The sequence below is a fragment of the Sorex fumeus genome, unplaced genomic scaffold (genome assembly GCF_029834395.1).
Source record: "Sorex fumeus unplaced genomic scaffold, SorFum_2.1 ptg000236l, whole genome shotgun sequence".
NCBI lineage: Eukaryota > Metazoa > Chordata > Mammalia > Eulipotyphla > Soricidae > Sorex > Sorex fumeus.
In genome coordinates this window covers 799705-871793 of record NW_026606293.1, presented here as the reverse complement: position 1 = coordinate 871793, position 72089 = coordinate 799705, and the positions used below count along the sequence as shown (strand labels likewise).

Here is a 72089-nt window from a genome sequence, read left to right as displayed (position 1 = left end):
TTAAGGGTCTATCTCACAGTGATTCAATTAAAAAGGTAAAAGGTTTAAATATACAGATAATAACTAAGATTCAAAATTCATGCCTCCCACCTAAATTAACATACTCAATCACTCCCAGGAGAGATCCCAGAGCACAAAGCCAGGAGTAATCCCTGAGCAGAGCTCGGTGTCACTGGGACAACGGTATAGCTAGTAAGGTACTTTCCTTGCACACGGCCGGCCCAGGGTCAATCCCCGGCATCTCATACATTCTTCAAGCACCACAAAGTATGATTCCTGAGCCCAAACCCATGAGTATTGCCAGGTGAGGCACAAAAACAAAAACCTAATATTTTTAATAGAGTCAGAAAAAGAAAACAGCAAGCAGAAAACTCAGTGGTGAGTTCAGTATATGCTTTGCAGGTGGGACACCTAGGCTCAATTCCTGGTACCAAATGCTTCCCCAGGTACCACCAGAAGTACTCCCCCTGCACCAAGCTGGAAAAAGTTCCCAAGCATCAGTGGATAGGGCCAAATACAAAAAAAAAATTGATGAATACATTATAAACATAATCATAGACACATATTTCTGCCAAAACCTAGAATCTTTAATAAGAAGTACAAAAAACAGCTCAAGTGTTGCCAAGAACATTTACCTACTTAATTGATGAAGCTATAGCACAGCGGGTAGAGCATCTGCCTTGCATATAGCCGACCCGGGTTTGATTCCTCGATCTCTCTTGGAGAGCCTGGCAAGCTACCAAGAGTATCCCGTCCGCAAAGCAGATCCTGGCAAGCTCCTCGTGGCGTATTTGTTATGGCAAAAACAGTCACAATAAGTCCCACAATGGAGACGTTACTGGTGCCCGCTGGAGCAAAACGATGAACAACGGGAGGACAGTGTTACAGTGTACTGTTATCTGCCAATGCAATTAGGAGAAAACATATAAATCAGAAATAAAAGGTGAAACCGTATCCGTTTGAAGACTAGATGTGATTGTACTATAGAAAACCCAAAATACTCCTAATTAAGAGTCCAAAATTTACTTAAAATCACAATGCCTAATTAAATTTTTTCTTAAAACTAGGATATAGTTACAAATAAACCACTTTCTTTTTTTTATATATTTTTTATTAGTGAAACACCATGAGGTACAGTTATAGACTTATAAATTTTTGTGCTTGGGATAAACCACTTTCTTGAATTCAAACAGTGATTGGTTAGAAATATATAATGGAGAAGGAACCACATTTATAATTAGCAAGAAAAATAAAATTTAAAAAAATCTTCAGGGGCAGAACAATAGTACAGTGGGGAAGGTACTTGCCTTACAAGTGTCAGACACAAATTCGATCCACGATATCCAATATGGTCCCCTAAGCACCGCCAGGAAAAATTTCTGAGGGCAGAGCCAGGCGTAACACCTGAGCACTGCCGTGTATGGACCAAAAACAAAAATAAATAAATACATAAACTTGAGGGATTGGAGAAAGAGTACAGTGGGTAGGGCACATGCCTTACACATATCCCATCTGGGTTCTATTCTCTCTATGAGGTCCCCCAATCACTGTCAGGTCTAATTCCTGAATGCAGAGTCAGGAATAAACCCGGAGCACGCAGAATATGGCCAAAACAAAAAAATGTAAATAAATAAATAATGAAAATGGACTTGAACAGGGCTGGAGATAGAGTACAGGGTCAAAGCGCTTGCCTGAAATGTGACAGACTTGGCCTAATCCTCGTTATGACATATGGGCCCTGGGCCCTGACACTAGGGGACACTGATAACAGAGCCAGGAATAAGCCATGAGCAACATCAGGTATCACACCAAAAGAAAAATAAAGTATAAATGGTACTTTCAGTAATACTTTTTATAACTCCTCAAAGAAACATAGATTTAAGTAAATATAAAAATATAAAAATATCCCTTGTTGGGCTTAATGGCTCTAAGGTGAGATACAAAAATCTTCACACATATACAAATAAGAAAACATTTTTGGATCATTTTAATGCATTATTCATAACAAGCAATACAAAATGTATTATCTAGTACTTGGTTTGAGGGCAGGCTTAAGTTGTGGTCAGACAATCCGAAATAATGGGGGTGAGAAGGTGTAATGGTGGTGGAATTGGTGATGGAATACTGAATGTAATAAATTCTTCTGAACAATTTTATAAAAATAAAATTGGCAGAAAAATATCCTTTGTTGTTGGTTAGGATATGCAAACATAATCAAAACACTAAAAATCCTTCTCAAAATTAATATATAAACTTCATTCCAGTTTTAAAATGCACACCTTTTTTCCCTGAAGTAGAGTAAGTTGCTTCCAACATTCTTGTGGGAAAATGAACATAAGAATAACTAGGAACGGGGCTGGAGTGATAGCACAGCAGATAGGGCATTAGCCTTGCATGTGGCCAACCTGGGTTCAATTCCCAGCATTCCACATGGTCCCCTGAGCACCACCAGGTGTAACTCCTGAATGCAAATCCAGGAGAAACCCCTGTGCATTGCCGGGTGTGACCCAAAAAGGAAGAAAAAAGAAATACCCAGTGGTGCTCGGGTGTTACTCCTAGCTCTATGCTCAGGGGTCATTCTAGACACTCTAGGGGACTATCTGTGATGCTGGGGATTAACACAGAGCTAGGGTGGGATAGGGGGGTGGGGGTGGTAGGGATACTGGGACTGTTGGTGGTGGATAATGTGAACTGGTGGAGGGATGGGTATTCAATCATTGTATAACTGAAACCCTAACACAAAAATTTGTAAGTCTACAACTGTACCTCATGGTGTTTCACTAATAAAAATTTAAGAAAAAAAAAAAACAGGATGAACCACATGCAAGACAAGCACTTAACCCTGAAATTTCTGGCAAGATAAAAAAGAATAAGAGATTTTTATAATTTACATGACAGGTCAAGGACTACAAAGCAGTTTTTCTGCTACACTAAAGAGATTATCAGCAAGCTGGGGAGACGACTCAAAGGGCTTTACCACTGCACTGCATTCTAGAAACCCAGGGTTGATCACCAGCACCATATGTTCCCTTGAGCACCAGTGAGAACGACCCCGAGCAATGGACTGGGAGTAGCCCCTAAGCACCACTGGGTAAGGCCCAGAAACAACAAAGGGCTTTTTGAGACAGAAGGTGAAACTGAATAAAACAGAAAGGTTCGATAATACTTCTGTATGACAGTTGATTTCCTGATGGCATTGTTCTTTTGAAAAAACAAATTGAAGAATTTTGGTACTGGGCTGGAGGGCAGCACAAGGCACTTGCCTCGTGACTAGGGTTCACATAGCATCCCATGTGCTACCCCAAGCACTGCCACGAGTAATTCCTAAGTGCACAGCCAGGAGTAATCCCTGAGCATCGCCAGGTATGGTCCAAACACACAAATCATGTCTTGCAATGGACTCTAAGAAAATTTAGTAAAATCAGAAAATGTGAAACAGGTAAAAATAGTAATAACAATTAGATACTATAGTAATAGACAGGGACTTGGCTAAGGGGATAGAGTGGCATTCCTTACATTTTATAATTTTTCTGTATTAGTTTTGAAATGAAAGTTTAAAATACATGAACATGAAATATAAGCAGTATTTCAAGATAAAAATCAAAGAAACAGTAGAGGAACTGGTTTTAAAAGGCCTCTCTAGACCTCAAACTAAAAACTTCTCAACATGAAAGAATAATGGCACAGTACTAGCACACATCAAATTGGAGAGTAAGACTGAGAAAGACTGTGCCCAAAATACAAAAAAAATTGTTCAAGTTATCTGCTCATTATCCACCATAGCTACCTTCAAAATCAAATGTCTGCAAGGGGGCCTTACAAACAGAACCCAGGGACCATTCCGTGGATATTGGGTCAGACAACTCAGTGGAAGGGCTCAAGGATGTGGTGCTGCACTGACACTACAGATTGGGGAACCTCCAGTGCCACCTGGCAGTGCTCTGGGCCCACCAAGGATATACCTCTTGAAGCATTGAGCAGTGCTTTTAGTGCTGTGGGACATCAGACCTAGTTTAATAATCTAAGGTCCTAACCTGCTATCTCCTTGCCCCGCAAAATCAGTTTGAATATATAAATATTAACCCTACCTCACACAGATTAAGGATTATAAAGAAAACTTTTAAGCATTTCACAAATGTAAATCCTCATTCAAACATGTCCTACCTCTATAAATGCGTTTATTAGTATGACTTATGAGATTTTTCAAAGCAGCTAGGAATGTGTCCCAGACAAAGCAATGAGAGGATGGGGAAAGTGAAAAGGGGCAGGGGGAAGAAGATAGGAGTTAGGGGTAGGGGAGGAGAAAGGAAAGAGCAAGAAGTGGTGGAAGAGATAAGGGGAAAGGGGGAAGTGGAAAGGGAAGAGGAAGGTAAGAAAAAAGAAAAGAGGGAGGGCATGGGGAAGTGAAAGCGGGAGAGGTGGGAGGGGTGGTGGAAGGCAAAAAAGAGGAAGATGGAAGGGTAAAGGGAGAGGGAATAAGTCAGAAGTGAAGAGAGGCATGGGGGAAGGCTAGGGAGAGAGTAAATCAGTGAAGGGAAGGGGAAGAGGAGGGGAGAGAAGGGGAAGAGGAGAGGGAAAGAGGATGATAGGGAGAAGGGAAAACGAAGAAGGAACAAGGGAGAGGATTATAAGAGGATGAGAAGGGTAAGGGGAGGACAGGAACTGGAGCATAGCACAGCAGGTAGGGTGTTTGCCTTGCACATGGCCAACCCGGGTTCAATTCTCAGAATCCTATATAGTCCCAGGAGTAATTCCCGAGTGCATAAGCCAGGAGTAACCCTGTGCAAGGCCGGGTGTGACCCAAAAAGAAGCACTGAAGTGTACTGTCCCACCGTTGTTCATAGATATATGTTCTAGTGTGCCCAGTAACGTCTCCATCATGAGACTTGTGGTTACTGTGTTTGGCATATTGAAAATGTCAAGGGGAGCGTGCCAGGCTTTGCCGAGCCAGCGAGATAATCTGGGTAGCTTGCTGGGCTCTCTGACAGGTGTGGAGGAATCGAACTCGAGTCGGCCATATTGGGCACTTGCAAGGCAAACACCCTACCCGCTGTGCTATCGAAATTAAAAATTAAAAATAAATAAAACTGTACAACATTAAAAAATAGAGGAGGAAAGGGAATGGGGAGAGCAGGGGGCGTGGGAAGAAGAGGGGGAGAGCACGGGGGAGGGGGAAGGAGAAGACAAGGGGAGGGGGAGAGGAAAATAAGGAGATAAGGAGAGGCGTAGAGGAGGACAGGGGAAAGGAAAATGGACATGAAGGGTCGGGGAGAAGAGGGGAGAGGGGGTGACAAAGGAAATGGGGAGGGGGAAGAGAAAGAGGTAATTGTGTGGGGGGGGAAATGCGGGGAAAAATAAAAACCTGGAAAAAGAACAGAAATAAGGGTGCTGGAGAAATAGTACCGTGGGTACGGCGCTTGCCCTGCCCGTGGCCAATGTCGGGGGTCCCATCTCTGGCATACCATATATTCCCCAGACACCGCCAGTTGTGATCCTGGTGCATTGAGCCAGGAGAAACCCAGGAGAACTGCCGGGTGTGGCCCCCAAGAAAAGAAGCAGAAATACATGCCGGCAGGGCTGGAGCGCTCGTGTAGTACGTAGGGCAGTCGTCTTGCATGAGGCTGACCCAGGTTTGATCCCTGGCACCATCCCTGGACCATCCCATAGGTTCTGTGAGCATCGCCTGTAGTAACTGCTGAATGCAGAGCCCCGAGTGACGTCTGACCATCGCTGGGTGTCACCTAAACGGGGGGGGGGGGGGTCGCGAGAGCCAGGGAGAGTAGAGGAATAACGGGAGAAGAGAGGCGGAAGGCTGAAACCCTCCCTCGAAAGCCAGGCGGCGGGGAACCCGAGGCGCACGGCAGCAGAACTCACCCAAGAAGATCCAGGCGCTGCTGTCCTTGTACTCGGCGTGCCAGGACACCTTCTCCGCCACCCCCAGCTGGTCCCCTCGCTCCTTGAGCTCGTTGATTAACTTCAATTTCGTCAACGGGCTACAGAAGTTGCCACCGAGTAAAGAAACGGCCCGGCGACCGAGAGCGCCCAACTAGGGGTACCCTGGAAGAGTGAGTCTCGGCGCCGTCCGGACTTCGCGACCCCCGCCCCCTCGGACGCTTCGCCCCCCGCCCCGCCACTTCCCTCAGCTCCTCCCGCCCCGCATCCCAATCCCCCAGCCCCGACCTCCCACACTCCACGGAGGACAACCGGAGCCTTACTTCATCTTCCACAGGTTTCTGCTCCAAGATGCGGATGTAACGACCTCTGGAAAAAGCCGTTTAACCGTCACCCGGCTTCAGCGCGCAATCCCATTGGACTAGAGCTGCCCCGGAAGAGATAATTCAAACCGGAAGAGATTAGGCACGTCGTGACATAAGGCGAGGAACGCATGCGCACTAGAACCGGGACGTGTCTCACGGCAACTTTGACTTTGCCACACTTTTTTCCCTCCTAGTCCCTACCTTCTGCCTGTGAACCTGAAGTGCGAAATGCGTCTGTTGCCGTCCACCATATTCTTTAAGCCTGGGATGCTGATTACGTGCGCCACTAGTATTTGCTGATTGAAAGCTGGGACAAGATGACTGATTCAGTGCTTTTGATCCCATCCTTTACTTCCAGTACTAAAAACCCTGTTTAGGTGACACTCAGATACATATTGAGATGGACTCGTATCTAAAACATCCCTTGTCAGGGTTGGAGCGATAGAACAGGGGCTAGAGGGTTTGCTTTGCAGGCGACTGCCCGGGGTTCGATTCCCAGCATCACATATGGTCCCCCTGGGTGCTGCCTGGAGTAATTTCTGAGTATATGAGTCTAGAGTGACTCCTGTGCATCGCGGGGTGTGACCCAAAAAAGCAAAAAACAGTTAAAAAAACAATAAAAAATAAATAAAACATCCCTTGTCACTTGGACCTTTTATTGATGGCTGCCTTTGATTCTATTCTCTTAAGAAGGCCCTCGAGCCTGTCCCGTTTTTCATCGATTTGCTCGAGCGGGCCCAGTAACATCTCCATTGGAGATTTTGTTGTTACTGTGTTTGGCATATCGAATACATCACGGGTGGTTTGTCAGGCTCTGCCGTACGGGCGAGATACTCTCGGTAGCTTGCCGGGCTCTCGCAGAGGTGCAGAGGAATCGAACTCGAGTCGACCATGTTGGCCGCTTGTAAGGCAAATGCCCTACCGCTGTGCTATCGCTCCAGCCCAGAAAGTTGTTAAACTATACTCCCTGAAATTCTGTAATCTTGTAAACTAATTCATGGATTTTTTTAAAGAAATGAAAGTCCTCACACAAAAATCCAGTACGGAACATTCAGAAATGTAAAAAGTTTGTATACCAGTATAGCAGCTTTTGGAAAAATCAATACTGGGCATTATAGTACAACCAAACTATGAAATGCTACAACCTATGAAAAATAACTATGCAAGCCTGAATGTATGTTTTGCGTCTCTCTTCCTGGAACCAGTTACGTTCCTCTTGCATCAAACCCAGAATAGACCCAGAGTACTGACAAATGTGATCCACCAAATAAAGCCATTTTCTAGGCTGAGGGTGCTAACTCAGTAGTAGAGTGTTTGCCTGATTGTTGTGAGGTCCCAAAGGACAAGAGGGAAAAAATTGCAAATACATTGCTTAAAATATGGTCCTTAAAAAAAACTTAACAGAGAAAACTAAAAGAAACTCACAGACAATAATAGCACATTTGTGATTGGAAGGTGCCCTGCCTCCACCACTCCACCCCCCTCCAGGGCTGATTAAAAGAAAAAAAGAACAGGAGTTTCAGTATAAAAGGAAAATTTGAGAAGGAAAATTCTTTGTTGTCCCTCAAATCCATCTCATAGGCAACTGACTAGTGTGACCCTCTATGCAGAATTAAATGCTCAGATTTATAGGAAAATTACTACTCAAAAGATAGCACAGTGGTAGGGCATTCGCCTTACAAGCGGCCAACATGGCCGACCCGAGTTCGATTCCTCCGCCCCTCTCGGAGAGCCCGGCAAGCTACCGAGAGTATTTGATATGCCAAACACAGTAACAACAAAGTCTCCAATGGAGACGTTACTGGGCCCGCTCGAGCAAATCGACGATCAACTGGAGGGCCTTTACCTTTTACCTTTACCATCTCTTTCCATGGTGACTCTTACTCAAGTGAGGAGCATAAATAAAAATTATAATTACATGTATTAATAGTAATTTCTATTAAGCTGATAATAAGTAAAAAGAGACTATGGAATAAGAAATTTACACATTTTGGCCCTCCAGCAACTGAGGTTCAAAGAAGTTAGTTTGCAAGGTACTCTGACTCAGCCTGTGAGATCAGGTTGATTTCATCAGAATCTGCAAACAGGCATTTGAGCATCAGTTCTCAGTGAATTATGTACATTTCACTCTAGAAATAACGAGCAACAAGTAGAAGAGATGGAAGCATATGTGATCTAAATCATATTGAATATTTGAATTCGACTGGAATATATTTATGTCCATAACTCAAATCATAATGTCCTAAAAATGAGGGCCGAGACTTGTGAAGGTCCAGCTCAGAGATGCAGAAATGAAGTCCTTCCGGAACGTACTTTGAGGGGCTGGAGCGATATAGTGGGTAGGATGCTTGCACAAGGCCGACTGGGTTTGATGCCTGGCATCTCATATGGTCCCCCAAGCACTGCCAGGAGTAATTCCTGAGTGTAGAGCCAGTAGTAACCCCTGAGCATCACCGGGTGTGCCCAAAAAGCAATCAATCAAGCAAGCAAGTAAGTAAATATATTATCAAAGGCACTTTGATAATGAGGGTCATAAGGAAAACCATACCCTGAAGAGGTTCAGTGCCCTTCCAAGGAGAAAAACAGAGGCTGCCCACAAACTACAGTTTCTCTTAATTCATTCTATCTTTGCCTCTCACCCACCCCATCCCAGCTATTCATTAACTTTATAAAATTATCTTGGCCATGCAAACTAAACAGCGACAGATTGCGTATGGGTTTTTTTTCTGCTCCTAGGAATCTTAGGTTGCTTAGATGTAGGGTTAAAGTCACCACTGAAAAATTGTTAACTAGCATCCAGCACTATCTTACTGGTTTCTTTGAGTGACTAAGAAATGAGAGTTGGGTTTTCAACCAGGGCCATGGTCATAACATTCAGAGGAAAAACGAAGAAAAAGTTAAGCATAAATTAGGTTGAAGAGAACAAAAGAAAACTGCTATGAACCTCTTGGTGGGTTTAGCAGAAATACATTCTGAAGGCAGGAAAACTGAAAGGCACCTGGATTTGCCTGGGCCATTTCAATGGATGTCTGCAATGGATAGGAAAATATAGATAAGAAAACACCTAGATTTCAGAAAGTCCAAGTAGAAAAAGCATGGCAATTCAGAAGATAGCCTTATCTTAAAAGTCTGAAATGATAATTTGTATATGTCATACCCTGTAACCATCATTGATCTCCCCCAATAATATGGATTTAGTACCTATTCTATACAAAGTTCTCTCCTGTGGGAAATAAGGAAGCTGAATCGAATCCCGACATTTAAGGAAAGGCCAAACTACTTGTTCAGCCAAGTCATCTCTCCACTTCTCACCACCATACCACACCCCCAGACAGCTTTCCCTCTTGCCATCAGTATTTTGACCCTTCTCCTGATAGGCCAGACTCACAAACATGCATTACCTATTCGTCACTCAAAAATATTTAACCAATTATCAGTTTCTATTAATTATGCCATTGCATTATCTGTAAAATGAATTGCATCTGGTTACAGTCCTATTCCAAGTCATTATTGTATGACTCCTAGTTCCTCTGGCACTCGTATCTGCAGCAGGCCCTATACTTCAGCCTTGTCTCCCACTGCCCTCAACATGAAACCTCAATTCTGGCTAAGCTCCACTCCTATCCATTCCCTCTAGGGTCCCTTTCAGTATCCACCTAGACTCCTGTGTTAAGAGAGTCCCATAAATCTATACCATTTTTCTCTCAGGTACTTTAGCCTTCCAAATTTCCATCATGGGAGAATACCCTTTCAGAAAGATTTTCCGTAAACATGAACAAGTTGTGGAACACACCAGGCTGTGTTTAGAGGTTAATCCTGAGTGCACTCAGGGATTACTCCTGGAGGGTTGTGGGAGACTATATACGGTGCCAGGGGTTCAAATGCAGGTCAGACAAGGACTCTTTTTCCAGCCCTGAATATATATTTTCTTTCCTCAACCAATCTTTGTCCCAAGCTGTGCAACTTAACCTGATGTTTACCTCTGCAGAGGTGGAGAGGACTCAGTGTACTGTACCAATAAGTAACAGCAAGATCCTCAGCCTTAAGCATCAAGTGAAAATATCATTCTTCTCAGCATGAAACTAGCCAGTAAGAAGTGCAGCTAAACTGCAACCTAACCAAAGCAACCAGCATTGCCGAGAAAGCTTTGATTTTAGAGCCCTTTCCTGTATATATGACTACAGAGGAGCAAACTTTTAGGATAACTTCTCCCCGCTCCTGCTCTGGAAAGTTCTTGCCCTCTACTGGGCTTTCAACTCATTTTGATGCCAAACAATTTTGGCATCTAAGGTTGGCAATATCTTCTTTCCTGGTTTAGTAGGAACTCTCAAAGTATTTCAAGCGAATATCTCTAGGGAAGTAAACCCTAACAAGCAGCATTATGAGGAAACATTTTTTATGTTTTCCTCTAATTAACCCCTTAGCACATTATTGTTTTCCTATTGCTACTAAAAGAAGTTATCATAAATTTATTGACTTAGAACAGCACAGATTTATTATTGTACGGTTTCCAAGCTCAGAATTCTGAAATCAGTTTCGCTGGGATAGAGTCAAAATGTGGAAAGACCAATGCCCAATGCAAAGAGCAGCACTACTTAGCAGCTTTAGCAAGACGGGAAAAGGCTTCACTGAAGTCCTGAGAATGGTTGGAGCAATGCTTAAATCTACATCTTGTCCTTTTGTTTCAAGTAATCTTTATACTAATAGAAAAAAGGCTTCACCGTTTGTTTCTATTCCTTACAGTTTTCTGGACAAACAACAGTGGGGGGATTGAGGTCATCTACCTTCCTGAATAACAGTGTAAAATGTGTTTTGTTCTATTCTCTCCAAATCATAATAATTTGTAGCAGCTCTTAAAATCCTCTGGCTGGTTCAAAGATAAAATGAAGAAAAACAAAGGATGGTCTGCGTGAGTTTCTGCATATTCGTTCTCTACAAAATGATTGTAATATATTTTAAAAATCTGGAAAAGAGCTGCTTCAAGCCAAGAATGTAAAAGTTATTTTTGTCTAACCAAATTTATCAAGGTTGTGTAGCCATGTCCCTTTAGAGCCTTGTCAGATCGGTCTCTTTAGGTTTACAGTTTCAGTGTCTGTTGGTCTAGTTCCTCCTAAAGGCTTCAGGGGAGAAATTGTCATCTTGCCTTTACTGGCTTCCAGAAACACTGTGCAGTGCTTGGCTGATAATTCCTTCCTTGCATCTCTTCAACCCCTTGCTTCCACTGACACATCCCTTCAAACAACCAAACAACTCACTCTAATCTCCTGTTTCTCTTATAATTATCTCTGTAATAACAACATTGAGCCCACCTGGAAAGTCCAGGCAACTCTTCCCATCACAAGAATCTTAATCACATCTGCAAAGTTCCTTTTGCCAATATAATGAAAGGTTCCAGGGATTAGGATATGTTTACATTTGTTTTATTCTGGTTTTGGTTTGAAATCACACCTGATGGTACACAGGACTAACTTATGTCTCTGTGCTCAGGGATCACTTGCAGGAGTCTTGGAGATGGATGCCAGGGATAAAACCCAAGAAGTAAGTAAGTCTGCTTCCGCTCAATTATCTCTCCAGATCCTGGACATGCATATATTTAGCATACTGACATTCACCTTATCATCACCAAGCTTCTGCTATGTTGATAGCAAATAATTCATTGGAGAAAGAGTGACAACTAGATTATTTTCAGGAAGGGTGAGGTTGGGCCATACCCGGTAGTGTTCAGCACTTTCTACCGGCTCTGCACTCATGGTTCATCCCTGGTGGTGCTCTGGGGACCATCAGAAGTGCCATGGGTTAACCTGAGTTAGCCCCTTGCAAGGCAAGTACCCTACACACTTCAGTATCACCCCAGCCCCAATAATTTAATTCTATACCAACCTTTGCCATTCCTTTATATTTGGTTGACCTTAGATAACTCCTTTCATTTCTTCAAGGATCAGTTTCTTCACATGTAATCTGTGATAACAATAGCACCTAGCTCAGATGGTGTGACTTGAACCTAGAAAGTTCTTTGTAAGCACAGTAATCATCACAGTGAAGGTGTAAGGCTTTGAAAAGTGCATAGGCTTTTCTCCCACTACACACTGCCACTATGCACACTAAGGTTAGCCCTTTGGCCTAAAAGAGGCTATGTGCCTGAAGGCATGGTTGGGAGCCTAAGATGGGAATTAATTCTTTGTTTTCGGCAAAACAGTGGGGCCTTAAACACCTGAACCCATGACTGTTTGAATGCTTGTAGGAAAAAAAGCTTTGGAACAGAGCCAACTTTATCCTATTTCTCTACAAAAGAGAATTCCCCAACATCTGAGGAGTAAAACGCGACCAGAATTCCAGTCACCTGGTTCAAATTCTGCCTCAGGCAACATAACACCTAGCACTAAGCAGGATTACAATGAGTCTATGATCAGTGCAAGGCACACACACTTGCCTTACACAAAATGACAGATGATGATATGATTAAGTTAAATAATCTTAAAACTGGGGCGATTTCATGGATTATACAGGAAGTCCCATTGTAATCACAGGGGTTCTTGAAAGAGAGAGACAAGAAACGGATTAAGATAAAGGCATGAAATATGGAAGCAATAGTTATAGCAGTGAGCTAAGGAGTGCACGCATTCTCTAAAATTAAATAACAATCCAAAGAAACTTGAGAATCTAACTAATAATCGTGAAGGATTTTTTTTTGCTGTTAATAGTTAACACGTTTCTCATAGAAAAGCATCATCAGGAGGCTGGAGCTATAGTACCACAAGTAAGGCGTTTACGTTGCATGGGGCCAACCCAAGTTTGATCCCTAGCATCCCATATGATCCCTTGAGCACCACCAGGAGTAATCCTGAAGGCACAGCCATGAGTAACCCCTGTGCATATCGGCTGTGATTGAAAAAGCAAAATTCATTAAATAAATAAATAAATAGAACCATAATCAGAGTCATTACTAACATCTCTTCAAAAGCCAATTCTAACCCTAACCTAAGGGGAATGGGATGGGATGGTATTATCTGTTTTTCACGAGCATGAGAGCAAAGCATTAGTTGAGACTGAATGCTTTCTTTAAAGAACCTACATGTCTTCAATCATTTTCAAAATTCTGTTCTCCACTCTAAATGGAAAACACAACATTTTGACTCATGCTCATTATAGAGAGAAAAGTAATGCAATATTGTGGGGGTTTGGGTTTTGTTATTGTTTGTTTACAGGCCATACCTGGTTGTTCTCAGGACTTACTAACACAAAAGGCGACCTTGCCTTACAGGAAATGCTCTGTATCACATCTTCCTTTAAAGGTGAATACAAGGAGAGACCAAGAAAACAGGTAGTGCTAAGATGAGTTTCTCGCATGCTTCAGTCAATGTCCGTTGGACAAAAAAGGCACTATGCTCAGGGGCCAGAGAGATAAAAGAGGGGTTAAGTTGCCTTCCTGGAGTGTGCTGCCACATTTTCGGCCATGCAACCTCATATACTCTATCTCACTTACTTATCAAAAGTATCACATAGTTGTTTGTTTTCTAATATACTTGATTGTATTCTCTTATATTCAGGCTTAAGTGGCTCCAGAATAAAAGACAACAACCCTTACACACTTCCCACTTTATTGAAGTGGAAGGTGCTCAGCGGTGCAATTGGTATTTGAATATTATCTGTAATTAACTATTTTTGTAAAGAACTATTGTGAACTACGTTTAAGAAAATTATATATATGTATATAATGAAAGGGCTGGAGCGATAGCACAGCGATAAGGCGTTTGCCTTACAAGCGGCCAACATGGCCGACCCGAGTTCGATTCCTCCGCCCCTCTCAGAGAGCCGGCAAGCTACCGAGAGTATCTCGCCCGCACGGCAGAGCCTGGCAGGCTACCTGTGACGTATTCAATATGCCAAACACCGTAACAACAAGTCTCATGATGGAGACATTACTGGGCCCGATCAAGCAAATCGATGAACAACAGGAGGACCATGACCATATAATGAAAAAATAGTTGCGTTTCTTGTACATAGCCAACCCCACATTCAATCCTGGCACTGCATATGGTCTTCTCGGCACTCTGAACACCATAACCATAGAGCCAAGATTAAGCACTGAGCATAGCAGAGCTGAGTGTGACCCCCAAACTAACCCCCACCCCAAACCAAATAAACTATATTTTAAGACACCACACTGTCAGGTGGGGATCAAGGGGCCTAAGATAGCTTGCTCAGTATGTCTTTGGAGATAACCTGGGAAAAAGAGGTTGGTCCAGCAGTTAAGCTGATTCCACTTTGAAAAACTATGGGAGGAATAAGGCCTACACTACAAAGATGATGATAATTGCACTAATGCTCTCTATCAGGGTGATGGCAAATGGATGACAGTTCAGGATTATAAAAAGACTAAGAGAGCGTTTTTGCAGAACGTACAAATTGACCCTCATTTCCAAAAGTGGAGAAATGGACACAGTTAGAACTACCAGAGAAGTGCAAATAGAGCCACAGAACTCCGAGATGAAATGCTCCATATTTAATACATCGTGGGTCTGCTATGTCAAAGCCAAGACCATCTGGTTGGTAAACCCTGAAACATAGCATGGTGGGGGGGGGGGGGCGAATGGGCTCCTAAGACCAGGCCTGAGGATGTCTGCTCTACATGCACCCTGCTCAGCCTCAATTTGTTGTGCCCTAGTAAGAACCAGTACTTGCCTCACTGCGGAAGATACTGGGGGTGTTTTTCTCCCCACAATCAAAAGCCCCCTTTCAGGAACAGAAAAATAAGAATTCATACACCGTGGCACTTTCTCAGCATGCAGGAATCTCTATTATTTAAACCATTGTGATAGAAGGATTTATGAGAATACTGCCTACACTTTTCTTGCAAACAAAACCTTCAATTTCAATGACTGTCGCCATTTGTTGTTCCCTGTTTCTTTATAACCTCAAGACCTTATTTTATTATAAAGACAGTGATACCAACACACAGCTGAAATTCTTTGAATTGCATATTTTACACCAGTCACTTGTCACTTGTCATCTTGATGATCATCGATTTGCTTGAGCGGGCACCAGTAATGACTCCATTAATCCCTGTCATGTGCTAGAATAGCCCAATGGCGTATTGGAGGCTCTTTCAGGGTACGGGGAATGAGGTTCGTTATTGTTACTGCTTTTGGCATATTGGATATGCCACGGGGATCTTGACAGTCTGCCGTGCGTGCGGAATACTCTCGCTAGCATGCTGGCTCTCCGAGAAGGACGGAGGCTTCTGGGGCGGCATTTAATCACTCTTACAGTTGCCCCCAATCTAGCGAATTCAAGCTTTTTGTTGACTGATTGGCCACACTGTCCAGGAAAAAACTGCGTTGCTCTATTGGGGGAGATTTATTTTATACTCTCTGTTTCTTGGCTGGCTGTATATGAGATTACATGGTGCTGAGGGTGAATTGTGGGTGTGGCCACCAAGCTACTGGAAACCGGGGGATCTGGATAGAGGAGTATGCAGGCCTCTGTTTTGGGCGGGAAGAGAAACTCAACCGCCTGCTCCAAGGAGGTCCAGGCTGAAGACAGCCTGGAGCAGGGGACAAGAGGTTTACATGAGTAAGTTGTTAAAACTTTTTTCCAGAACTATGTAACATGATGCAGGATTTAATCCCCAGGGCAACTGTCACTATCACTGTCCTCCCATTGTTCATTGATTTGCTCGATTGTATTCATTGTAATTGAACTGAAATTGTGAGATAGTTATAAACCTTTCGTGATCAGGTTTCAGACATACAATGTTCCAACATCCATCATTTCACCAAATACACTTCCCACCACCAATGTCCTGAGTTTCCCTCCTACCAGCTCCTCACATTCTGGGCCACCAAGCATGCCTGTAGACAGGCATATTTCATCTTGTCTTTCTCTCTTCTTTTTGGCTTTAGGTCTTCCAATACTGATACAGAGAGGCCATCATGTTTGCTCCATGACCCAATTTCAAAACACAACTCCATCCAGAGCAATCCCTTCCAATCATCATTGTCAAAAAGGTACCTATTCTGACCCCACTGCTCTGCACTCAAGAAATGATCTGCTCAGCGGGGAATCAAACTCAGTTGGCCCCAAGGATGGAAAGCATCTATTCTTCTGTACTATTGTTGCAGCTATGTAAATTTTTAAGTATAAGTGACTAACCTCAAAAATCTGGTGGATCTTACCAAATCAGATCAAGCCTCACCAGATGAAGCTAACTTCTTATCTTTCAAGTTGTTTTCTTGCTAGTATCTGACAGAGAAATATATCTTGTATTATGTCCCAGGCAAGAAAAAGATAAGGAAAATGCAAGTCAAAACCACAAGAGTCTTATCACTTGGTATCTGCCAGGAAGGAATTTAAAAAATACCAAACAATTATCACTGGGTATCTGTCAGCAAAATACCAAACATCAAATGCTGAGATAGAATACTGGGATGCCAGGGATCAACCTGATGTGCTGCATGCAAGGCAAGTAAGCATGTAGGAAATCTTTCCCACTGAAATCGCATCTAATTCAACAAGATCGAAGTCACTCTGAAGATAAACCTTCCAAATGTAAAGCAGGTAGCAAAACTTTCGCACGAAAGTCATGCAGAATTCAGCAATATCAAATTCATACAATATGAAATTCTAGGGGTGTAAAGCATGTAGGAAATTTTTTCCACTACAATCATATCTAATTCAACAATGTGGAAGTCACTCTGATGAAAAACCTTATCAATGTAAAGCAGGTAGTAAAACTTTTTCACGAAAGTCATGTAGAATTCAGCAATATCAAATTCATACAGTAAGAAATCCAAGAGGTGTAAAGCATGTAGGAAATATTTTTCAGAGAATCATATCTAATACAACAATATGGAAGTCAGTCAGGTGAGAAACCTTTGTCACAAAAGCCATATCCAAGTCAACAACATTAAAGTGGTACAGGTAAGTAACCCCATGAATTTTCAAGGAGAAGGTAGGAAAATGCTCTCACAAAAATTATATCTAATTCAATTTAAAAAAAGAGGGAAATGATGGAATCCCCCAGACCTTGAGGCTGGCTTCCAACCATGGATCAATCCTCCTGGTCTTCTTTCCACTGATCTTAGGTGGTACTTTGTTTCCTCACACCTCACAGCGGTGGGACTGCCCGAGGAACCCTTTCTTCTTTCTGATTCTCTTCTCTTACCAGAACTCCATCCAATCCCGTGCAAGTTACAGCACATTCTCTTCTGCATTTGGATCAATCCGACCCTGGTCCAGCCCACACTGTCCTCAGGGCTTACTCTTGGCTCTGAACTCAGGCAATTATACAAATGCCAGAGATCAAACCCAGTCGACCACATACATCTTACCTGATGCACAATCGCTCCAGCCCTAGAAATACTCTTTCAGAAGTGAGTAACTTAAAAATTCTAGTATTACCTATCCGATCAAGCCACTCCAGAAGAAGCTAAATTTTTGACTTCCGAGTTGTTTTCTTGCTAGAATCTGACAGACACATATATTGGGAAAATAGTATATACCGGGCAAGTGAAAGATCAGAAGAATGCAAGTCAAAACCTCAAGAGGCTTATCACTTGGTATCTTACAGCAAAGGTATTAACAAAATACCAAAAACTTATCACTTCTTATCTCTCAGAAAAATACCAAACATCAAATCCTGAGACAGAGTACTGGGATGTCAAGGATCAAACTGATGGTCTGCATGCAAGGCAAGGAAGCATGTAAGAAACCTTTCCCACTGAAATCACATCTAATTCAACAATATCAAAGTCACTCTGAAGATAAATATTTCAAATGTAAAGCAGGTATCAAAACCTTCGCACGAAAGTCATGCAGAATTCAGCAATATCAAATTCGTAATATGAAATCCTAGGGGCGTAAAGGACGCAGAAAATCTTTCCCACTAGAATATCTAATTCAACAATATGGAAGTCACTGTGACTAAAAAACCTTATCGATGTAAAGAACGTAGTAAAACTTTCTCATGAAAGTCATGTAGAATACAGCAATATCAAATTCATCACTGTCACTGTCACTGTCCTCCCGCTGTTCAACGATTTGCTCGAGCAGGCCCAGTAACATTGTGAGATTTTTTACTGTGTTTGGCATATCAAGTATGTCATAGGTTGCTTGCAAGGCTTTGCTTTGTGGGTGAGATACTCTTGGTAGCTTGCCGGGCTCTCGAGATGTGCAGAGGAATCGAACTCGAGTTCGCCATGTTGGCTGCGTGCAAGGCAAAAGCCCTACCCGCAGTGCTATCAAAATCGAGGGGTATAAGGCATGTAGGAAATCTAACCCACTGAAATCATATCAAATTCAACAATATTGAAGTCACTCTGAAGATAAAACTTTCCAAAATAAAGCAGGTAGCAAAACTTTCATGCATAATACAGCAATATCAAATTCATACAGTATGAAATCCTAGGGGTGTAAAGCATGTCGGAAATCTTTCCACTAGAATCATATCTAATTCAACAATATGGAAATCACTCTGATGAAAAACCTTATAAATGTAAAGCAGGTAGTAAAACTTTCTAACGACAGTCATGTAGAATTCAAAAATACCACATTCATACAGTAAGAAATCAAATCCGGTTGACCACGTACAAGGTAAGCATCTTACCTGCTGATAATCGTTCCAGCACTAGAAATATTAAGTTTAAGTGTCTAACCTCAAAAACCTGGTGGGTCTTACTGAATCAGATCAAGCCTCTCCAGATGAAGCAAACTCCTTGCTTATGAGTTGTTAAATGGCTAGAATGTTACAGACACATATATTGGGAAAATAGTATATCCCAGGTAAGGAACCTAATCTTACAGACACATATATTGGGAAAATAGTATATCCCAGGTAAGGAACCTATCAGAAAAATGGAAGTCAAAACCACAAGGAGCTTGGTATTTTTCAGCAAGGTATCTGTTACCAAGAATATTAAAGTGACATGGATCTAATCTGGTGGGCAGAATGCAGGGCAAGCAAACATCTTAAACTGCTATAATATGGCCCCAACCTTAACAGTATTTACATTTAGATTACTTACTTCCATACGTATAAGTGACTACCTCAATTATCTGTTGGGTCTTACCAAACAGATCAAGCCTTTACAGATGAAACTTACTCCCTGTCTTTAGAGTTGTTTTCTTTCTAGAATCTGACAGGCACATGTATGGAAAAGTTGTATATTCCAGGCAAGGAAGATTCAATTTACAATTTCCTATATCAGGAAAATGCAAATCAAAACAACAATGAGCTTATCTGTAATAAACTCTATTAACAAAATAACAAACAGCAAATGCTGAAAGAGATCGATTCCTAGGAGATGACTCAGAATGCTCTAGGAGGGCCTACTTTGAGGAAGGCCCAGTGTCAATCTCTGCAACCCTATCAACTGTCCCGCACATATAATGCTCCTTCTGCCCTCATGTAATCATTCTGAATGAAGTTGTATATTGACCCAAGGTTTCACTGAAATAGTTTCTAATTCAACAATATTACAACAAGGTTACGAGCCCTATGAAGGAATGCAGGAAATCTTTCTCACTAAAATGACATAGAATTCAGTAATAGCGTATTCATACAGGTGAGAAAACCTAAGAATTGTAAAGAATGTTGGAGGACTTTCTCAATCAAATCCTACCTCACTCAACACAAAGAATTCATGCAGGAGAGAAATCTTTTGAAGGAAAAAGTTATTTTGCAAAAAAGTTCTCCTGAGTCACTGTAAATCTCATACAGGAAATCACTTGAACACTTGAGCACTTGACTTCCCGTTATTCGTCGATTTGCCCTGATCTGCGTGGGACGGGAACCAAGCCCCACCTCCCAGCAACAAAGCTGAAGGTACAGCCTGCCTACAAGGCCTGGGATTCTTCTCTGGGCATGCGCAACTAGCTCGTTCTCATAGGACAGCCGTTTTTTCCCCCTGATCTGCGCGGGACGGGAACCAAGCCCCACCTCCCAGCAACAAAGCTGAAGGTCTCTGCGAACTCTCTCCCCTTCCATTCAGGTACAGCCTGCCCCCAAGGCCTGGGACTCTTCTCTGGGCATGCGCAGCTAGCTCGATCTCATAGGACAGCAATTTTTTTCCCCTGATCTGCGCGGGACCAGCGCAGGGACCCTTTCCAGAGCCGCGGCCTCTAACGAAGCCACGAAATATTCTCCCACTACATATGCCCTAGTAACCATAAGCTACCTTCTTAGATGGAATCTTCTCTATTTTAGCTCAACCACTAGAAACTCAGTAGCCAATAACTCATAAGCCTATCTCAAGTCACACTGCATATTAAGCAGAATAGTAACAGTGAATGTGAAGGACTAAACCACACTTGTCACAATGGTAAAGCAACGCAAAAGCCCACCAAGCTTTCTTATTGAAGAGGCTAGCCCAGAAGACATCAACAGTACTGTAGTGTTAGACAACCTCTCTGGCAAGGAATTCAGAAGGGAGCTACTTAGGATGCTTGGGGAACTAAAAGAAACAATGGAAAGCAATGCCAATAAAAGACAAGAGGATTTCAAGGCAGAAAGGAGGAAAATGCAATCGGAAATGTTAGACCTGAAAAACCTGGTAGGCGAATTGAAAACCTCAGTGGAGGGCCTCAGCGGCAGAGTAACAGCCGCTGAGAACAGAGTCAGTGAGCTCGAAGATGAAGTTCAGAGACTCTCCAGGAAAGAGCAGAAAATGGAAAAGAGACTCACTATTCGGGAACAGAGGGCAAGAGAAGATCGTGACGAAGCCAAGAGGGCTAACATAAGAATTATTGGAGTCCCAGAGGGACAGGAAGAAAACCTTGATGAAGAAGAAACCGTCAAAGACATCATTGCTACAACGTTTCCAGAACTGAAGAAAACTTGTGACCACATTCAGGAGGCCCGAAGGGTACCAGCTAGAAGAAATCCGAATAAAAATACCCCAAGACACATTCTGATCAAAATGACCAAAACCTTAGACAGAGACAAAATTCTGAAAGCAGCAAGATCGAAGAAAGAAATCTCTTACAAAGGAGCATCCTTAAAATTCACAGCTGATTTTTCTGATGAAACCCTCATGGCCCGCAAACAGTGGTGGGACATAGTGAAAAAACTCAGTGAAATAAATGCCTCTCCAAAAATACTTTACCCAGCGAGACTCTCATTCATAATAGAAGGAACAACACACAGTTTCACAGAAAAACAACAGCTCAGGAACTTCACAGACTCAAAACCATGGTTACAAGAACAACTAAATGGGCTACTTTAAGGCAAAACAGGCCCCTCAAATACACCAAATTTCAACAGAACAATGGGACAAAATCCCATAACAATAATCTCTCTCAATGTCAATGGTTTAAACGCACCAATTAAAAGACATAGAGTGGCAGGATGGACTAGAAAATTGAACCCAACATTCTGCTGCCTGCAAGAAACACATCTCAATAGTCAAAGCAAACACAGACTCAGAGTCAAAGGCTGGAAAACAATCCTACAGGCAAACAGCTCCCATAAAAAAGCTGGGGTAGCCATCCTAATATCAGACTACATCGATTTCAGAGTGAAGAAGGTCATAAGAGACAGTGAAGGCCATTTCTTATTGATCAAAGGATCTGTACAACAGGAAGAACTTACAATAATACATGTATATGCACCTAATGAGAGACCAGCAAAGTACTTAAAACAACTACTCATAGATTTGGAAAAAGACATCAATAGCAACACAATACTAGTGGGAAACTTCAACACCGGTTTGTCACCTCTTGATAGATCAAACAGACCCAAGCTTAGCAAGGACATACTTCATCTGAGGGAAACAATGGAAGAAAGGGACTTAGTAGATATATACAGGACACTTCATCCACAAAAAGCTGAATACACATTCTTCTCAAGCGTACATGGAACATTCTCCAAGATAGACCACATGCTGAGCCACAAAACATGCCTCCATAAAATTAAGAAGATAGAGATTGTATCAACAATCTTCTCAGACCATAATGCGCTGAAATTAGAAGTTAATCACACACAAAAACAGAAAACTAAATCAAACACCTGGAAATTAAACAGTGCGCTATTGAACAACGAGTGGCTTAGACAGGAAATCAAAGAGGAAATCAAAAGATTCCTAGAAATGAATGAAAATGAGAACATGAGGTACCAAAACTTATGGGACACAGCAAAAGCTGTGTTAAGAGGAAAGTTTATAGCTCTACAAGCATTCCTCAGGAAGGAGGAGCGAGCACAGAAAAGTAAACTAACCTCACAGCTTAAGAGCTTGGAGAAGGACCAACAAAAGGAGCACAACCCGAACAGGAGAAAGGAAATAATAAAACTCAGAGCAGAGATTAACGAGATGGAAACCCAAAAAACAATCCGAAAGATCAATGAAACCAAGAGCTGGTTCTTCAAGAAAATTAACAAGATCGATAAGCCTCTAGCAAAACTCACAAAGAAAGGGAGAGAGAAAACCCTAATAAACCGAATCAGAAACGAAAAGGGGGTCATTACAACAGAAACTACAGAAATTTAAAGGATCCTCAGGGAATACTTTGAGAAGCTCTATTCCATGGAACATCAAAACCTCGAGGAAATGTGTAAATTCCTAGAATCCTACAGACTCCCAAGGCTGAACCAAGAAGACCTGGAATACCTGAACAGACCTATCACCATCAAGGAAATTGAACTGGTAATAAAAATAAAAAGTCTCCCCAAGCACAAAAGTCCTGGCCCGGATGGATTCACTAGTGAATTCTTCCAAATCTTTAAAGAAGACTTACTCCCAATCCTCTTTAAGCTTTTCCACGAAATTGAAATATCAAAATCACTTCCGAACAGTTTCTACGAAGCAAATATCACACTGATACCAAAAGCAGACAGAGATACCACAAAGAAAGAGAATCACAGACCGATATCCCTGATGAACACAGATGCAAAGATCCTCAACAAACTATTAGCAAATAGAATCCAACTACTCATCAAAAAGATCATACACCATGACCAAGTAGGATTCACCCCAGGGATGCAAGGATGGTTTAACATTCGGAAATCAATCAACATAATCCATCATATCAACAAAAGAAAAGATAAAAAGCATATGATTATAACAATAGATGTAGAGAAAGCATTTGACAAGATCCAGCACCCCTTTATGATGAAAACCCTAGCCAAAATGGGTATAGAGGGGACTTTCCTCAACATAATTAAAGCCATCTACCACAAGCCTACAGCAAGCATCGTCCTCAATGGGGAAAAACTGAGAGCCTTCCCTCTAAGATCAGGGACGAGACAAGGATGCCCACTATCTCCACTGCTGTCCAATATAGTACTGGAAGTACTTGCAATAGCGATTAGACAAGTAAAAGATATTAAGGGCATTCAGGTAGGAAAGGAAGAAATCAAGCTCTCACTATTCGCAGATGATATGATACTCTACTTAGAGAACCCAATAACCTCCACCAAAAAACTACTAGAAACAATAGACTTGTATAGTAAAGTTGCCGGCTATAAAATCAATACCCAAAATTCCATGGCTTTCCTATACGCAAACAGTGAGAGAGAAGAAAGCATCATGAAAAAAACAATCCCGTTCACAATTGTGCCCCAGAAAATCAAATACCTAGGAATCAGCTTAACTAAGATAGTAAAGGACCTGTACAAAGAAAACTACAAAACGTTACTTCAGGAAATAAAAGAGGACATGAGGAAATGGAAAAATATCCCCTGCTCATGGGTTGGGAGACTTAACATTGTGAAAATGGCAATACTACCAAAAGCATTGTATAAATTCAATGCAATCCCTATAAGGATATCCATGACATTCTTCAAAGAAATGGAGCAAACACTTCTGAAATTTATACAGAACAATAAGCCCCCACGAATAGCTAAAGCAATTCTTGGGAAAAAGAAAATGGGAGGAATCAACCTCCCTAACTTCAAACTATACTACAAAGCAGTAATAATCAAAACAGCATGGTGCTGGAACAAAGGCAGAACTGCAGACCAATGGAATAGGGTTGAATACACTGACATCTCCCCTCAATCATATGATAATCTAATCTTTGATAAAGGTGCAAGTAATGTGAAATGGAGTAAGGAAAGCCTCTGTAACAGATTGTGCTGGCACAACTGGCCGACTACGTGCAAAAAAGTGGGTTCAGAACTCTGCCTAACACCATGTACAAAAGTAAGATCAAATTGGATTAAAGACCTCAACATCAGACCAGAAACCATAAGGTACATTGAAGATAAAGTTGGCAAAACCCTCCATGGCATTGAAGCTAATGGTATCTTCAAAGATGCCCCGCCACTGGCCGAGCAAGTGAAAACAGAGATAGATAAACGGGACTATCTTAAACTAAGATGTTTCTGCACCTCCAAAGAAACAGTGACCAAAATACAAAGACAGTCTACAGAATGGGAAAGGATATTCGCCGAATACACATCTGACAAGGGGTTGATATCAAGGATATACAAAATACTGGTTGAAGTCCACAAGAAGAAAACATCCAACCCCATCAAAAAATGGGGCAATGAAATGAACAGAAGCTTTCTCAAAGAAGAAATCCAAATGGCAAAAAAGCACATGAGAAAATGCTCTACATCATTAATCATCAGGGAGATGCAGATCAAAACCACAATGAGATACCATCTCACACCTCAGAGACTGAACCACATCCAAAAGAACAAAAGCAACCGATGCTGACGCGGATGTGGCGAGAAAGGGACACTCCTTCACTGCTGGTGAGAATGGCGACTGGTTCAGCCGTTCTGGAAAACAGTATGGATGATGCTCAAAAAATTAGAAATTGAGCTCGCATTTTACCCAGCAATACCACTCCTGGAAATATATCCCAGAGAGGCAAAAATGTATAGTCGAAGTGACATCTGCACTTGTTTGTTCATTGAAGCACTCTTTACAATAGCCAGAAACTGGAAGAAACCTGAATGCCCAAGAACAGATGACTGGTTAAAGAAACTTTGGTACATCTACACAATGGAGTACTATGTAGCTCTTAGAAAAGATGAAGTCATGAAATTTATGTACAAGTGTTACAACATGGAAAGTATCATGCTAAGCGAAATGAGTCAGAAAGAGAGGGATAGACATAGAAAGATTGCATTTATCTGGGGAATATAAAGTAACAAAATATGAGATTAATACCCAAGAATAGCTGAAATCAGCACCAGGAGGATTACTCCATAGCTTAGAGGCCAGCCAGGCATTCTAGGGGAAAGGGCAGCTCAGATAGAGAAGGGAGCACCAAATAAAGGATGTTTGGAGGATCCTCCTAGGAGGGAAGATACATGTTGAAAGTAGACTACGGACTGAACACGTTTGCCACTCAAAGCCTCTTTTGCAGACCACAACACCCAAAAGGAGAGAGAGAACACAAGGGAACGCCCTGCCACAGAGGCAGGGTGGGATGGGTGGGATGGGGGTGGGAGGGATATTATCCATGGTGGTGGAAAATGGGCACTGGTGGAGGGATGGGTATTTGATCATTGTATAATCTAAACCCAAGCACAAAAAATGGTAACTCTACAACTGTACCTCATGGTGTTTCACTAATATTAATAATAACAATAATAAAGAAATTATTTACATTAAGAAAAGAAGAAATTGAGAAAAAGAGTAAATAAAAATAAGACATTTAAAAAAATCATCGATTTGCTCGAGCGGGCGCCAGTAATGTCTCCATTTTTTCCCTGTCACGTGCTAGTGTAGCCCAATGGCGTCTGTTCACTCTAGGAACATGAAGAGCCTCAAACCGATTGTTCATAATGGGACTATCTTAAACTAAGAAGCTTCTGCACCTCAAAAGAAACATTGACCAAAATACAAAGACAGCCTACAGAATGGGAAAGGATATTCACCAAGTACACATCCGACAAGGGGTTGATATCAAGGATATACAAGGTACTGGTTAAACTCCACAAGAACAAATCACCCAACCCCATCAAAAAATGGGGTGAGGATATGAACAGAAACTTTCGCAAAGAAGAAATTCGAATGGCAAAAAGGCACATGAGAAAATGCTCTACATCACTAATCATCAGAGAGATGCAGATCAAAACCACAATGAGATATCATTTCACACCACAGAGACTGGCCCACATCCACAAGAACAAAAGCAACCGGTGCTGGCGCGGATGTGGCGAGAAAGGGACCCTCCTTCACTGCTGGTGGGAATGCCGGCTGTCCAACCCTTTTGGAAAACAGTATGGACGACTCTCAAAAAATTAGAATTTGATCTGCCATTTGACCCAGCTATAGCACTCCTGGGAATATATCCCAGAGAGTCAAAAAGGTATAGTCAAAGTGACATCTGCAATTGTTTGTTCATTGCAGCACTCTTTACAATAGCCAGAATCTGGAAAAAACCTGAGTGCCCAAGAACAGATGACTGGTTAAAGAAACTTTGGTGCATTTACACAATGGAGTACTATGTAGCTGTTAGAAAAGATGAAGTTATGAAATTTACATACAAGTAGTACTACATGGAAAGTATCATGTTAAGCGAAATGAGTCAGAAAGAGCGGGATAGACACAGAAAGATTGCATTCATCTGGGGAACATAAAGCAAAAAAAAGGGAGATTAACACCCAGGAATGGTTGAGATTAGTACCAGGAATTTTGCTCCATGAATGGAAGGCCAGCCACAGGCTCTAGGTGAAAAGGAAGCTCAGCTAGAAAAGAGAGTACCAAACGAAGGGTGTTGTGAGGGCCCTCCCAGGGTGGGAGAAGCATGCTAAAAGTAGTCGATAGACCAAACATGATTGCCACTCAAAGCCTCTCTTGCAAAACACAGTACCCAAAAGAAGAGAGAGAGAACAAGGGGGGATACCCTGCCACAGAGGCAGGATGGGACGGGGGGGGATGAGGGTTGAGGGGTGGGATGCTGGGACGCGTGGGGATGGATGACGGGCACTGGTGGAGGGATGGGCACTTGATCATTGTATAACTGAAACCCAAGCACAAAATTTGTAAGCCTATAACTGTACCTCATGGTTTTTCACTAATAAAAAAGAAAAAAAACCCGATTGTTCATGATCTTTTTTTCTTAATTTTTTTTAATTAGTGAAACACCATGAGGTACAGTTGTAGATTTACAATTTTTTGTGCTTGGGTTTGATTATACAATGATCAGATACCCATCCCTCCACCAGTACCCATTTTCCACTACCATGGATAATATCCCCCCCACCCCCATCCCCCCCATCCCCCCCTGCCTGTGTGGCAGGGCAATCCCCTGTGTTCTCTCTCTCCTTTTGGGTGTTGTGGTCTGCAAAAGAGGCATTTAGTGGCAAACATGTTCAGTCCATAGTCCACTTTCAACATGCATCTCCCCTCCTGGGAGGATCCTCCAAACACCCTTTATTTGGTGTTCCCTTCTCTATCTGAGCTGCCCTTTCCTCTAGAATGCCCGACTGGCCACTAAGCTATGGAGTAATCCTCCTGGTGCTGATCTCAGCTATTCTTGGGTATTAATTTCATATTTTGTTACTTTATATCCCCCAGATAAATGCAATCTTTCTATGTCTATCCCTCTCTTTCTGACTCATTTCGCTTAGCATGATACTTTCCATGTTGTGCCACTTGTATGTAAATTTCATGACTTCATCTTTTCTAAGAGCTACATAGTACTCCATTGTGTAGATGTACCAAAGTTTCTTTAACCAGTCATCTGTTCTTGGGCATTCAGGTTTCTTCCAGTTTCTGGCGATTGTAAAGAGTGCTGCAATGAACAAACAAGTGCAGATTTCACTTCGACTATACATTTTTGCCTCTCTGGGATATATTCTCAGGAGTGGTATTGCTGGGTCAAATGGGAGCTCAATTTCTAATTTTTTGAGAATCGTCCATACTGTTTTCCAGAAGGGCTGAACCAGTCGACATTCCGATTGTTCATGATCTTGATGAAGAAGTCTGACCATCTGGTAGGTGGGCGGCCACGCGGTCTTTTGACATCCCGTGGAATCCAGTCGGTAACAGCTCTAGTCCAGTGGTCGTCTCTAAATCTCATTACGTGACCAGCCCATCTGATTTTTAACACCTTGGCAAATGAGACAGCGTCTCTGATTCTTGTTTGTTGATGGAGGTTGGAACTCCGTATTCTTTCTCTCATTTGAGTGAAACGTGATATTCCAAGCATAGCTCTTTCAATTCCTCTTTGGGAGACCTGAATAGCATTCTCATCCTGTTTGCGTAGGGCCCAGGTCTCTGAGGCGTATGTTAGTGCAGGAAGAACAATGGAATCAAAGAGATGTGCCTGGAGTCAGAGGTTCTTCGTCCTCTTAGCTATTTCTTCCATGCACTTGAAGGTGTTCCAAGCCGCTCTCTTTCTCCTGCGCAGCTCAGGTGCCAGGTCATTTGTCATGTTGACTTCTCGACCTAGGTACACATAGCTGTTGCATTAGGAGATGGTCGTTCCATTGAGAGCGAATGGGGCATCAGGAATGAGGCTGTTTCTCATAAACATTGTCTTCATAAGATTCAGTTGTACGTCCACCTTTCCACACTCACAGTCGAAGTCGGCCAGCATTTGTGCTGCTTGGCTAATGTTTGGTGTTATTAAAACAATGTTATCAGCAAAGTGGAGATGGTGTAGTTGCCGACCATCTATCTTCACTCCCATTTCTTCCCATTCTAGTCGTCGCATGATGTTCTCGAGGGTGGCACTGAAGAGTTTCGGTGAAATGGTATCACCCTGCCGAAAACCTCTCTTGATATCAATGATTACTTCTTTGCAGAATAGTGAGATCCTGATAGTGAATCCGTAATACAGTTCACAGAGGATCTTGATGTATTTAGTTTGAATGCCCAGATTGGCTGGGGCTTCAATGACCGCTTCCGTCTCAACAGAATCAAAGGTCTTCTTTAAATGAATGAACGTTAGACAGAGTGGCATCTTGAACTCCCGAGAAACCTCAATGAGCTTGGTTATCATGTGGGTATGGTCGATGGTGCTGAATCCTTTATGGAACCCGGCTTGCTCGCATGGTTGTCCTTCATCTAGTATTCTGCTAATCGTATTCAAGATGACTCGAGTGAACAACTTGTAGATGACAGACATTAGGCAGATCGGGCGATATTTGCCAATGTCATGGATGTCTCTTTTCTTGTTCAGTAGTACAGTCCTGCTGGTTTTCCATTGGGATGGAACCTTGCATTCAGACAGGTAGCGTGTGAAGAGCTGAGCCAGCGTATTGATGAGTACTGACGGCAGGTTCTTCTGGTGTTCACGTCTGACCTTGTCTGGGCCGGGTGCTGTTCGTATCTTTACTGACGAAATGGCGTGTCAGATTTAGGAAGGGATTGGGAACGACATATTCATCCTGTGGGATTTGGTATGTTGGCAAGTGGACATGGCTATAGAAGAGATCTGAGTAAAACTCATGGATAATCTTCTCCATTGCTCTTCTGGAAGATGTGACAGATCCATCAGGACTTCGGACGGCAGTCATCTTGGTCTTGTAGTTGGCAAAGGACAGGCGGGCGTTACGAATACTTTTTCTGGCTTCTGCCGCATCTACCAGCACTTCTGCTCTTCTCTCTTTGAGGTCTTCCTTGATCGCATCTCTGCACTGCTTTGCGAGCTCAGACGTTCACTTGCGGTTGCCTGAGGGATGCGCCAAACCACGTTGGCGAATAAGCTCAAGAGTTTTCAAAGACAGGCATATTTTTGTGTGTCTCTCTCTCTTTGCGTTCCTCCCACAATCATGGAGGTGCTGAATCAGTCGATCGTTTTCCTCGTCAATGTTGTCAATAATGGCATCTTCCCATGTTGCCGCAATAGTGCCAAAGAGCTCCAGTTGGTGGTCGTTCTGGGAGTTCTCTTTTTAAACTTTGCAGCCCTTTCTCCCCACTCTGAGAAGTAGAATTTTGCATGAAGGAGATGATGGTCCGATCCCATTTGGAATTTTGGGACAACAGCGACATCTGCAGGCAAAACCATCGATTGAATATGATGTGGTCTATTTCGTTGTGAAATTGTCCACTGGGAGACTCTCATGTCCAACGTTTAGATTCGGCCTTTTGGAATCTTGAGTTACCATGTATGGTCTTGGTCGACATGATGAACTCAGACAGCCTCTCACCCCATTTGTTCCATTCTAGGCCATGGGTCCCGATGTGAAGTTCTTTGGCTGATCTTCTCGGTCCTAACTTGGCATTAAAATCACCCACAATGATCTTGTAGAAGGTGTGGTCTTCTTTATAGAACTTCTCCAGCTCCATGTAGAACTTCTCAATTTCTCCTTCATCATAATTGGATGTTGGTGTGTAGACAACGAAGATAGAAACTACCGGCAGTGAGCCACATATATTCAAATGTAAAAGTCCGATTCGGGTTGTTAGGCATTCGAATGAATCAATGCTCATGGCCAAGTTTGTGTTGACAAGGATACCGACGCCTCCGACACCTCTTTTATTGCAGGTTCCGAGTTACAATTCTTCTCCGGTGTCAAAAACGGAGTGATGAGATTGGTGCCTTCTTGTCTCAGTCAGACCACTGATGTCGTACTTGATATTTCGCGCTTGTACCATCAGGCCCTTGATGGATGCATCTGATGATAGCGTACGTGCATTGAAAGTACAGACAGTCATTTTTGTCTTCCTTCGTTGTGGCAGCTTAGTTCGGCCTTCAGATTTTATCGGCCTCTCCTTTCTCATCCTTCTCAATGCTGCAATATTGGTGACGCCTTCAAGGTCAGGGGAATGAGACCCATTGTAGTTATTGGTTTTGGCATATCGAATACACAATGGATAGCTTTTGGGGCTCTGCCGTGTGGGCGGAATACTCTTGGTAGCTTGCCAGGCTTTCCGAGAGGGATAGAGACTTTTGGGGAGACCTCTAATCACCCTTGTAGGTGTTATCATATTTTAACCCTATCAAATATGGTACAGCAATTCTGGAAGATGGGTATTTAGTGTCTTACAATGACAAAGCGGCCACGCGAGTCCGGAAAGCATCCTCGAATGTGGCAGTGGCTGGGTAGTGGAAGCAGTGGAGGAAATATACAAGAAATAAACCTTATAAATGTAAAGAATGGATGAAAACTTTTTACTGGAAATCAGACCTTCCAGTCTGCAATGATACTACAGCAGGTAGGGCGTTTGCCTTGCATGCAGCCGACCCGGGTTCGATTCCCAGTATCTCAATATGGTCCCCTGAGCACCGCTAGGGTCGATTCCTAAGTACAGAGTCAGGAGTAACCCCTGTGCATTGCCGGGTGTGACCCAGAAAAGAAAAATGAAAGAATATAGGAGTAGAGTTTCTGTGAAATTAAACTTCACTGAACATGAAGAAATCTGACAAAGGAGATAAAGCCTCTGAATATGGAATGTACATAAAGATTCAATGTGAAATAAAATTTCACTGAACATGAAAAGGATTCACAAAGCAAAAAATCCAATGACTGTACACAATATAAATCTCGGAGGGATGGGGGTCAGCCTAGGGACAGCCAAAATCCTGCAAAACCGTCACCATGCCATTGGCAGGACCTCATTGCCTTGGTACCAAGCCTCTCCTGCAAATTAACCTGCTGAATATTCAGGTATATGTGTCTTTGTGATTGGAATCCCAAGGCTTTCTTAGAGTCAGTATGGGCTACCTGCACTCTCCTTACTGTATTTCCAGAAATCCTGGTAATCAGGCCTATGATCCACCTCTGCCACATGTAAGCTCATCGAATTACAGTACTCTACTTTATGAACCCTTGAAAAAGTCTCATAAATAGATCTCAAGAGAGTAAAACCAGCCACCAAACATCCTTCGGACACCCAAGCATGCCTGAGACATCAGGGTCACGTGAAAGATGTGGGGCCAGCTCGGGGAACTCCCAAACAGAACCCCAGTAGCGCCTTGCTCCCAATCTGCGAGAACATCAAATAGCATTTGCAAGATCTTAAAGGGAACTTCGACACCCAGACCCTCCATAAAAAAACACTTAAGAATTGTCCAGGGGAAAAAAACAGCCAAGAGTGTGATTCAAGGGCCTGGATAAACAGGTAACTGATGCCTTCCAAGGCCTCAATCCAAAAGCCTTGTGGTAAAACATAACTCATACTACGGACAGGGCTGGAGTGGTGTAATAGTTTGATCTGTCATGTTATTTTTAGGATTCTGCCTCCTGTAGTGATGAATAGTCTACTCAGAGGACTCCTGTTTATAAGCCCATTTTAGCCTACTTCGATGAAAAATAAAATCCAAAAGTAGGAGATTTTGAGGTTCTTTTTGGCTCAGCTACCAAGACATCTGGATTGGATAGCCTGTGAGAATGCTCTGCGTTCTGAGGCAATGGTCTCAATACGCTGGTCCAGATAATGACTCATGTCGTAGGACCTGATATTGCCAAGATGAGTACATATTGACGGTTTTGCAGTGTCTGGGCTTGAAAAATGGGGTACTGTCACTGTATTGAAGCGATAAGACACCTCTATTTTTGCTAGGAGAGCTTAGAGAGCCCATATAGCACGCATTTCCTGTAACTGCATGTAGATCGTGAAACCATCAACTTCCCCTTTTTGTGTCCCTCTTACCACATGCTCTCATCCTGCATGTACTGATTTCCTTCTGCCCCTATATAATCTCTGCTTACCATGAATAAAGTTGTATACTGACCACCAGATATTAGTCTGTGTCTTTTAACCACCCGTCAATAGTCTACTTTGCTTACCAGCTCCATGAACCAGGTAACCATACAGCCTGAAAGTTCACCTGGGGTTCAACCCAGGGCGGCTATGTGCAAGGCAAACAATCTATCCACTGAACTTTTGCTTCAAAGAAGCCTTGTTTTAATACTTATCTTCATGATTTCCTAAGATATCTCGTGAAATATGCTGCAGTTCTTCCCAGTGCCAGAGATTAGTACACACCATAGGCACACCACCAGAGCGTGGTATACAGCAGAAGTCCTATTTTTCCTCAGTATATTTTTACCACTTTCTGGAAAACAATCTCTTAGGAATCTCCAGAATACTGTTCTGGTCTTTACTTTATCAAACCTTAACAAATTTAACATGGACCGAAAACAGACATCCTCTCACCAGAGAAGATGGAGTGGAGGGCGAGCAAAATAGGGTAAGGGGCTTAAGGGAAACACTTTCCCTTCAGAGGACACCAGGATAGAGAATCCCTATTAACTGTGCAGCTCAATTCTCCCCTTTAGGTACTAAGATACTACCCAAAACATTCTACAGATGTTCTCTGTGGTCATTAAAACTCCGTGACATTCCTCAGAGACCCAGAACAAAGTTTAAGGACATCTGTTAAGGAACCATCAGAACAAATTCTGAATACACACTAAGAGTTCTAAGGAAAGAGAATATGCAAGCATGTCCAGCTCCTGACTCTGAACTGGACAAAACCCAGAGCAATTAAATGAGTATGGCCCTTAATTGTAAACATCTAGTCAGAAACGGCCAATTTGGTGATGATAGCTTTTAAAAAATTTTTATTAGTGACAAACCATGAGGTACAGTTGTAGACAAAGATAGCTTTGACAGGGAGGAAAGGGTAACAACAGCTGGTTCCATCAGACCTCACAGGCAGTGTGGGTGGCAGTGGGGATGGCACAAAAGTGAATTGAAAGACGCACTCTCAAGGAGCAAAACTCAAAATGGGGAAATAGACCAGATCCCTGCCACACCAAGGAAAGATGACAGCCTTAGAGATTCAACCACTAATAGTCAGGTATATAAACACAGATAAGTGCTTGAGAGGAAATTCTGAGGGTGTGCTTGTAAAGTGGCAGTCAAAAAACCCACGACTTTTGTATAAATAAATAATGAAATAAAAGAGGGAGATATTGAAAAAAATAATCCAATTACCTACTAGCTTAACAAAAAGAGGTGAATGCCCAATACAAGGAAAGCTACAAAACATTATTTAAATGAAGGATACCAGGTTTACAAAACACATTCATTGCTTATAAACCAGGACGACGAATACTGTCAAAATGGCAATACTCCCCAAAGCACTATACAATTTAATGCAATCCCAAAACATGTAAGAGTTAAACATCCATGAAATTCATTTGGAAAACTCCCCCAAAGTAGTCAAAGCAACCCTAGTGGAAGAACATGGGAAGCATCGCATTCTAACCTCAAACTCTACTACAAATCTGTAGTAATTAAAATCATGTGGGACTGGAATAAATTAAACTCTCAGATCAACTGAAAAGAATTGAAAATTCAGAGAGATATAAGAAAAAAAAAAGGAAGAGGACCACAAATGTCCCCAAAACAATAGAAATGGTATCTGCCTATATGGCCCCAGGCGTAATTCCTGAGTGCATAAGCCAGGAGTAATCGCTGTGCAATGCTTGGTGTGACCCAAAAAGTTAAAAAAAAAAATAAAAGCTAAAAATAAATGAAAATCTACAACATTTAAAAAAAAGAAAAGGAAAGGGAAAGGGAAGTGGACATGAAGTGGAGAGGGAGAAGAGGGGAGAGGGGACTGAGAAAGTAAATGGGGAGGGTGAAGAGAAAGAGGGAATGGGAGCGGGAAATGGAGGGGGAAAAAATGTCGGGAGGAGACACGTGCCGGTTCTAGTGCGCATGCGTCCCCCTTGTTACGTCCCGACGTGCCTAATCTCTTCCGGTTTGAATGATCTCCTCCGGGGGAGCTCTAGTCCAGTGGGATTGCGCGCTGAAGCCGGGCGACCGTTAAACGGCTTTTTCCAGAGGTCGTTACATCCGCATCTTGAAGCGGGAACCGGTGGAAGATGAAGTAAGGCTCCGGCTGTCCTCCGTGGAGTGTGGGAGTTCGGGGCTGGAGGATTGGGATGCGGGGCGGGAGGAGCTGAGGGAAGGGGCGGGGGCGAAGCGTCCGAGGGCGCTGGAGTCGCGAAGCCTGGAAGGCGCCGAAACTCTTCCAGGGGAGGCCTAGTTCGGTGCTCTCGGTCGCCGGGCCGTTTCTTTACTCTGCGGCAACTTCCGCAGCCCGTTGACGAAAGTGAAGTTAATCAACGAGCTCAACGAGCGAGGGGTCCAGCTGGGGGTGGCGGAGAAGGTGTCCTGGCTCTCCGAGTACAAGGACAGCAGCGCCTGGATCTTCTTGGGTGAGTTCTGCCGCGGTGCGCCTCGGGTTCCCCCCCCGCCTGTCTTTCCAGGGAGGGTTTCAGCCTTCCGCCTCTCTTCTCCCGTTATTCCTCTCCTCTCCCTGGCTCTCGCCCCCACCCACCCCGTTTAGGTGACACCCAGCGATGGTCCGGCGTCACTCGGGGCTCTGCATTCAGCAGTTCCTTCTGGCGGTGCTCACAGAACCTATGGGATGGTTCAGGGATGGTGCCAGGGATCGAACCTGGGTCAGCCTCGTGCAAAACGATTGCCCTACCCGCTACACGAGCGCTCCAGCCCTGCTGGCATGTATTTCTGCTTCTTATTTGGAAGGCCACACCAGGCGGTGCTCCTGGGTTTCTCCTGGCTCAGTGCACCGGCATCACGACTGGTGGTGTCTGGGAAATATATGGTATGCCAGAGATGGGAACCCGACATTGGCGACGGTCACGGCAAGTGCCATACCCACGGTACTATTTCTCCGGCACCCTTATTTCTGTTCTTTTTCCAGGTTTTCATTTTTTCCCTCCCGTTTCCCACCCCCACCCATTCCCTCTTTCTCTTCATCCTCCCCATTTCCTTTCTCAATCCCCTCTACCGTCTTCCCCCCCTCCCCTTCATGTCTACTTCGCTTTTCCCTGTCCTCCTCTAACATCTCTCCTTGCTCTCTTCTCCCCTTCCCCTTGCCCTCTCCTTCCCACTCCCCTTGCTCTCCCCATCCTCTGTCCTCCTCTAATTTTTAATGTTGTACAGTTTTATTTTTAATTTTTTTACTTTTTGGGTCACATCCGGCATTGCACAGGGGTTACTCCTGGCTTATGCGCTCTGGGATTACTCCTGGGGCCATATAGGATGCTGGGAATCAAACCCGGGTTGGCCACGTGAAAGGCAAACGCCTTACCCAGTGTTCTATCGCTCCAGTCCCTTTCTTCCTCTTTTTTTTTTTTAATTTTAAGTCATATTTTATTAAAGAATTTCAGTGAATAACAATGGCATCCTGACACAAATATCCTCCTTAATTGGGTTCTGGAGATATAACAAAGGTAGCTTTTAGATTTAGCTTTGTATTTCAAAGATATATGCTTATGTCATTATCTATATAATGATTTTAGAAACAATGCATTTATTGTGAGTTATGAAAATGAATATAATTACCATGATTAACCTTTCTCTTTTTCTTTTTTTCTTTTTTATTAGTGAAACGACATGAGGTACAGTTGTAGATTTACAAATTTTTGTGCTTGGATCTCGGTCATACCCCGATCAAATACCCATCCCTCCACCAGTGCCCATTTTCCACCACCAGGATAATATCCCTCCCCCCCCATCCTCCCATCCCCCCATCCCCCCCTGCCACTGTGGCAGGGCATTCCCCCCTCTTCTCTCTCTCCTCCTGGGCGCTGTGATCAGCCAGAGAGGCATTGAGTGGCGAACATGTTCAGTCCAGTCTACTTTCAACCTGCATCTCCCCTCCTGGGAGGATCCTCCAAACACCCTCCACTTGGTGTTCCCCTTTCTATCTGAATTGTCCTTTCCCCTAGTATACCCAGCTGGCCTCTAAGTTATGGAGTAATTCTCCTGGTGTTGCTCTCAGCTATTCTTGGGTATTAATTTCATATTTTATTATTTTATATCCCCCAGATGAATGCTATCTTTCTATGTCTATCCCTCTCTTTCTGACTCATTTCGCTTAGCATGATACTTTCCATATTGTACCACTTGTATGTAAAGTTCATGACTTCATCTTTTCTAAGAGCCACATAGTACTCCATTGTGTAGATGTACCAAAGTTTCTTTAACCAGTCATCTGTTCTTGGGCACTCAGGTCTCTTCCAGTTTCTGGCTACTGTAAAGAGTGCTGCAATGAACAAACAAGTGCAGATGTCACTTCGGCTACACTTTTTTGCCTCTCTGGGATATATTCCCAGGAGTGGTATCGCTGGGTCAAATGGGAGCTCAATTTCTAATTTTTTGAGGAACGTCCATACTGTTTTCCAGAAGGGCTGAACCAGTGGACATTCCCACCAACAGTGAAGGAGTGTCCCTTTCTCGCCACATCCGCGCCAGCAACGGTTGCTTTTGTGCTTTTGAATGTGGGCCAGTCTCTGACGTGTGAGATGGTATCTCATTGTGGTTTTGATCTGCATCTCCCTGATGATTAATGATGTAGAGCATTTTCTCATGTGCTTTTTTGCCATTCGGATTTCTTCTTTGAGAAAGTTTCTGTTCATTTCATTGCCCCATTTTTTGATGGGGTTGGATGTTTTCTTCTTGTGGAGTTCAACCAGTATTTTGTATATCCTTGATATCAATCCCTTGTCAGATGTGTATTCGGCGAATATTCTTTCCCATTCTGTAGGCTGTCTTTGTATTTTGGTCACTGTTTCTTTGGAGGTACAGAAGCTTCTTAGTTTAAGATAGTCCCATTTATCTATCTCTGTTTTCACTTGCTCAGCCAGTGGCGTGTCATCTTTGAACATACCATTAGCCTCAATGTCATGGAGGGTTGTCTTCCTCTTACCCTTCTCATTCTCTTATAATCCTCTCCCTTGTTCCTTCTTCCCTTCCCCCCATCATCCTCTTTCCCTCTCCTCTTCTCCTTCTCTCCCCTCCTCCTTTTCCCCTCCATTTCCCCAATTTTCTCTCTCCCCCTTGCCTTTCTCATGCCTCTCTTCCCCCCACTTCTTCCCTTTCCCCTTATCCCTCCCCTTCCTCTTTTTTTGCCTTCATCCACCTCTCCCACCTCTCCCCCTTTCCTCTTCCCCATGCCCTCCCTCTTTTCTTTTTCCTTACCTTTCTCTTTCCTTTCCCCTTCCCCCCTTTCCCCTTATCTCTTCCACCACTTCCCCCTCTTTCCTTTCCCCTCTGCTACCCCAACACTCCTCTCTTCTCCTTCCCCCTGCCCCTCTTAACTTTCCTCTTCCTCTCCTTGCTTTGCATGGGACACATTCCTGGCTGCTTTGAACAATCTCATAAGTCATACTAATAAACGCATTTATAGCGGTAGGACATGTTTGAACAAGGATTTATTTTTGTGAAATGCCTAAAAGTTTTCTTTATAATCCTTAGTGTGTGTGAGGTAGGGTTAGTATTTGCATATTCAAACTGATTTTGGGGGGCAAGGAGATAGCGGGTTAGGAGCGTAGATTATTAAACTAGGTCTGATGTCCCGCAGCACTGAAAGCCCTTCTCATAGCATCAACAGTTGTAGCCTTGGTGGCTCCAGAGCACTGCCAGGTGGCACAGGATGTTGCACAGTCTGCAATGTCAGTGCAGCACCACATCCTTGGGCCCTTCCACTGAGTTGTGTGACCCAATATCCCGAAATGGTCCCTGGGCTCTGTTTGTAAGGACCCCTTGCAAGCATTTGATTTTGAAGGTAGCTATGGTGGATAAAGAGCAGATGACTTCAATATTTTTTTCTAATTTTGGGCCACAGTGATGCTCAGGCTTACTCCTGGTTCTGAGCTCAGGGCTTCTTTCTAGTGGGGCTTGGGGACCATCTGTGGTGCAGGGAATTGAACCTGGGCAAGCTGCACAGAAGACAGACTCTCTACCTGCTCTAGTATGACTCTGGTTAACTTTGTACATATGTATATAAACACACACATATATTTGTATGCGTACACACATATGTATACACACATATATGCATATACAATCATAATCAAAACATTTATTTTGGTTTTGGGGCCACACCTGCTGTGGTCTGGAGTTACTCCTGGCTCTACATTCAGAGATCACTCTGGGTTTGGAGGAATCATATTGGGTGCTGTGGATCAAGGTTGGGTGGCTACATGTAAGGCAAGCATCTGCTATACTCTCTCTTTAACTGCTGACAATATATTTTAAGATATATTTTTCGTGTTGGAAACTAACTCCTTTGTCTACAAAGTTTGGTTCTGAAGGCCCGCAAGAGTATTCGGGTAAGGCCTTGAACTTGGCTAAAATTAGTTGCATACCACTTTACCACTTGCCATTTATAGTCCCCTGAATACCTCTAGGAATGATCCTTTCGCATAGTTGGATGTTGCAACATAATTGAAACTGAGCCTTTCAAAAATTAAAAAATTGTTACTCCTGGCTCTGCACTCTGGAATTACCATTGGCGTTGCTCAGGGGACCATATGGCATGCTGGGAATTGAACCAGGATCGGCCACATGCAAGGCAAACGCCGTATTCGCTGTGCTATCGCTCCAGCCCCAGGGTTGCAGATTATTAAAGTAGGTGTCGTGTCCCCCAGCACTAAAGTCCTGCTCACAGCATCAACCCGTGTGGCCTTGGTGGCCCCAGCGCACTTCCATGTGGCACTGGAGGTTCCCCAAGCTGTAGTGCCAGTGCATCACCACATCCTTGGGGCCTTCAAGTGAGTTGTCTGACCCAGTATCCAGGGAATGATCCCTGGGCTCTGTTTGGAAGACCCCTTTGAAAACATTTTTTGAGCTACCGAGAGTATTCGATATGCCAAACACAGTAACAACAAAGTCTCCAATGGAGACGTTACTGGGCCCGCTCGAGCAAATCAACGATCAAAGGGAGGGCCTTTACATTCTACCTTTTATGGTGTATAAAGAGTGAATGACTTTAAATTTTTCTTTGTATTTTTGAGCCACATTCATTATTGCTCAGGCTTACTGCTGGTTCTGAGCTCAGGGCTTCCTTCTGGTGGGGCTTGGGGACCATATGTGGTGCAGGGGATTGAACCTGGGCCAACGACATTGAACCTGCTGTAGTATGACTCTGCTCAACAATATATATGTATATATATTTATATATGTATGTATGTACGTATAAACAGATACATGCATGCATACGTACATATATGTATACACACTTATATATGTATATATAATCATATATCCATACACATATATTTTGGTTTGGGATCCATACCTGCTGTGCTATGGGGTTACTACTGCCCATACATATAGAGATCACTGCTGGGCTTCGGGGAATGATATTGGGTGCTTGGGGTCAAAGTTGGGTTGGTCCATGTAAGGTGAGCATCTGCTATACTAACTCTTGAACTGCTGATAATATATTTTAAGATATATTTGTGTTGTTGGAAACTAACTCCTTTGCCTACAAGTTTTGGTTCTGAGGGCCAGCAAGTGTATTCAGGTAAAGCCTTGAACTTGGCTAACCTTAGTTGCATACCACTTTACCACTTGCCACTTATGGTCCCCTGAGTACCTCTAGGAGTGATCATTTTGCATAGCTGGATGTGGCAAGATAATTGAAAAAAAAACATTTCAAAAACAAAAAAAATTGGGGGGGTTTGAGGAAAGTTTTTTTGGGTCCATTACTGGTTTTCTTTTTGTTGTTGTTGTTGTATTTTGATTTTGGAACATTTCTTATTAACTTTTTTGTCTTATTTAGGGGTGCTACACCAGTGGTGCTCAGGGATCACTCCTGGTGGGGCTGAAGGAATGATATGGGGTGCTAGGGATTGAACCTGGTTGACTGCATGCAAGGCAAGAGCTCTACCCACTGTCGTGCTTTAGCTCCCTCCCTATAAGTTTTTATAGTTAACCTTCATTTGTTATCTGGTTCTAGCTTTGTGTTCATAGTCAATATTTAAGTTTTGTTTGTCATCCATTCTGAACATTTTACTTCAAATAGTGTCTTTTTTTGTTAAATAGATATGGTGAGATTGTTAACATAAGTCTGGTACACAATAAGAAGACTGGGAAATCCAAGGGATTCTGTTTCCTTTGCTATGAAGACCACCGGAGCACAATTCTGGCTGTTGACAATTTTAATGGCATCAAGGTGAGTAAAAGTATGAAGCAGAATTTGGCGGAATGTTTCTGATGGAATGGTTGAGTTTCCCTCCCTGCCCAAATCAGAGGCCTGCATACTCCTCTATCCAGATCCCCCGGTTTCCAGTAGCTTGGTGGCCACACCCACAATTCACCCTCAGCACCATGTAATCTCATATACAGCCAGCCAAGAAACAGAGAGTATAAAATAAATCTCCCCCAATAGAGCAACGCAGTTTTTTCCTGGACAGTGTGGCCAATCAGTCAACAAAAAGCTTGAATTCGCTAGATTGGGGGCAACTGTAAGAGTGATTAAATGCCGCCCCAGAAGCCTCCGTCCTTCTCGGAGAGCCAGCATGCTAGCGAGAGTATTCCGCACGCACGGCAGACTGTCAAGATCCCCGTGGCATATCCAATATGCCAAAAGCAGTAACAATAACGAACCTCATTCCCCGTACCCTGAAAGAGCCTCCAATACGCCATTGGGCTATTCTAGCACATGACAGGGATTAATGGAGTCATTACTGGTGCCCGCTCAAGCAAATCGATGATCATCAAGATGACAAGTGACAAGTGACTGGTGTAAAATATGCAATTCAAAGAATTTCAGCTGTGTGTTGGTATCACTGTCTTTATAATAAAATAAGGTCTTGAGGTTATAAAGAAACAGGGAACAACAAATGGCGATAGTCATTGAAATTGAAGGTTTTGTTTGCAAGAAAAGTGTAGGCAGTATTCTCATAAATCCTTCTATCACAATGGTTTAAATAATAGAGATTCCTGCATGCTGAGAAAGTGCCACGGTGTATGAATTCTTATTTTTCTATTCCTGAAAGGGGGCTTTTGATTGTGGGGAGAAAAGCACCCCCAGTATCTTCCTCAGTGAGGCAAGTACTGGTTCTTACTAGGGCACAACAAATTGAGGCTGAGCAGGGTGCATGTAGAGTAGACATCCTCAGGCCTGGTCTTAGGAGCCCCCCCCCCCCGCCACCATGCCATGTTTCAGGGTTTACCAACCAGATGATCTTGGCTTTGACATAGCAGACCCACGATGTATTAAATATGGAGCATTTCATCTCGGAGTTCTGTGGCTCTATTTGCACTTCTCTGGTAGTTCTAACTGTATCCATTTCTCCACTTTTGGAAATGAGGGTCAATTTGTATGTTCTGCAAAAACGCTCTCTTAGTCTTTTTATAATCCTGAACTGTCATCCATTTGCCATCACCCTGATAGAGAGCATTAGTGCAATTATCATCATCTTTGTAGTGTAGGCCTTATTCCTCCCATAGTTTTTCAAAGTGGAATCAGCTTAACTGCTGGACCAACCTCTTTTTCCCAGGTTATCTCCAAAGACATACTGAGCAAGCTATCTTAGGCCCCTTGATCCCCACCTGACAGTGTGGTGTCTTAAAATATAGTTTATTTGGTTTGGGGTGGGGGTTGGTTTGGGGGTCACACTCAGCTCTGCTGTGCTCAGTGCTTAATCTTGGCTCTATGGTTATGGTGTTCAGAGTGCCGAGAAGACCATATGCAGTGCCAGGATTGAATGTGGGGTTGGCTATGTACAAGAAACGCAACTATTTTTTCATTATATGGTCATGGTCCTCCTGTTGTTCATCGATTTGCTCGATCGGGCCCAGTAACGTCTCCATCATGAGACTTGTTGTTACAGTGTTTGGCATATTGAATATGTCACAGGTAGCCTGCCAGGCTCTGCTGTGCGGGCGAGATACTCTCGGTAGCTTGCCGTGCTCTCTGAGAGGGGTGGAGGAATCGAACTCGGGTTGGCCATGTTGGCCGCTTGTAAGGCAAATGCCTTATCGCTGTGCTATCGCTCCAGCCCTTTCATTATATATATATATATATATATATATATATATATATAATTTTCTTAAACGTAGTTCACAATAGTTCTTTAGAAAAATAGTTCATTACAGATAATATTCAAATACCAATTGCACCGCTGAGCACCTTCCACTTCAATAAAGTGGGAAGTGTGTAAGGGTTATTGTCTTTTATTCTGGAGCCACTTAAGCCCGAATATAAGAGAATACAATCAAGTATATTAGAAAACAAACAACTGTGTGATACTTTTGATAAGTAAGTGAGATAGAGTATATGAGGTTGCTTGGCCGAAAATGTGGCAGCACACTCCAGGAAGGCAACTTAACCCCTCTTTTATCTCTCTGACCCCTGAGCATAGTGCCTTTTTTGTCCAACGGACATTGACTGAAGCATGCGAGAAAGTCATCTTAGCACTACCTGTTTTCTTGGTCTCTCCTTGTATTTACCTTTAAAGGAAGACGTGATACAGAGCATTTCCTGTAAGGCAAGGTAGCCTTTTGTGTTACTAAGTCCTGAGAACAACCAGGTATGGCCTGTAAACAAACAATAACAAAACCCAAACCCCCACAATATTGCATTACTTTTCTCTCTATAATGAGCATGAGTCAAAATGTTGTGTTTTCCATTTAGAGTGGAGAACAGAATTTTGGGAATGATTGAAGACATGTAGGTTCTTTAAAGAAACCATTCAGTCTCAACTAATGCTTTGCTCTCATGCTCGTGAAAAACAGATAATACCATCCCATCCCATTCCCCTTAGGTTAGGGTTAGAATTGGCTTTTGAAGAGATGTTAGTAATGACTCTGATTATGGTTCTATTTATTTATTTATTTAATGAATTTTGCTTTTTCAATCACAGCCGGGATGCACAGGGGTTACTCATGGCTGTGCCTTCAGGATTACTCCTGGTGGTGCTCAAGGGATCATGTGGGATGCTAGGGATCAAACTTGGGTTGGCCCCATGCAACGTAAACGCCTTACTTGTGGTACTATAGCTCCAGCCTCCTGATGATGCTTTTCTATGAGAAAGGTGTTAACTATTAACAGCAAAAAAAAATCCTTCACGATTATTAGTTAGATTCTCAAGTTTCTTTGGATTGTTATTTAATTTTAGAGAATGCGTGCACTCCTTAGCTCACTCCTATAACTATTGCTTCCATATTTCATGCCTTTATCTTAATCCGTTTCTTGTCTCTCTCTTTCAAGAACCCCTGTGATTACAATGGGACTTCCTGTATAATCCATGAAATCGCCCCAGTTTTAAGATTATTTAACATAATCATATCATCATCTGTCATTTTGTGTAAGGCAAGTGTGTGTGTGCCTTGCACTGATCATAGACTCATTGTAATCCTGCTTAGTGCTAGGTGTTATGTTGCCTGAGGCAGAATTTGAACCAGGTGACTGGAATTCTGGTCGCGTTTTACTCCTCAGATGTTGGGGAATTCTCTTTTGTAGAGAAATAGGATAAAGTTGGCTCTGTTCCAAAGCTTTTTTTCCTACAAGCATTCAAGCAGTCATGGGTTCGGGTGTTTAAGGCCCCACTGTTTTGCCGAAAACAAAGAATTAATTCCCATCTTAGGCTCCCAACCATGCCTTCAGGCACATAGCCTCTTTTAGGCCAAAGGGCTAACCTTAGTGTGCATAGTGGGAGTGTGTAGTGGGAGAAAAGCCTATGCACTTTTCAAAGCCTTACACCTGCACTGTGATGATTACTGTGCTTACAAAGAACTTTCTAGGTTCAAGTCACACCATCCGAGCTAGTTGCTATTGTTATCACAGATTACATGTGAAGAAACTGATCCTTGAAGAAATGAAAGGAGTTATCTAAGGTCAACCAAATATAAAGGAATGGCAAAGGTTGGTATAGAATTAAATTATTGGGGCTGGGGTGATACTGAAGTGTGTAGTGTGCTTGCCTTGCAAGGGGCTAACTCAGGTTAACCCCTGGCACTTCTGATGGTCCCCAGAGCACCACCAGGGATGAACCATGAGTGCAGAGCCGGTAGAAAGTGCTGAACACTACCGGGTATGGCCCAACCTCACCCTTTCTGAAAATAATCTAGTTGTCACTCTTTCTCCAATGAATTATTTGCTATCAACATAGCAGAAGCTTGGTGATAAGGTGAATGTCAGTATGCTAAATATATGCATGTCCAGGATCTGGAGAGATAATTGAGTGGGAAGCAGACTTACTTACTTCTTGGGTTTTATCCCTGGCATCCATCTCCAAGACTCCTGCAAGTGATCCCTGAGCACAGAGACATAAGTTAGTCCTGTGTACCATCAGGTGTGATCTCAAACCAAAACCAGAATAAAACAAATGTAAACATATCCTAATCCCTGGAACCTGTCATTATGTTGGCAAACGGAACTTTGCAGATGTGATTAAGATTCTTGTGATGGGAAGAGTTGCCTGGACTTTCCAGGTGGGCTCAATGTTGTTATTACAGAGATAATTATAAGAGAAACAGGAGATTAGAGTGAGTTGTTTGGTTGTTTGAAGGGATGTGTCAGTGGAAGCAAGGGGTTGAAGAGATGCAAGGAAGGAATTATCAGCCAAGCACTGCACAGTGTTTCTGGAAGCCAGTAAAGGCAAGATGACAATTTCTCCCCTGAAGCCTTTAGGAGGAACTAGACCAACAGACACTGAAACTGTAAACCTAAAGAGACCGATCTGACAAGGCTCTAAAGGGACATGGCTACACAACCTTGATAAATTTGGTTAGACAAAAATAACTTTTACATTCTTGGCTTGAAGCAGCTCTTTTCCAGATTTTTAAAATATATTACAATCATTTTGTAGAGAACGAATATGCAGAAACTCACGCAGACCATCCTTTGTTTTTCTTCATTTTATCTTTGAACCAGCCAGAGGATTTTAAGAGCTGCTACAAATTATTATGATTTGGAGAGAATAGAACAAAACACATTTTACACTGTTATTCAGGAAGGTAGATGACCTCAATCCCCCCACTGTTGTTTGTCCAGAAAACTGTAAGGAATAGAAACAAACGGTGAAGCCTTTTTTCTATTAGTATAAAGATTACTTGAAACAAAAGGACAAGATGTAGATTTAAGCATTGCTCCAACCATTCTCAGGACTTCAGTGAAGCCTTTTCCCGTCTTGCTAAAGCTGCTAAGTAGTGCTGCTCTTTGCATTGGGCATTGGTCTTTCCACATTTTGACTCTATCCCAGCGAAACTGATTTCAGAATTCTGAGCTTGGAAACCGTACAATAATAAATCTGTGCTGTTCTAAGTCAATAAATTTATGATAACTTCTTTTAGTAGCAATAGGAAAACAATAATGTGCTAAGGGGTTAATTAGAGGAAAACATAAAAAATGTTTCCTCATAATGCTGCTTGTTAGGGTTTACTTCCCTAGAGATATTCGCTTGAAATACTTTGAGAGTTCCTACTAAACCAGGAAAGAAGATATTGCCAACCTTAGATGCCAAAATTGTTTGGCATCAAAATGAGTAGTAAGCCCAGTAGAGGGCAAGAACTTTCCAGAGCAGGAGCGGGGAGAAGATATCCTAAAAGTTTGCTCCTCTGTAGTCATATATACAGGAAAGGGCTCTAAAATCAAAGCTTTCTCGGCAATGCTGGTTGCTTTGGTTAGGTTGCAGTTTAGCTGCACTTCTTACTGGCTAGAGTTTCATGCTGAGAAGAATTATATTTTCACTTGATGCTTAAGGCTGAGGATCTTGCTGTTACTTATTGGTACAGTACACTGAGTCCTCTCCACCTCTGCAGAGGTAAACATCAGGTTAAGTTGCACAGCTTGGGACAAAGATTGGTTGAAGAAAGAAAATATATATTCAGGGCTGGAAAAAGAGTCCTTGTCTGACCTGCATTTGAACCCCTGGCACCGTATATAGTCTCCCACAACCCTCCAGGAGTAATCCCTGAGTGCACTCAGGATTAACCTCTAAACACAGCCTGGTGTGTTCCACAACTTGTTCAACTTTACGGAAAATCTTTCTGAAAGGGTATTCTCCCGTGATGGAAATTTGGAAGGCTAAAGTACCTGAGAGAAGAATGGTATAGATTTATGGGACTCTCTTAACACAGGAGTCTAGGTGGATACTGAAAGGGACCCTAGAGGGAATGGATAGGAGTGGAGCTTAGCCAGAATTGAGGTTTCATGTTGAGGGCAGTGGGAGACAAGGCTGAAGTATAGGGCCTGCTGCAGATACGAGTGCCAGAGGAACTAGGAGTCATACAATAATGACTTGGAATAGGACTGTAACCAGATGCAATTCATTTTACAGATAATGCAATGGCATAATTAATAGAAACTGATAATTGGTTAAATATTTTTGAGTGACGAATAGGTAATGCATGTTTGTGAGTCTGGCCTATCAGGAGAAGGGTCAAAATACTGATGGCAAGAGGGAAGGCTGTCTGGGGGTGTGGTATGGTGGTGAGAAGTGGAGAGATGACTTGGCTGAACAAGTAGTTTGGCCTTTCCTTAAATGTCGGGATTGGATTCAGCTTCCTTATTGCCCACAGGAGAGAACTTTGTATAGAATAGGTACTAAATCCATATTATTGGGGGATATCAATGATGGTTACAGGGTATGACATATACAAATTATCATTTCAGACTTTTAAGATAAGGCTATCTTCTGAATTGCCATGCTTTTTCTACTTGGACTTTCTGAAATCTAGGTGTTTTCTTATCTATATTTTCCTATCCATTGAAGACATCCATTGAAATGGCCCAGGCAAATCCAGGTGCCTTTCAGTTTTCCTGCCTTCAGAATGTATTTCTGCTAAACCCACCAACAGGTTCATAGCAGTTTTTTTTTCTCTTCAACCTAATTTATGCTTAACTTTTTCTTCGTTTTTCCTCTGAACGTTATGACCATGGCCCTGGTTGTAAACCCAACTCTCATTTCTTAGTCACTCAAAGAAACCAGTGAGATAGTGCTGGATGCTAGTTAACAATTTTTCAGTGGTGACTTTAACCCTACAACTAAGCAACCTAAGATTCCTAGGAGCAGATAAAACCCATACGCAATCTGTCACTGTTTAGTTTGCATGGCCAAGATAATTTTATAAAGTTAATGAATAGCTGGGATGGGGTGGGTGAGAGGCAAAGATAGAATGAATTAAGAGAAACTGTAGTTCGGTGGGAAGCCTCTGTTTTGCTCCTTGGAAGGGCACTGAACCTCTTCAGGGTATGGTTTTCCTTTATGACCCTCAGTATCAAAGTGCCTTTGATAATATATTTACTTACTTGCTTGCTTGATTGATTGCTTTTTGGGCACACCCAGTGATGCTCAGGAGTTACTACTGGCTCTACACTCAGGAATTACTCCTGGCAGTGCTTGGGGGACCATATGAGATGCCAGGCATCGAACCCAGTCGGCCTTGTGCAAGCATCCTGCCCACTATATCGCTCCAGCCCCTCAAAGTACCTTCTGGAAGGACTTCATTTCTGCATCTCTGAGCTGGACCTTCACAAGTCTCGGCCCTCATTTTTAGGACATTATGATTTGAGTTATGGACATAAATATATTCCAGTCGAATTCAAATATTCAATATGATTTAGATCACATATGCTTCCTTCTCTTCTACTCGTTGCTGGTTATTTCTAGAGTGAAATGTACATAATTCACTGAGAACTGATGCTCAAATGCCTGTTTGCAGATTCTGATGAAATCAACCTGATCTCACAGGCTGAGTCAGAGTACCTTGCAAACTAACTTCTTTGAATCTCAGTTGCTGGAGGGCCAATATGTGTAAATTTCTTATTCCATAGTCTCTTATTACTTGTCATATTATCAGCTTAATAGAAATTACTATTAATACATGCAATTATAATTTTTATTTATGCTCCTCACTTGAGTAAGAGTCACCATGGAAAGAGATGGTAAAGGTAAAAGGTAAAGGCCCTCCAGTTGATCGTCGATTTGCTCGAGAGGGCCCAGTAACGTCTCCATTGGAGACTTTGTTGTTACTGTGTTTGGCATATCAAAGACTCTCGGTAGCTTGCCGGGCTCTCCGAGAGGGGCGGAGGAATCGAACTCGGGTCGGCCATGTTGGCCGCTTGTAAGGCGTATGCCCTACCGCTGTGCTATCACTTGAGTAGTAATTTTCCTATAAATCTGAGCATTTAATTCTGCATAGAGGGTCACACTAGTCAGTTGCCTATGACATGGATTTGAGGGACAACAAAGAATTTTCCTTCTCAAATTTTCCTTTTATACTGAAACTCCTGTTCTTTTTTTCTTTTAATCAGCCCTGGAGGGGGGTGGAGTGGTGGGGGCAGGGCACCTTCCACTCACAAATGTGCTATTATTGTCTGTGAGTTTCTTTTAGTTTTCTCTGTTAAGCTTCTTTTTTTTTAAGGACCATATTATAAGGAATGTATTTGCAATTTTTTCCCTCTTGTCCTTTGGGACCTCACAACTATCAGGCAAACACTCTACTACTGAGTTAGCACCCTCAGCCTAGAAAATGGCTTTATTTGGTGGATCACATTTGTCAGTACTCTGGGTCTATTCTGGGTTTGATGCAAGAGGAACGTAACTGGTTCCAGGAAGAGAGACGCAAAACATACATTCAGGCTTGCATAGTTATTTTTCATAGGTTGTAGCATTTCATAGTTTGGTTGTACTATAATGCCCAGTATTGATTTTTCCAAAAGCTGCTATACAGGTATACAAATTTTTTACATTTCTGAATGTTCCGTACCGGATTTTTGTGTGAGGACTTTCATTTCTTTAAAAAAATCAATGAATTAGTTTACAAGATTACAGAATTTCAGGGAGTATAGTTTAACAACTTTTTGGGCTGGAGGGATAGCACAGCGGTAGGGCATTTGCCTTACAAGCGGCCAACATGGCCGACCCGAGTTCGATTCCTCTGCACCTCTAGGAGAGCCCGGCAAGCTACCGAGAGTATCTCGCCCGTATGGCAGAGCCTGACAAGCCACCCGTGATGTATTCGATATGCCAAACACAGTAACAACAAAATCTCCAATGGAGATGTTACTGGGCCCGCTCGAGCAAATCAATGAACAACGGGACGGCCTCGAGGGCCTTCTTAAGAGAATAGAATCAAAGGCCGCCATTAATAAAAGGTCCAAGTGACAAGGGATGTTTTATTTATTTTTTATTGTTTTTTTTAACTGTTTTTTGCTTTTTGGGTCACACCCCGCGATGCACAGGAGTCACTCTAGACTCATATACTCAGAAATTACTCCAGGCAGCACCCAGGGGGACCATATGTGATGCTGGGAATCGAACCCCGGGCGGTCGCCTGCAAAGCAAACCCTCTAGCCCCTGTGCTATCGCTCCAACCCTGACAAGGGATGTTTTAGATACGAGTCCATCTCAATATGTATCTGAGTGTCACCTAAACAGGGTTTTTAGTACTGGAAGTAAAGGATGGGATCAAAAGCAACGAATCAGTCATCTTGTCCCAGCTTTCAATCAGCAAATACTAGTGGCGCACGTAATCAGCATCCCAGGCGTAAAGAATATGGTGGACGGCAACAGACGCATTTCGCACTTCAGGTTCACAGGCAGAAGGTAGGGACTAGGAGGGAAAAAAAGTGTGGCAAAGTCAAAGTTGTCGTGAGACACGGCCCGGTTCTAGTGCGCATGCGTTCCTCGCCTTATGTCCCGACATGCCTAATCTCTTCCGGTTTGAATTATCTCTTCCGGGGCAGTTCTAGTCCAATGGGATTGCTCGCTGAAGCCGGGCGACCGTTAAACGGCTTTTTCCAGAGGTCGTTACATCCGCATCTTGGAGCGGAAACCTGTGGAAGATGAAGTAAGGCTCCGGTTGTCCTCCGTGGAGTGTGGGAGGTCGGGGCTGGGGGATTGGGATGCGGGGCGGGAGGAGCTGAGGGAAGTGGCGGGGCGGGGGGCGAAGCGTCCGAGGGGGCGGGGGTCGCGAAGTCCGGACGGCGCCGAGACTCACTCTTCCAGGGTACCCCTAGTTGGGCGCTCTCGGTCGCCGGGCCGTTTCTTTACTCGGTGGCAACTTCTGTAGCCCGTTGACGAAATTGAAGTTAATCAACGAGCTCAAGGAGCGAGGGGACCAGCTGGGGGTGGCGGAGAAGGTGTCCTGGCACGCCGAGTACAAGGACAGCAGCGCCTGGATCTTCTTGGGTGAGTTCTGCCGCCGTGCGCCTCGGGTTCCCCGCCGCCTGGCTTTCGAGGGAGGGTTTCAGCCTTCCGCCTCTCTTCTCCCGTTATTCCTCTACTCTCCCTGGCTCTCGCGACCCCCCCGCCCCCCGTTTAGGTGACACCCAGCGATGGTCAGACGTCACTCGGGACTCTGCATTCAGCAGTTACTTCAGGCGATGCTCACAGAACCTATGGGATGGTCCAGGGATGGTGCCAGGGATTGAACCTGGGTCAGCCTCATGCAAGACGACTGCCCTACGTACTACATGAGCGCTCCAGCCCTGCCGGCATGTATTTCTGCTTCTTTTCTTGGGGGCCACACCCGGCAGTTCTCCTGGGTTTCTCCTGGCTCAATGCACCAGGATCACAACTGGCGGTGTCTGGGGGAATATATGGTATGCCAGAGATGGGACCCCCGACATTGGCCACGGGCAGGGCAAGCGCCGTACCCACGGTACTATTTCTCCAGCACCCTTATTTCTGTTCTTTTTCCAGGTTTTTATTTTTCCCCGCATTCCCCCCCCCCACAATTACCTCTTTCTCTTCCCCCTCTCCATTGCCTTTGTCACCCCCTCTCCCCTCTTCTCCCCGACCCTTCATGTCCATTTTCCTTTCCCCTGTCCTCCTCTACGCCTCTCCTTATCTCCTTATTTTCCTCTCCCCCTCCCCTTGCCCTCTCCTTCCCCCTCCCCCGTGCTCTCCCCCTCTTCTTCCCACGCCCCCTGCTCTCCCCATTCCCTTTCCTCCTCTATTTTTTAATGTTGTACAGTTTTATTTATTTTTAATTTTTAATTTCGATAGCACAGCGGGTAGGGTGTTTGCCTTGCAAGTGCCCAATATGGCCGACTCGAGTTCGATTCCTCCACACCTGTCAGAGAGCCCAGCAAGCTACCCAGATTATCTCGCTGGCTCGGCAAAGCCTGGCACGCTCCCCTTGACATTTTCAATATGCCAAACACAGTAACCACAAGTCTCATGATGGAGACGTTACTGGGCACACTAGAACATATATCTATGAACAACGGTGGGACAGTACACTTCAGTGCTTCTTTTTGGGTCACACCCGGCCTTGCACAGGGTTACTCCTGGCTTATGCACTCGGGAATTACTCCTGGGACTATATAGGATGCTGAGATTTGAACCCGGGTTGGCCATGTGCAAGGCAAACACCCTACCTGCTGTGCTATGCTCCAGTTCCTGTCCTCCCCTTACCCTTCTCATCCTCTTATAATCCTCTCCCTTATTCCTTCTTCGTTTTCCCTTCTCCCTTTCATCCTCTTTCCCTCTCCTCTTCCCCTTTTCTCCCCTCCTCTTCCTCTTCCCTTCACTGATTTACTCTCTCCCTAGCCTTCCCCCATGCCTCTCTTCACTTCTGACTTATTCCCACTCCCTTTACCCTTCCATCTTCCTCTTTTTTGCCTTCCACCACCCCTCCCACCTCTCCCGCTTTCACTTCCCCATGCCCTCCCTCTTTTCTTTTTTCTTACCTTCCTCTTCCCTTTCCACTTCCCCCTTTCCCCTTATCTCTTCCGCCACTTCTTGTTCTTTCCTTTCTCCTCCCCTACCCCTCACTCCTATCTTCTTCGCCCTGCCCCTTTTCACTTTCCCCATCCTCTCATTGCTTTGCCTGGGACACATTCCTAGCTGCTTTGAAAAATCTCATAAGTCATACGGGCTGGAGGGATAGCACAGCGGGTAGGGCGTTCGCCTTACACGCGGCCAACATGGCCGACCCGAGTTCGATTCCTCAGCCCCTCTCGGAGAGCCCGGCAAGCTACCGAGAGTATTCGATATGCCAGACACAGTAACAACAAAGTCTCCAATGGAGACGTTACTGGGCCCGCTCGAGCAAATCGACGATCAACGGTAGGGCCTTTACCTTACCTAATAAACGCATTTATAGAGGTAGGACATGTTTGAATGAGGATTTACATTTGTGAAATGCTTAAAAGTTTTCTTTATAATCCTTAATCTGTGTGAGGTAGGGTTAATATTTATATATTCAAACTGATTTTGTGGGGCAAGGAGATAGCGGGTTAGGACCTTAGATTATTAAACTAGGTCTGATGTCCCACAGCACTAAAAGCACTGCTCAATGCTTCAAGAGGTATATCCTTGGTGGTGCCCAGAGCACTGCCAGGTGGCACTGGAGGTTCCCCAATCTGCAGTGTCAGTGCAGCACCACATCCTTGAGCCCTTCCACTGAGTTGTCTGACCCAATATCCACGGAATGGTCCCTGGGTTCTGTTTGTAAGGCCCCCTTGCAGACATTTGATTTTGAAGGTAGCTATGGTGGATAATGAGCAGATAACTTGAACAATTTTTTTTTTGTATTTTGGGCACAGTGGTGCTCAGTCTTACTCTCCAATTTGATGTGTGCTAGTACTGTGCCATTATTCTTTCATGTTGAGAAGTTTTTAGTTTGAGGTCTAGAGAGGCCTTTTAAAACCATTTCCTCTACTGTTTCTTTGATTTTTGTCTTGAAATACTGCTTATATTTCATGTTCATGTATTTTAAACTTTCATTTCAAAACTAATACAGAAAAATTATAAAATGTAAGGAATGCCACTCTATCCCCTTAGCCAAGTCCCTGTCTATTACTATAGTATCTAATTGTTATTACTATTTTTACCTGTTTCACATTTTCTGATTTTACTAAATTATCTTAGAGTCCATTGCAAGACATGATTTGTGTGTTTGGACCATACCTGGCGATGCTCAGGGATTACTCCTGGCTGTGCACTCAGGAATTACTCGTGGCGGTGCTTGGGGTAGCACATGGGATGCTATGTGAACCCTAGTCACGAGACAAGTGCCTTGTGCTGCCCTCCAGCCCAGTACCAAAATTCTTCAATTTGTTTTTTCAAAAGAATAATGCCATCAGGAAATCAACTGTCATACAGAAGTATTATCGAACCTTTCTGTTTTATTCAGTTTCACCTTCTGTCTCAAAAAGCCCTTTGTTGTTTCTGGGCCTTACCCAGTGGAGCTTAGGGGCTACTCCCAGTCCATTGCTCGGGGTCGTTCTCACTGGTGCTCAAGGGACCATATGGTGCTGGTGATCAACCCTGAGTTTCTAGAATGCAGTGCAGTGGTAACAGCCCTTTGAGTCGTCTCCCCAGCTTGCTGATAATCTCTTTAGTGTAGCAGAAAAATTGCTTTGTAGTCCTTGATCTGTCATGTAAATTATAAAAATCTCTTATTCTTTTTTATCTTGCCAGAAATTTCAGGGTTAAGTGCTTGTCTTGCATGTGGTTCATCCTGTTTTTTTTTTCTTAAATTTTTATTAGTGAAACACCATGAGGTACAGTTGTAGACTTACAAATTTTTGTGTTAGGGTTTCAGTTATACAATGATTGAATACCCATCCCTCCACCAGTTCACATTATCCACCACCAACAGTCCCAGTATCCCTACCACCCCCACCCCCCTATCCCACCCTACCTCTGTGTTAATCCCCAGCATCACAGATGGTCCCCTAGAGTGTCTAGAATGACCCCTGAGCATAGAGCTAGGAGTAACACCCGAGCACCACTGGATATTTCTTTTTTCTTCCTTTTTGGGTCACACCCGGCAATGCACAGGGGTTTCTCCTCGATTTGCATTCAGGAGTTACACCTGGTGGTGCTCAGGGGACCATGTGGAATGCTGGGAATTGAACCCAGGTTGGCCACATGCAAGGCTAATGCCCTATCTGCTGTGCTATCACTCCAGCCCCGTTCCTAGTTATTCTTATGTTCATTTTCCCACAAGAATGTTGGAAACAACTTACTCTACTTCAGGGAAAAAAGGTGTGCATTTTAAAAGTGGAATGAAGTTTATATATTAATTTTGAGAAGGATTTTTAGTGTTTTGATTATGTTTGCATATCCTAACCAACAACAAAGGATATTTTTCTGCCAATTTTATTTTTATAGAATTGTTCAGAAGAATTTATTACATTCACTATTCCATCACCAATTCCACCACCATTACACCTTCTCACCCCCATTATTTCGGATTGTCTGACCACAACTTAAGCCTGCCCTCAAACCAAGTACTAGATAATACATTTTGTATTGCTTGTTATGAATAATGCATTAAAATGATCCAAAAATGTTTTCTTATTTGTATATGTGTGAAGATTTTTGTATCTCACCTTAGAGCCATTAAGCCCAACAAGGGATATTTTTATATTTTTATATTTACTTAAATCTATGTTTCTTTGAGGAGTTATAAAAAGTATTACTGAAAGTACCATTTATACTTTATTTTTCTTTTGGTGTGATACCTGATGTTGCTCATGGCTTATTCCTGGCTCTGTTATCAGTGTCCCCTAGTGTCAGGGCCCAGGGCCCATATGTCATAACGAGGATTAGGCCAAGTCTGTCACATTTCAGGCAAGCGCTTTGACCCTGTACTCTATCTCCAGCCCTGTTCAAGTCCATTTTCATTATTTATTTATTTACATTTTTTTGTTTTGGCCATATTCTGCGTGCTCCGGGTTTATTCCTGACTCTGCATTCAGGAATTAGACCTGACAGTGCTTGGGGGACCTCATAGAGAGAATAGAACCCAGGTGGGATATGTGTAAGGCATGTGCCCTACCCACTGTACTCTTTCTCCAATCCCTCAAGTTTATGTATTTATTTATTTTTGTTTTTGGTCCATACACGGCAGTGCTCAGGTGTTACGCCTGGCTCTGCCCTCAGAAATTTTTCCTGGCGGTGCTTAGGGGACCATATTGGATATCGTGGATCGAATTTGTGTCTGACACTTGTAAGGCAAGTACCTTCCCCACTGTACTATTGTTCTGCCCCTGAAGATTTTTTTAAATTTTATTTTTCTTGCTAATTATAAATGTGGTTCCTTCTCCATTATATATTTCTAACCAATCACTGTTTGAATTCAAGAAAGTGGTTTATCCCAAGCACAAAAATTTATAAGTCTATAACTGTACCTCATGGTGTTTCACTAATAAAAAATATATTAAAAAAGAAAGTGGTTTATTTGTAACTATATCCTAGTTTTAAGAAAAAATTTAATTAGGCATTGTGATTTTAAGTAAATTTTGGACTCTTAATTAGGAGTATTTTGGGTTTTCTATAGTACAATCACATCTAGTCTTCAAACGGATACGGTTTCACCTTTTATTTCTGATTTATTTTATTTCTGATGTTTTCTCCTAATTGCATTGGCAGATAACAGTACACTGTAACACTGTCCTCCCGTTGTTCATCGTTTTGCTCCAGCGGGCACCAGTAACATTTCCATCGTGGGACTTATTGTGACTGTTTTTGCCATAACAAATACGCCACGAGGAGCTTGCCAGGATCTGCTTTGCGGACGGGATACTCTTGGTAGCTTGCCAGGCTCTCCAAGAGAGATCGAGGAATCAAACCCGGGTCGGCTATATGCAAGGCAGGTGCTCTACCCGCTGTGCTATAGCTTCATCAATTAAGTAGGTAAATGTTCTTGGCAACACTTGAGCTGTTTTTTGTACTTTTTATTAAAGATTCTAGGTTTTGGCTGAAATATGTGTCTATGATTATGTTTATAATGTATTCATCAATTTTTTTTGTATTTGGCCCTAGCCACTGATGCTTGGGAACTTTTTCCAGCTTGGTGTAGGGGGAGTACTTCTGGTGGTACCTGGGGAAGCATTTGGTACCAGGAATTGAGCCTAGGTGTCCCACCTGCAAAGCATATACTGAACTCACCACTGAGTTTTCTGCTTGCTGTTTTCTTTTTCTGACTCTATTAAAAATATTAGGTTTTTGTTTTTGTGCCTCACCTGGCAATACTCATGGGTTTGGGCTCAGGATTCATACTTTGTGGTGCTTGAAGAATGTATGAGATGCCGGGGATTGACCCTGGGCCGGCCGTGTGCAAGGAAAGTACCTTACTAGCTATACCGTTGTCCCAGTGACACCGAGCTCTGCTCAGGGATTACTCCTGGCTTTGTGCTCTGGGATCTCTCCTGGGAGTGATTGAGTATGTTAATTTAGGTGGGAGGCATGGATTTTGAATCTTAATTATTATCTGTATATTTAAACCTTTTACCTTTTTAATTGAATCACTGTGAGATAGACCCTTAAAAAGCTGTTTGAGATTAAGTTTCAGTCGGTGTTCCAACACCCATCTCTCTACCAGTGTATATTTCCCAGCACCGGTGTCCCCAGTTTCCCCTCCCATCACCCTTCACCCCCCACTCCCCAGCCTTCAGCTATGGCAGGCACTTTTCTTGTCTTCACTCACTGTTTAAATGGGACATTTCTTATTAACTTTTTTGTCTTATTTAGGGATGCTACACCAGTGGTGCTCAGGGATCACTCCTGGTGGGGCTCAAGGAATGATATGGGGTGCTAGGGATTGAACCCGGTTGACTGCATGCAAGGCAAGAGCTCTCCCCACTGTCGTGCTTTAGCTCCCTCCCTATAAGTTTTTATAGTTAACCTTCATTTGTCATCTGGTTCTAGCTTTGTCTTTATAGTCAATATTTAAGTTTTGTTTGTCATCCATTCTGAACAGTTTACTTCAAATAGTGTCTTTTTTTGTTAAATAGATATGGTGAGATTGTTAACATAAGTCTGGTACACAATAAGAAGACTGGGAAATCCAAGGGATTCTGTTTCCTTTGCTATGAAGACCACCGGAGCACAATTCTGGCTGTTGACAATTTTAATGGCATCAAGGTGAGTAAAAGTATGAAGCAGGATTTGGCGGAATGTTTCTGATGGAATGGTTTGGTTTTATTTTTCCCCTGATTCAGAGAGGCCCAGGGGCCACCAGGATGAGACTATAAGAGTTTCAGGGGTGTGGGGAAATTGTTCTAGGGAGCAATTACATGGGCCTGTGCCCCAGTCAGCATTTCTTCCTTCCTCAGTATTAGCTATTCCCCCACCCACCCAGGGAGGCCTTTGTTTCTTACCTTTCCCTCCTCACCACTGTATTTCTCCAGCCCAGGAGAGTGACTGTTAGAGAATTTGTCACTGATTGCACCAGTAATAAGTAGTTACGAGGACAGCATGGAATGGGGTTATAGGTTTTCATTTTATGGATCCTATATTCAAAGTCAGTCATAGAAGGGATGGTTTTCAAAACATGTTTTCCCTCTTTGGGTCATACACAGCGATGCTCAGGGTTACTCCTGGCTCTGCACTCAGGGAATACTCCTGGCCTTGCTGGGGGAACCATATGGGATGCTGTGGATCGAACCTGTGTCGGCCACGTGCAAGGCAAATGCCTTACCCTCTGTGCTATCACTCTGGACCCTCAAAAATGTCTTTATTTATTTATTTAATTTGTGTTTTGGGTTACACCTGGGGATGCACAATGATTCCTGCTTCTGCACTCAGGAATTACTACTTGCCTTGCTGGGGGGACCATATGGGATGCTGGGAATTGAACCGTGATTCGCCGTGTGCAAGGCAAATGCCCTATCCTCTGTGCTCTCTCTCCAGGTCCTCAAAAATGTTTTTCAATGGGAAATGTGATAGATGATAAAAGGTGGATTAGACTGAAAGTAAAACTAAAATCAGACCTTGTATTGGAACAATAAAAGCTAGACTTTGGGAATGTTGAGTGCCTAATGAATATAGAATTGAGTATGTATCAGAGAGTGAAGTGATCCTACTGTGGGTAGGGCTCAGACCTTACCAGGCTGACCAGGGTTATGACCTGGACAGCCCATATGATCTGAGCACATTCAGTAGTGGTTCAACATCCCCCACCATCAAAAAAGAATTTTTAAGTATGTGCTTGATAAAAGAAATGGTTTTGTTTGATGTGAGTTTTTAATATTCTGTTGTTTGCCCAGAGTTTGTGTTTCACAGCAAAAGTATCAGGGTGAGCTAGTTACAAAAATTCCCAGAGTTTTTTTTATATCATGCCATCAATAGAGCACAAAAATATTTGTATGGCACACAGGGGTAAACTGACCGCAGATGCTAGTGCACTTGCCTCAGGGGCGCAGTAGCCCTCAGTCCTGTGGTTGCCCTGAGAGCAGAGAAAATTGCTGGCTGGGAAATGTGCTCAAACACACCTGTTGGGCAAACAGTTTTGGAGATTTCCCCAGATATAGAATTAGCACGAAGTTTGTGTGGGTCACTTCGTTTCGTAGAAGGGCTATCTTTGCTGATGCGTTGTCTTTCTGTCTGAGATCAAAGGACGGACTATACGAATGGATCATGTGTCTAACTATAGGGCTCCTAAGGACTCAGATGAATTGGATGATGTGACCAGATTGCTTCAGGAGAAGGGTTGTGGGGCACACAAGCCTCCAAAATTTTCAGATGAGGACTCTGAGGATGACAAGCCCACAAAAAAACGCAAAAAGGTAAAGTGTTATGACCAAAAATGATTCCAGGTGGTCTTAACTTTTTTGATGGATAAAGCTGTTTATTTAACGGTAGAAAGGTAATTTTATTTCCTAATAGAAAGAAAATGTTCATATAACCAAAACTCTTAAGAAATAGTGACTTAGTAAGCTTAAGTTTATGTCAAGATACAAATATAGATACTGATTATTTTTCTTTTTTCTCCTACCTGGCGATACACAGGGGTTACTCCTCGCTCTGCACTCAGGAATTACACATGGTGGTACTCAGGGGACCATATGGGATGCTGGGTATCGAACCCGACCCGGGAGTGTGCAAGGCAAATGCCCTACCTGCTTCGTTATTGCTTCACCCCAATACTCTTTTTATTTCATCCGACTTCCCTAGAGAAAAGTAAATTTAAGGAATATCTGACGGGCATACACACTTTCTAGAAAATCTTCTAAGACATTTTCAAAGCTCATGATTTTTATATTAGAGGATGACAATTATGATACTTTGACTCTTCATCTTATAAACTTTGCTTTTTTTTGCAGTCTTGCCATGAATATTAATATACTATTAAAATTCAAATAATTAAACTGGATGATAATAGTGCAGCGAGTGGGTAGCGTGTTTGATTTATACACAGCCAACCCGGGTTTGAACTCTTGCATACTGTATGGTCCTCCAAGCATCACCACCCCAACTTCAAGTTAGTTTTGGGGGGTGGGAGTCACACCTGATGGTGCTTTGGCTTACTCCTGGTTCTGCATTTGATCTAGTGTATTTAGAAAATAGGAACTTTTGTGGGAGAGTTGTATATTTTTTCATTTCCTATTTGTTGCTTTCGTCCATTTTTTTTTATCTCCAGACAAAAAGGAAAAAAAGTAAATGAAGAAAAGCGGGAGGTACAGCACGATGCACCAGTCTCCTCTTCATCACCCAGAAGCAAGATGCTAAAGGAAAACAATTCCCCCGACTGTAAAAAGTTCAACAACAAGAACTCAAAAAAGGTTCAGAAGTCAGAATTCAGGGAGGGGCTGAAGCAGTACCACACCTCCCTTGAGGTCAGGACAGCCTACCACTCCTGAACAGAGGCCGGAGCAGAGACAGGGAGCCAAAGAAGAAGAAGCCCAAACAGGAACACAGGTCCTTAAGTAGGAGGGAGGAAAGGGAAGAAAAGAACAGGGATAGGGACAGAGATCAAAGGTCAGATACCCACATTGGCTGGCAGGCACAAGGAGCATTCTAAATGGCATGGTCCTAAGAGTAGGAGTAGGAGCAATGATATATCCCACAGGTATCAAATCCTGGCACTCCCGGAACTTGGGATCTCCCAATTCCAGAGATTACAGGCATCACTAAGACTGCAGCCGATTGAGTTGCTTGGTAGAATTGCACATGAAATGGTGTGTTCTTGTGTGTGTGTGTGTATGTTTGTGTGTGTATGTTGGGTCCCACCAGGATGTACTCATGACTTACTCCTAGCTCTGTGCGTACGGGTCAATCCTGGCAGGGCTCAGGACTATATGAGGTTCTGGGGACAGAACATAGGACAGCTGCCTGGAAAAGAATCACCCTGTCCACCGAAGTGTCTGTCTGGCCCCAGATTTGAACTATTATAAGAAGCATTTTTTAAAAATCAAAACCAATTATATCTCACTTTTGATATGTAAAATCTTTTGGAGGTCAATAATTTTATTCCCGTGTACATTAATCCTTGAGGGATATATACTCTCTAAAGTCTGATGCCCTTACTTCTTTTGGGCGCGGGTGGTCAGGTAACACCTGGTGATTCTTCTGGATTTCTCCTGGCTCTGCACTCAGTTATTACTATTGGCAGTGCTTGGAAGACCATATTGGATGCCAAGGAGATTGAACGCAGGTTAGCTATGTGCAGTTCACACGCCTGACCTGCTTTTTCATCTCTCCATTGCCTCATGTTCTTAATTTTTAAGCGCAGTTTATTATCCTTGGGAATATATTTGATACCAATCAGATTACATGGGGTAAATTGGTTCATATATAGATCCAAGAACCTAACCCCCCCCAAGAACGATGAGAAATATTTAAGAAATAGGAAAACATTAGTTCTTAAATTTTCATCTGTGTTGGATGACTTTCCATTTGGCAGATAAAACCGATAGAGATGTGTGACTTAATTCGGTTTAAGTAGCGTGACATAGATACAGTAATGAAGCTGTTAGTCTGTTCTGTTTATTTTGAGATGTGTCTTTTCCTGAACCATTTTTTTGGTTGATACTTTTCCACATATGTTCCTTGGCATTTATTTTTATCGAGAAATTGACACAACAAAATTCACCTCATACAGAAATGTACTTTTTCAAAATTGCCTTAAAATTGTTTTGAAGTATTGTGAAGGTTCTGCTGTTAACTTCAGACCTTTATATATGTATAATTGTCACAACATCCACCACCAAGCTTTGGTTGCTATCCCACCACCAAAAAGACCATGCTGGTTCCTTGCTCTACCAACTCCATCTCTCTGAGAGTCACCATTGTATTCCTTCAGTCTAGCAAGTTTGTTATTTTCTTTCACTTTTAATTTTTTTAGTGAAGCAGGAGAGTTAATATAATTGTTTTTTTGGGGGGTGGGGTTGGGGTCAGACCTGGTAGAAACTCGGGTTGCTGCTAGCTCTACACTCAGTAATTACTCGTAGCTGTACTTGGGGGACCACATGGGATGCTGGAGATAGAATGCGGGTTGGCTCTGTGTAGGCACATGCTCTCCTCACTGTACTATTGTCCAAGCCCTTAAGCAAATTAGTTTGAAAACTTGAAAAGCTGTGACGGTAGAGAAAGGAAGAAATGTGTGTTCTGGAGAGAAGACTGGATACTCCAGAGTAGAAAAAGGTAAATCAAGAACATAGAGGCAAGTGATATGCATGTTTAAGTGAGTACATGGACTTAAAGAGCAAGCCCATTTTGTTAGTTCTTTGGGGTGTACTTTCTTTAGTAATGCATGCTCCAAATGAGTAAATAGTGATGATTGTCTTTCACTTCCAGACTTAGCTCATGGTCTATTTCAGTTTGTCCAGAATAACATTTCATCTTTAAAAATGGCAGAATAGTATTCTAGAGTCAGTATGCCCTTGCTTCTTTAGCCAGTCATATGTGGATGGGCATTTAGGTGAATTCCTATGTTTCACCTATCACGAATCTGCTATGATCAAATCGGGTTATAAATGTCTCTAGATGGGTATTTTTCATGTCAGATAAATGCCCAGAAGCGTTTTTTTTTTCAGGAGTAGTTTTCTTGTGTCACAGTATTTCCTTTTCTTGTAGTTTAGGCCATATCTTGCTCTGCTCAGGGCTTACTTCTGGCTTTGTACACAGGAATCACTCCTGACAGGTTTCGGAGAAAATGTGCTTTGCTGGGGACCAAATCATGGTCACCTGCATGCAAGGCACACACCTTACTTAAATACTCTGTAAATCCTTGAGAATTAACCATTTTGTCATAGACTCACAGACTCTGACTCTGAGGGTTGATATCTGTGCTCTGAATTCAGGATTCCATGTATCTGAAAGTTCCATCATTCCTTTAAGTTTGTAAGTTTATTTAAACACTTATTTACAAAGTAGCCTGTCCCAACACTGAGAAAGCCTGTAGATTTTAGTCACAAAGACCTGCAGACCTGAACTTTCAGCAGGTTAATTTCTGGGTGAGTCCTGTTCTGAGATAGTGGAGACTGACCAGATGCATGACTGCGATTTTGCAGTTGGGGAGTGACCAGCAGCCGGGGCTCTGTTTGGGCGGGCCCTGGGCTGGCCCCTGAGGTCTCAGCCATGCATGGGTGATAGAAGGAGTTTTGGCAGCTGTTTGTTCTCTTTCAAGATTTTGAGTCATTGAAGCAAGAATGATAGAAGAGCCTTCGCAGTATGGTGGTTGATTCGTGGGTATGACTGCAGAGCTTCCAGAAGTACAGGGAGGTAAGGGGAGGTAGCCCATTCCAAGTCAAGTTATCAGTCACAAAAAATTGCATACTTGAATTTTCAGCAAGTTAATTTCTCAGTACAGGTCAATCCTGAAACAACGGGTTCCACCCAGAGAGAAGGCAGTGTGGGCTGTCTTTCCCACCGTGTAGAAAGTTTTCTTGCATTCACAGGGTTTCTCTCCTTTGTGAATCTTCTCAAGTTCAGTGAGGTCTCATTTCAATGGAAAATCTTTGCCTACATTTCATGCTCTAAGGGTCTGTCTCCTTTGTAAGGTATTTTGTGTATCGGGTGAACTTATTTGTTGTAAAAAGTTTTCATCCACACTTTACATTCATATCGTTTCTCTCCTGCACGAATTATGTTGAGTGAGGTACAATTCTATCAAAAAGGTTTTCTTACATTCTTTGCAATAAACAGTGTTTTTCACGTGTATGAATTCTATATTGTTTAATGAGATACGATTATAATGAGAACGTTTTCCTGTTTACTTTCCATTCACAGGTTTTCTCTCCATGAATTTCACTCCTATTCAGTGAGGTATGATTTTTTTTTTTTGCTACTTGAGTCACACCTGGCGATGCACAGGGGTTACTCCTGGCTCTGCACTCAGGAATTACGCCTGGCGGTGCTCGGGAGACCATATGGAATGCTGGGAATGCCTTATCTGTTGTGCTATCGCTCCAACCCAATGCGAGGTATGATTTAAAAGGAAAGTTTTCCTACTTGCGTAGGGTCTCCTCTCATGGTTAGTGAGGTTTGATTTCAATGAGAATGTTTCCCTACATTTACAGGGTTTCTCTCGTGTGAATCCTGTTATGTTCAGTCAGTAATGACTTAATGGAGAAAGATTTCTTCCTGCATTCACTGCATTGGTAGGGTTTATCGCATGTGAATTCTTATGTTTAATCAGACATGACTTACAAGAGAAAGATCTTGAGCATTCAGTACATGAATTAGGTTTCTCTCTTGTTTGAGTTCTCATGTTGAATGAGAGAGGATTTCACTGTGAATGTTTTCCTACATTGTATATGTACATAGGGTTTCTCTCCTGTGTGAAATCTTTCATGTTGAATTAGATCTGGCTTCCTTGAGAAAGTTTTTCTACATTGTTTTTATTTGTGTTTCTCTCCTGAGAGACTCTGTTTTGAGTTATCTCTCATCCATGGCTCTACTCCTTGTTTTATTTTTATTTTTTCATGGCTCTACTCTTTCTTCAACTTGATGATTGCTTCAGGTGTGAAGACAGAATGTCCCAATGATTCCAGGTCCTGTAGTTTTCCAGTGTCACCTCACTGAACGGGGTCCTCTGTTCATCAGCCAGGAACTGTCATTCTTTCCACGTGAAGTTCACACGCTCCTCCTCAAACAGCACTGTCCCCAGAGGTGATTTCATTGGGAAAGCACTAGCATCAGAGGACATGAGTATGTATGGGATGGAGGGCTCCTGAGGTACAGAAGGAATGGTCTTGTGTTTTAGTTGTTTTGTTTTGTTTTGTTTTGTTTTGGGACCACACCTAGCGATGCTCATTCATTATTCCTGGGTCTAAACTCAGGACTTAATCCTGGCAGAACTTGAGGAACCATATTAGATGCTGTGGATTGAAGGTGGATTCAAGAAGTAAAAGGCAAATGTCCTACTCACTATTTAGTGCTCTTGCCCAGTGTTCTGGTAGTTCTAAGAAAAATCATAAGCCAATTCTTGTCCACAGTCTGAAATCATATTTTGGGTGGTCTTGCCATTCATGGATGCAAAATGCTTCCTGGGTTCCACAATATTCATTTCCTATTCGAGCATTCCAAAATCTTTGTTCCTGCCATCCAACCAATCAGTTTGATGTTGCAGGGGCAAACCTTGGGGGTCTTTTGTGTTGGGTCCTGCTTTTCCCATGGACAGGATGCCAGGATTGTTGTGTTCCTAGGTGAAATTCTCCTTATTCTGCATCTCCTTAATTTTTTACCTTTTAAAAAAAACATTTAATCGTAGCCTTTGTCTATCCAGTGCTTTATGATGTGCCCTCCTAGGGTCTCACGCCTATCCCTGCATTCATGACAGGAGAATGCAGGAGTCTGGCCACCAAGTGAGAGTTCATCATCAACAGGCACAGTTTTAGGGGGCAATGGCGGCTTGGCCCCCATGAGGGAGACTCAGTGAACCCAGTCTTTCTGAGGTAGCAAGGAAGCTTTTTCAGTGATGTTGATGGCTTTTTAATTATTTATCTTCACATCTGGATGGCAATGGCAAATGGTGAGTATAGTTTTGGGCCTGTACCACTGCAAAGAAAAAAAAATACATAGATAAATAATTTAATAGAAAATATATATACACCTGGTGTCTTTAAGACCTGTTCCGAAGGAGACTAGGCTAGGATTATTATAAACACAGAGAAAAGATATTTACTGTAGGAAGTGTCTAGAACCTGCATATGCACACGCGGCATTGGTCCCATCAGAGCTACTTTTTCTGAAGTATCTGAACTTTGGGACGGTGGGGCTGGAGGAACTCAGGAGGGGTCTGTAGTGTGGTTGGGGTCCCGGGTGCGGGGGCCTCGGGCTCTGGTTCCGTGTTCAGCTCAGCAGCATAGACGATTAGGTCGGCGGTGTAGAAGAGCAGGAGTTTCACCAGGTGGAACTTAACCTGCTGTTGGGGTGTGAGGGGGTCGCCCAGGATCTGAACAAGTGCACTTTTTTTTAAATCTACTTTACAATGTGAGGTTTTTCGTCAGGGTGACTTCCATATTTTTGAATTAGATATTCTAGTGTTAAAAGTTTTCCGACATGCTTTACACCCCTAAGATTTCATTCTGTATGAATTTGATATTGATGAATTCTGCATGACTTTCGTGAAAATGTTTTGCTCCGTTTCACATTTGAAATGTTTATCTCCAGAGGGTCTTCTATATTGCTGAAGTAGATGTGATTTCAGTGGGAAAGATTTCCGACCTGCTTGCTTGCTTTGTATGCAGCCCATCGGTTAGATCGCTGGCATCCCAGGACTCTGTCTCAGCATTTGAGGTCTGGTAATTAACTGACAGATACCAAGTGATAAGTGTTTGTTATTTTGTTAATACCCTGGCTGGCAGATACATTTGATAAGTTTCTTGAGGATTTGACTCGCATTACCCTGATCTTTCACTTGCCTGGAATATACTATTCTCCGGATATATGTATCTGTTAGATTCTAGCAAGTAAACAACTCAGAAGTGAAGAATGTAGCCTCTTTTGGAGAGGCTTGATCTGATTGGCAAGGCCCACTAGAATTTTGAGGTTACTGACTTATACTTAAATATTTCTAGGACTGGGGCCACCCCGCATCAGGTAAGATGGTTCCCTTGTATGTGGTCGACCCGGTTTGATCCCTGGCAACCGAATAGTTGCCTGAGTGCAGATGCAAGAGTAAGCCCTGAGCAGATTGTGCACTGGACCGGACTGGGATTGATCCCAAATCCAGAAGAGAAATTGCGGTAACTTGCATGGGATTGGATGGACTGCTGGTAAATTTAAGAGAATCAGAAAGAACAAAGGACTCATCAGGCAGTCTCACCTATATGAGGTGTAAGGAAACAAGGTACCACCCAAGGATAGTGGAAAGAAGACCAGGAGGATTATTCCATGGTAGGAAGCCTGCCTGAATGGCTGAGGGATTCCCAGTGTTTCCCTCTTTGGGTTTTTAATTGAATTAGATATTTTTTGTGAGAACGTTTTCCCACCTCTTCCGTGAAAATTAAACCTGTGTTTTGCACTAAGATCCTCCTTCACATCACAATGAATTTGAGTGAAGCAGCGATTTTGACCCAGGATAACCCTGGCAGCAGCAAGTTCTGGTGGATAGCGTCAATGGAATTTTGATGGGCTCTGCAGGAAATCTTTTGAATGCTTTGGACTGACCAGGAGAATTGTGCCACCCCTTGAACACCAGGGTTTTCTTCCCTGGTGATCCTGATAGGGAAAGTGTATCCCTTGAGCTCTGTGTAAAAAAGCTGTGGCAGCGACTGCTCTTAAAGCACTTGGCCATCCTGCTGCACCTGGCTCTGGCTTCTTGTTTGAATATCCCGTTGGTCGTTTTCTGGGACCTAATGACTGGGTTAAATCTCCAGATGCTATGCCTAACTTTTGGAGTCAAACATTAAAGCGCTTGCGTGTGCAGCTGTGGCAAAGGTAAAGCTGGGGCTCACGTTTAAGCCCACATTGGGGCCAGAAAGGCAGTTCTCCGTTCTGATCTACAAAAGAGGAGGAATGTCCTTGGCATCCCTCAGACTTTCACGTAGGGCTTTATTGCACTGTAGAGTCAGTGGTTCAGTCCACACTGTGAGGCTTGAAGGTGCTTCTGGGTTGTAGGCATTGAAGCGTCAATATAGCATGGAAAGTCTGGTTCTAAGGTTCTAGTCGTGGGGACCCGAATAACTCCCAGGCGTTTCACCTGTTATTGGTTGAGCTTGGCCTTATTTCATAGGATTTCATATCCCCAAAGCTAAACATTTAGAGGAGTTTGCACAGTTTTTGTTAACCTTATTGTGTAGGGGAACAGATGAACAGATTATACACACACTGAACAGGTTTAACCTTTGTAAGAGTACATCCTCTGGATCATGACCCAGAGCGCGTGCACATAGAAGAGCATGGTTCCAAAAATCCTGAGGAAATAGACCTAATAAAACGAGTAGGTTGTTTCCCCGCATCCCACTTTAAAGGTAATAGGTGCTGCGAGTCTGAATGCAGAAAGGATTTTTTCGATCTACTTCTGTCAACCAGAGTGTGGACGGAGAAATGTTTCCCAAGATACAGTTGGGATTTGGTAGTGTAGGCTAGATTGGAATAAGAGGTTCCTGGGGTGCTCTTAAAGGACTTTTGTACCATCCTTCATTGCGCACACCAGGTGATGCACAGGGGATACTCCTGGATCTGCACTCAGGAGTTACTCCTGACCATATGGGATGCTGGGACTTGAACCCAGTTCGGCCACGTGTAAGGCAAATGCTCTACCCGCTGTGCTGTCTCTCCAGCCCCTGTTCTGGTAGTTTTAAGAGAAATCATAAGCCATTAATATTGTGCACAGTCTGAAATCATATTTTGGGTGGTCTTGTCATTGCTGGATGCAAAATGCTCCCTGGCTTCCACGATATGCATGTCCCTTTGCATGCCAAAATCTTTGTGCTTGCATTCCAACCCGTGAGTTTGATGGTGCAGGGGAAGAACTGCGAGTCTTTTGTATTGGTTCCTGCTTTTGCCATGGACAAGATGCCAGGATTGGTGTGGTTTAAGATGAAATTCTCATGATTCAGCATCTCCTTTTGGTTTTTTTTTTTTTTTGTTTTTAAACTTAGCCTTTGAATATCCAGTGGTTTGTAATGTGCCCGCCTAGGGCCGCACTCCAATCCCTGCATTGATAATAGGAGAATGCAGGAGTCTGGCCACTGAGTCAGAGTTCTTCAGCAACAGACATACTTGTAGGGGGCAGAGAATGGCTTGCTCCCCCAGAGCGAGACCTAGTGCTCCCCTTCTTTCCGAGGCAGCTTTCCCGTCTTTCCCTGGTGTTGCTCAAGGAACCGTATGGGATACTGGGAATGGATCCCGGGTCAGCTGCGTGGAAGGCAAAGGCCCACCCGCTGTAGTATGGCTCCAGCGCTGAAGGTCTGAATTCTTGTAAAAAGTTTTCCTCTATTCTTTACATTCATAAGGTTTATTTCCTGTATGAGATTTACAGTGACTCAGGAGAACTTTTAGGCAGAAGAAATTTTTCCTTCAAAAGATTTCTCTCCTGCATGAATTCTTCGATTTGAGAGAGATAGGATTTGGGAAAGTCCTACTGTGTTTTTTACATTTCATAGGGTTTCTCACCTATACAAATTCGATATTGCTGAATTCGATATGATTTTAGTGAGAACGACTTCCCACGTTCTTTCATAAGGTTTCTCTCCTGTATGAATACGATAGTGTTGTATTAGGTATGATTTTAGTGAGACTGGGTGTCCACAGACAACTTCATTCACAATGATTATATGTGGGCAGAAGAAACCTTGTATATGCGAGCCAAGTCGTTGTGGTTTCAGAGTTTGACACTAGCCCGTCCTCAAAGTATGCCCTGCTAGATCATTCTGAGTCATCTCCCAGGAGTCAGTCTCTTTCACCATTTGCTGTTATTTGTTAATAGAGTTGATTACAGATAAACTCATTGTTGATTTGATTTGCATTTTCCTGGTGTAGGAAATTGTCAATTAAATCTTCCTTGGCTGGGATGTACAACTTTTCCATATATATGTGTCTGTCAGATTCTAACCAGAAAACTACTCAGAAGTCAAGAAGTTAGCTTCTTCTGCAGAGGCTTGATCTCTCTGGGTAAGACCCACCAGAATTTTGAGGTTACTCACTTAGACGAGTGTATTTCTAGGGGTATAGCGATTGTGCAGCAGGTAAGATGCTTCCGTTGGTTGTGTTTGACCGGGTATGCTCCCTAGCATCCGTACAGTTGCCTGAGTGCAGAGCCAAGTGTAATCCCTGAGGCGTAGTGTGCGCTGGACCGGCCTGGGATTGATCCAAATCCAGAAAAGCAAATGCTGTAACTTGCATGGGATTGGATGGACTTCGGGTAAGGGAAGAGAGTCAGAAAGAACAAAGGGCTCATCGGGCAGTTTCACCTATGTGAGGTGAAAGGAAAGAAGGAATGAACCTAGGACAGTGGAAAGAAGACCAGGAGGATTCATCCATGGTTGGAAACCTGCCTCAAAGGCTGTGGGATTCCCAATGTCTTTGTCTTTGAGTTTTTTTAATTGAATTAGATATGTTTTTGTGAGAACACTTCCGTACCTCCTCCGTGAAAATTAATGGGGACTGTTAACTGTATGAATTTAATGTTGTTGACTTAGTTGTTACTTTAGTGAGAAAGGTTTCTCTCCTGTCCGACTTTGATATTGTTGAATTAGATACGATTTCAGTGGGAACGATCTCCTACATGCTTACACCCCTCGGATTTCTTACTATATGAATTTGATATTGTTGAATTCTGCAGGACTGTCACGAGAAAGTTTCTCTGCCTGTTTTACATTGAGGAGGTTTTTGATCATAGTGACTTCCATATTGTTGGTCTCCGTATGATTCTAGTGGAAATGGTTTCCGACATGCTTTACCCCCTTAAGATTGCATTCTGTATGAACTTGATCTGGCTGAATTCTGCATGACTTTGTGAAAATGTTTTGCTCACTGTTTCACATTTGAAATGGTTATCTCCTGAGGGTCTTCTATATTGCTGAAGTAGATGTGATTTCAGTGGAAAAGATTTCCTACATGCTTGCTTGCTTTGCATGCAGCCCATCGGCTTGATCGCTGGCATCCCAGGACTCTGTCTCAGCATTTGATGTCTGGTATTTTGCTGACAGATCCCAAGTGGTAAGTGTTTGTTATTTTGTTAATACCCTGGCTGGCAGATACTACTTGAAAAGTTTCTTGAGGATTTGACTCGCATTACCCTGATCTTTCACTTGCCTGGAATATACTATTCTCCGGATATATGTATCTGTTAGATTCTAGCAAGTAAACAACTCGGAAGTGAAGAATGTAGCCTCTTTTGGAGAGGCTTGATCTGATTGGCAAGGCCCACTAGAATTTTGAGGTTACTGACTTATATTTAAATACTTCTAGGGCTGGGGCCACCCCGCATCAGGTAAGATGGTTCCCTTGTATGTGGTCGACCCGGTTTGATCCCTGGCATCCGAATAGTTGCCTGAGTACAGATCCAAGAGTAAGCCCTGAGCAGATTGTGCACTGGACCGGACTGGGATTGATCCCAAATCCAGAAGAGAAATTGCTGTAACTTGCATGGGATTGGATGGACTGCTGGTAAATTTAAGAGAATCAGAAAGAACAAAGGACTCATCCGGCAGTCTCACCTATATGAGGTGTAAGGAAACAAGGTACCAGCCAAGGATAGTGGAAAGAAGACCAGGAGGATTATTCCATGGTAGGAAGCCTGCCTGAATGGCTGAGGGATTCCCAGTGTCTCCCTCTTTGGGTTTTTAATTGAATTAGATATTTTTTGTGAGAACGTTTTCCCACCTCTTCCGTGAAAATTAAACCTGTGTTTTGCACTAAGATCCTCCTTCACATCACAATGAATTTGAGTGAAGCAGCGATTTTGACCCAGGATAACCCTGGCAGCAGCAAGTTCTGGTGGATAGCGTCAATGGAATTTTGATGGGCTCTGCAGGAAATCTTTTGAATGCTTTGGACTGACCAGGAGAATTGTGCCACCCCTTGAACACCAGGGTTTTCTTCCCTGGTGATCCTGATAGGGAAAGTGTATCCCTTGAGCTCTGTGTAAAAAAGCTGTGGCAGCGACTGCTCTTAAAGCACTTGGCCATCCTGCTGCACCTGGCTCTGGCTTCTTGTTTGAATATCCCGTTGGTCGTTTTCTGGGACCTAATGACTGGGTTAAATCTCCAGATGCTATGCCTAACTTTTGGAGTCAAACATTAAAGCGCTTGCGTGTGCAGCTGTGGCAAAGGTAAAGCTGGGGCTCACGTTTAAGCCCACATTGGGGCCAGAAAGGCAGTTCTCCGTTCTGATCTACAAAAGAGGAGGAATGTCCTTGGCATCCCTCAGACTTTCACGTAGGGCTTTATTGCACTGTAGAGTCAGTGGTTCAGTCCACACTGTGAGGCTTGAAGGGGCTTCTGGGTTGTAGGCATTGAAGCGTCAATATAGCATGGAAAGTCTGGTTCTAAGGTTCTAGTCGTGGGGACCCGAATAACTCCCAGGCGTTTCACCTGTTATTGGTTGAGCTTGGCCTTATTTCTTAGGATTTCATA

General features: G+C 43.0%; 1 protein-coding gene and 1 pseudogene across 1 annotated transcript; one reads left to right on the top strand and one right to left on the bottom strand.

Moving 5' to 3' along the window:
• LOC130018098 (RNA-binding motif protein, X-linked 2-like) overlaps positions 1-8129 on the bottom strand; it is an 11606-nt pseudogene extending 3477 nt beyond the window's left edge.
• A 25741-nt stretch (positions 8130-33870) lies between these two features.
• On the top strand, positions 33871-60583 carry LOC130018097 (RNA-binding motif protein, X-linked 2-like). Its single transcript, XM_056108944.1, has 9 exons — positions 33871-33905; positions 34898-35101; positions 35156-35274; positions 50628-50830; positions 50913-51038; positions 57556-57705; positions 59172-59353; positions 60203-60379; positions 60427-60583. The coding sequence occupies exons 1-9, from the start codon at positions 33871-33873 to the stop codon at positions 60581-60583; spliced, it is 1353 nt and encodes a 450-aa protein (XP_055964919.1).
• The last annotated feature ends 11506 nt before the right edge of the window (positions 60584-72089 follow it).

Bases quoted from the DNA above. Each gene is read 5' to 3' on its own strand.
- LOC130018097 (XM_056108944.1), top strand. From the start codon at position 33,871: ATGACAGCCTTAGAGATTCAACCACTAATAGTCAG. The intron at 33,906-34,897 runs GTATATAAACAC...GGCTTTTTCCAG, and splicing joins ATTCAACCACTAATAGTCAG to AGGTCGTTACATCCGCATCT. The intron at 35,102-35,155 runs GTTCGGTGCTCT...CAACTTCCGCAG, and splicing joins ACTCTTCCAGGGGAGGCCTA to CCCGTTGACGAAAGTGAAGT.